The sequence below is a fragment of the Salvelinus namaycush genome, chromosome 28 (assembly GCF_016432855.1).
Source record: "Salvelinus namaycush isolate Seneca chromosome 28, SaNama_1.0, whole genome shotgun sequence".
NCBI lineage: Eukaryota > Metazoa > Chordata > Actinopteri > Salmoniformes > Salmonidae > Salvelinus > Salvelinus namaycush.
This window is the reverse complement of record NC_052334.1, coordinates 42960628-43032716: the sequence shown is the minus strand read 5'-3', so window position 1 is coordinate 43032716 and position 72089 is coordinate 42960628. Positions and strand designations below refer to the sequence as shown.

Genomic DNA, 72089 nt, shown 5'->3' with positions numbered 1-72089 from the left:
CAACCTCATAGTGTGGAAATATATATGAAACACAGGAAGTCATGTTTTTGACTGCACTTGGTCTTTAACTTCTGGTATGTAGGTCAGGACAGAATAATATTCTAGCCTGCCAATCACCAGTCTTTCCTTTCTGACTTCTATCTTGTTGCTGACAGACGTAGTGCTAAGGGTCGGAGGTGTTGCTGCTAGGCTGTTCGACACCTGTCAGTCTATACTGCGTGACCTTCAACTCATATCCTGGCCGGGGGAGGTTGCCAATGCAGCTTGGACTTGGGCAACACTTTCCCTCCTGTTATTGTCATAGAGCATAGTAAGGAGTTTCCCTTGTGGCACGATGTGCATGGCACATTATCTTATAAGTACAGTCTGGAAGCTTAGTTGCTAATATGCATGGAAAGTGGATTTCAATTCGTTTTTCAAAGTGGAAGTATTTCAGCTGCAGAGCCTTCCTCAGCGTCATTGTCATTAGCAGATTTTTTTAGACGTTATAACTCAGTCTTTTTAAGTCTGCTTCATCCAACCCCTAAATCCTAAAGCCCCCAGACCTGAATTCAACAAACCGCTGCTTTTATTTCCCGGCACTGACTAGGCAGGATACCGAAGCAATAATAAAACGCTTTTTCATATCTCAGCTTGTCTTAATTGCTCATTACCTTGAGATTGCTCTGCGTTTTGGTGATCATTATTTCACATGATAATTAATCCATTTTCAAGTCAACAATTGAAATTCCTCCTGTATAGGCCCCATCAGCTGAACAAGCTTAGCAAAAACATCGAAAACTAGGCCACCTCTGATGTTTTGCCGTGTTTCACATAATGCTAAATTCCCTAGGAAGGCACCGCATTGATCTGCGGTAAAGCGGCATAAGTTTTATATCCCACCCAATTCAGTGTGACAAAACCATTGGAGCAGAACTAATGCTGTGAAAACACTGCACCAGCTCCCAACATTATTTGGATCGGATCTTTTGTTCACTCCCTGACACCTTACACCATGCCAGATACCCATAAGTACATGTGGAGCGGAGTCAAAACCCGAAGTTCTCCACCTCATCAAATAGGAGTCAGCTTATGAACTAGTGCTGCATTTTCTCACATTTTTCACAGGTGTAAAGCGGTCTTCTCCTAAGCCCTACCACAGCTTTATACCGTTAACTCGTGGATGATCATTTATTAATTTCTCCCTCTTGAATTAGACTTGCTGTTTTAGACTTGCTGTTTTCATTTTCCTATTTGTGTCAAGGAAAAAAAGCTTTTTAGGTTAATTATCCTTAGTTTAAGTATCGTTAGGGTCTAGCACTCATCCGTGAAGACATTACATTTTATGTGATTTTGTATCTTCACCTCATGGAAACATTTTTGGGGGTTTGAGAGTCCTCAATTGTTTGTGCTTAGAATTTTTTGTGTTTATGCTTTGATTTTAGTAAAATACAGTGGCATTTTTCATTTTTTTTTGCCTTAACTTGGAAATTAAAGTGATTTTTGAGGGGTTTGTATCATTTGATTTACACAACATGCCTACCACTTTGAAGATGCAAAATATATTTTTTTGTGAAACAAATTAGAAATAAGACAAAAAAACAGAAAACTTGAGCGTGCATAACTATTCCACCCCCAAAGTCAATACTTTTTAGAGCCACCTTTTGCAGCAATTACAGCGGCAAGTCTCTTGGGGAATGTCTCTATAAGCTTGGCACATCTAGCCACTTGGATTTTTGCCCATTCTTCAAGGCAAAACTGCTCCAGCTCTTTCAAGTTGTTTGGATTCCGCTGGTGTACAACAATATTTAAGTCATACCACATATTCTCAATTGGATTGAGGTCTGGGCTTTGACTAGGCCATTCCAAGAGATTTAAATGTTTCCCTATAAACCACTTGAGTGTTGCTTTAGCAGTATGCTTAGGGTCATTGTCCTGCTGGAAGGTGAACCTCCGTCCCAGTCTCAAATCTCCTTAAGACTTTAACAGGTTTCCCTCAAGAATCTCCCTGTATTTAGCACCATCCATCATTTCTTCAATTCTGACCAGTTTCCCAGTCCCTGCCGATGAAAACATCCCCACAGCATGATGCTGCCACCACCATGCTTCACTGGATGGTATTCTCGGGGTGATGAGAGGTGTTGAGTTTTCGCCAGACATAGTGTTTTCCTTGATGGACATCTCATCTGACCAGAGTACCTTTTTCCATATGTTTGGGGAGTCTCCCACATTTCTTTTGGCGAACACCAAACGTGTTTGCTTATTTTTTTCTTTAAGCAATGACTTTTTTCTGGCCACTCTTCCATAAAGCCCAGCTATGTGGAGTGTATGACTTAAAGAGGTCCAATGGACAGATACTCTAATCTCCACTGTGGAGCTTTGCAGCTCCTTCAGGGTTATCTTTGGTCTCTTTGTTGCCTCTCTGATTTTTTTTTTTTTTTTAAACATATTTTTTTTCATTTCACTTCACCAATTTGGACTATTTTGTGTATGTCCATTACATGAAATCCAAATAAAAATCCTTTTAAATTACAGGTTGTAATGCAACAAAATAGGAAAACGATGCATTTAGGTAGGGAAGTTCACATTAGTCTTACATATTTTAGAATATAATAATACTTTTTATATCAATGCATTTGCAAGGCCTAAAAAAGTTATTAGTCTTCAAGTTAAAGCTTTTTTTTTGTGTGTGTGTGTGGGGGGGGGCACTTTGAAGAGACACTTTCTCTTCGTCTCTGCGCTTCATAGCTGCCAGCCACAATGTGTGTTAGAGAGAGAGAGGGAAAGACAGACAAAGAGAGAGCGAGAGAGCATGTGTGTGTGTGTGTGTGTGTGTGTGTGTGTGTGTACTTCTGGCCTCGTCAGATCGGAGAGGGAGACGGAATCACATTTTGTGGGTGTCAACATCCACAGTTTCAGTGACTCGTCAAAATATAAATGTCAGACAGCTACATTAAACAATGCATCCTCCTCAGGTGAAAGGATATTTATATATTTATGCTTTTATTCAAAATAAATAAAGTGCATGCCTACTTTGAGAGATTTCTCCTAGCTCTTCCCATTTCACATGGTGTGGCTGTGCCTAGCCTATACAGTATGTTTAAAATTTGATCGATTGGACCTGTAGTCTGTTACTGATCTGCATCTTTACCACTATCACACTGACGGTCTGACACAGAACTGAAAGAGCGACAGTCATATACATCAAGTGTTTTATGTGTTTTTTTATGTTTGTTTGTCTCTGTGTGTTTTATGAGTGTAGATGTTTGTTTGTGTATTTGTGTGTGTGTGTTTTGTGTATATTTGTGTTGGTTTGCATCAGCTCTCAGAGCTCATGGGAAGAGGAGTGAGTTGTTGGACTACAAATCTGCTTTCCTGGCCTTCTGCTGCTTAACATCAACCCTTCTCCATTTTCCCCTCAAATGTTCCTGGGCTAGGTGTCTCTCTTTCTCTCTCCCTTTCTCTCTCCTCGATCTCTTTCTCTCTCCCTCTGATGTGAGATGCCTTCATGTGGAGGTGCACCTCCAGGCTTTGCGTGGGATGCTGTTGTGGGCTGGAGTCTGGCAGCCTCTGATAAGACGAGGGATGAGAGGAGCCGCTCGCTGCTTCTCGTTTTTACATCATGGGCGTCGGGGACACTGCTGGGCAGTGTTTTTTTGCCTTAAGACCCCGTTGTTGTAACTTTAATGTGTTACAGAGTTAATGTTTAAGTTAATTCATTGAGCTGTATCTAAAGATATTTCTTTACAGTTATTTACATATGTAATTGTATTGGTTAGTATTGAATTACGCTTTTGACTGCAAGTTCCAGAATGCCTTGCGACAGGAAGTAGAGAGTGAACGCGCTAGTTAAGTGCAATTAACAGGTGATCTAAAGGCTCCTTTGCGCTAGCAGCTTGCTGGCATTGCTCTGTAGAATCTAAAGTTGTTAAATGTAACGTGATCAAGTATTATTACTAAAAGAAGCTTTCATATCAAACCCGACGTCCCGAGTCATTACTTTGAAGATAGTTATTCTATATAAGAATCCGGCGAAGTCAGAGTCTCAAAGACCAATTCCATAGGTCTGGAGCTAGTTTGAGGATAACCCCAAAAGCCCATTGGGAACAACTTGTCATTTGAAATGTCTACTTAGTCGGGCCATACTTTTAAGATTACCAGGAAGAGGAGATGAAAGACTTCATTCGGGTCATCATTTTGAACAGCTGCCCCCTAGTGATCCCAAATAAGCCAGTGGTGATACAAAGCTTGAGGCAACTGATGGTTATAAAGTTCCAGCGAGAGCTTCAGTGACAAGCTCTGACTGAGCCGTACTAATCAAAGAAGCATCTCCCCTTAGATTTGGAGTGATGTGTTCGCCTCCTCTTTACAGACATCTCCATTTTAAAGGAGTTGCTTATCTCGAGTTCCAGGGGCAGCTAGCTAACTACAGCTCCTCTGTCTTAAATTATAACCCGTTTGAGGCATCACCTTAGCCAACGTGTTTTTTTGTAAAAAAAAAAAAAAGCTTTACATTACCATTTTTTAAGGCCCAATTTTGTTTTTGGACTCCGGGGGCCCTTACTGTACTTATTCATCAATAATTTCCCCCCAGGGTGACCCAAGGGAAGGTGCCGACACAGAACCCAGCCAGACGAACCTAATTATGGGTAATCGTCCCCACGATGGGCACCACATGGGACGAGGCATCCAGGGTCATCAACTGGCCCTCTTTGACACATCCTCCAGAGGGGTGACGGAAGAGGGTGATGTTGAGTGGCGCTGTTATCTGGTGTGACCCGTGGTTTACCACCTGTTGTGAGGCTAATCGGCAGAGCTTTTTAGTACTCTCCATCGCCTCCCAGTGCAATATGCAAATGAAATGTAAAGGCAACAAGAGTCTGTAGTGAGTGACAGACATCTCTGTTTGTGGGTTGGTGAACCGCTCTCAGATTGACAGTATGTTGTATTGTTGGGATGTGTCGTACAAGGACTCGTAAGCTTGTTTTGTCAATTTTCAATGGGTTGTCAACCTAAAAACCCCGCTCAGCATGCACACACACACACACTCTCACACATACAGACACAACAGCCTGATCTCATAGACTAGATATAACATAGTAAATGTTAATCCGGGACACTTAAATTAGTATGAAATGTTACGTTTGGTATGGTTGCTTAAGACAGATGGTTATTTAAGGCAAAAATTAAGGCAAAAAGCAAAAGTAGGGTGGTTGGTCGGTGTGGATGAGTGGGCTAGTTGCGATCTCAAATCTCATCATGGACAACTTTAGCATTTTAGCTAATTAGCAACTTTTCAACTACTTAGTACTTTTTAGCTACTTTGCAACTACTTAGCCTGTTAGCTAACCCTTCCCCTAACCCTAACTCGCTTTGGATGTTTTTATCAGCTCTACCATGCACCTGTCTGGTAAGGTTGAAAACCTCCTCTCCTACTCATATTATCTTGTTACCATCTGATGCACGTTCAAATGTCATTTAAAAAAAATCCACGTTGCAGAGCTCTCCCTGTCCAACGCCGTGCCCTGACTGTATTACAGCTGATGACATCTAGAAATGTGCATGTATACCCTGGCCCATCTACTGTTGCTAACCCCAATTCTGACTTGTGCTCTGATTTCTGCTCTCTTAAAAGCCTGGGTTTTCTGCACATTCTCACTAGAAGCTTATTACTTAAAATGTGTCAATTGAAAGTGTGGGTTCACAACTCCAATCCAGATGTGTTGGTCATTACTGAGACGTGGTTAAGACACAGTGTTTTGAACACTGATGTTAACCTTTCTGGTTATAACCTTTTTTGGCAAGACAGATCTTCCAAAGGTGGTGGAGTACCAATCTTTACCAAGGAACATCTTCAGTGCTCGGTTGTCTCCACCAAGTCTGTCCCCAAAGAATTCGATTTGCAGGTTTTACGCATTAAACTATCAAATAGCTCTTTGTTGACTGTTGCTGGATGTTATCGTCCTCCACCAGCACCGGCCTGTATCCTACCTGCCCTAAGTGCTCTCCTGGCCCCTTATACTAAGTCTGAATTTGTCCTGCTAGCTGACCTAAACTGGTAAATGCTTAGACCACCTGACCAAGTCCTAAAGCAATGGGACTCCCTAAATCTTTCTCAGATGATTACCAATCCCACAAGATATGACTCCGAACACCCAGAAAAGGCTACTCTCCTCGATGTTATCCTCACAAATACTTCTGATAGGTATCAGTCTTAGTGATCACTGTTTTACAGCCTGTGTTCGTAATGGCTGCTCAGTTAAACGACCTGTTCTGATTTGTCATAGACGCTTGCTAAAAAACTTTAATGAGAAAGCCTTCCTTCATGACCTGGCCTCTGTGAATTGGTATAGAATCAGCTTGTTCCCCTCTGTCGAAGACGCTTGGACCTTCTTTTTTGATATTTTCGGTGATATTCTTAACAAACACGCCCCCAAAATAATTGAGAATTAATAACAGGTTCAGCTCCTTGTTTGACCATGATCTGGCAGAGTTACTCCACCTCAAGAATTCCATTTGGCAAAAGGCTCGGCACATGCATACTCAGGCTGACTGACTCTCGTTCAGGCACATGAGAAATATGTGCACTCAGGCTATCCGGAAGGCTAAAGTTAGTTATTCTGGAGGTCTAAGTTCTGGAAAAGGGTGAAAGACCTGGAGAATAAACCTTCCTCCTCACAGCTGTCCATGTCCCTTAATGCTGATGATGTGGTTGTTACTGACAAGGCGTGTGTGGCTGAGCTCTTTAATCACCAGTTCATTAAGTCAGGATTCCTTTTTGATTCAGCGATGTCTCCTTTCTCATCCAACATTTCCTCATCTCCCAGCCCTTCTAATACGACTAGCCTTAATCCTCATCCTTCTTTCGCCCCTGCCCCGCTACACAGTTTCTCTGAGTCTGAGGTGCTAAAGGAGATCCTTAAACTTGACCCCAAAAAAACATCTGGGTCAGATGGTTTAGATCCTTTCTTCTTTAAGGTTGCAGCCCCTATCATCGCCAAGCCTATCTCTGACCTTTTTAACCCGTCTCTCCTCTCTGGGGTGGTTCCCATTGTTTGGAAAGCAGCCACGGTGCATCCTTTATTTAAAAGGGGAGATCAAGCTAATCCTAACTGTTATAGGCCAATTATATCATAATTGTTGGAAAAACGTGTCAATAAACAACTGACTGGCTTTCTTGATGTCTATAGTATTCTCTCGGGTATGCAATCTGGTTTCTGCTCAGGTGATGGATGTGTCACTGCAACCTTAAAGGTCCTACATGATGTCACCATTGCCCTTGATTCTAAGCAATGTTGTTCTGCTATTTTTATTGACTTGGCCAAAGCTTTTGATACGGTTGACCATTCCATTCTTGTGGGCCGGCTAAGGAGTATTGGCGTCTCTGAGGGTCATTGGCATGTTTGGCTAACTACCTTTCTAAAATAGTGGAGTGTATAAAGTCAGAACATCTGCTGTCTCAGCCACTGCCTGTCACCAAGGGAGTACCCCAAGGCTTGATCCTAGGCACCACATTCTTCTCAATTTACATCAACAACATAGCTCGGGCATTAGAAAGCTCTCTCATCAATTTATATGCAGATGATACAGTCTTATACTCAGCTGGCCCCTCCCTGAATATGTGTTATACGCTTTACAACAAAGCTTTCTTAGTCTCCAAAAAGCATTTTCCGCCCTTAAGCTTGTTCTGAACACCTCCAAAACAAATGTCATGTGGTTTGGTAAGAAGAATGTGTGATTACTACCTCTGAGGGTTTGGACCTTACCACATATAAGTACTTGGGAGTGTGGCTAGACGGTACACTGTCATTCTCTCAGCACATATCGAAGATGCAGGCTAAGGTTAAATCTGGACTTGCTTTCCTCTATGGTAATTTTTCCTCTTTCACCCAGTTGCCAAAAGAACCCTGATTCAGATTATCATCCTGCCCATGCTAGATTACAGACTTAATTCATAGATCGGCAGTTAAGGGTGCTCTCCAGCGGCTAGATGTTCTTTACCATTCAGCCATCAGATTTACCACCAATGCTCCTAATAGTACACTTCACTGCACTCTATACTCCTCTGTAAACTGGTCATCTCTGTATACCCGTTGCAAGACCCAGTGGTTGATGCTTATTTATAAAACCCTCTTAGGTCTCACTCCCCCCTATCTGAGATAAATTCTCCAGTCCTCATCCTCCACATACAACACCAGTTCTGCCAGTTACATTCTGTTAAAGGTCCCCAAAGCACACACATCCCAGGGTCGGTTCCTCTTTTCAGTTCGCTGCAGCTAGCGACTGGAACGAGCTGCAACAAACACTCAAACTGGACAGTTTTATCTCAATCTCTTCATTCAAAGGCTCAATCATGGACACTCTTACTGACACTTGTGGCTGCTTCGCGTGATGTATTGTTGTCTCTACCTTCTTGCCCTTTGTTCTGTTGTCTGTGCCCAATCATTTTTGAACCATGTTATATGCTGCTACCACCGTGTTGTTGTTATGTGATTCTGCCATGCTGCTGACTTTTTCCACATTTTGTTAGTACAAAGTGGGATTAATTGTCATTTTTGGTCAATGATCTACACAAAATACTCTAATGTCAAAGTGGAAGAAAAATTTGAACACCTTTGGCAGCGATTTCAATCTATTTGGGTAAGTCTTTGCACACCTGGATTGTACATTTGCCCATTATTCTTAAAAAAAAATGTAAATCTCTGTCAAGTTGGTTGTTGATCATTGCTAGAAAGCCATTTAAAAGTCTTGCCATAGATTTTGAAGCCGATTTAAGTCAAAACTATAACTAGGTCACATTCAATGTCATATTGGTAAGCAACTACATTTTAGGTCTGGCCTTGTGTTTTAGGGTATTGTCCTGCTGAAAGGTGAATTCGTCTCCCAGTGTTGGAAGAAGACTGAAGGTTTTTCTCTAGGATTTTGCCTGTGGTTAGCTGTATTCCATTTATTTTTATCCCCCAAAAACTCCCTAGTCCTTGCCGATGACAAGCATACCAAAACATGATGCAGCCACCACCATGCTTGAAAATATGAATAATGGTACCTAGTCATGTATTATGTTGGATTTGCCCAAACATAACGCTTTGTATTCAGGACAAATACTTAATTTATTTTCTACATTTTTTGCAGTATTACTTAAGTGTCTTGTTTCAAACAGGATTGATGTTTTGGAATATTTTTATTCTCTACAGGCTTCCTTTTCACTCTCTGTCATTTAGTTTAGTTATGTTGTTGATCTAACCTCAGTTTCTCATATCACAACCATTAAACTCTGTAGCTGTTTTAAAAATCATCATTGGCCTCATGGTGAAATCCCTATTTTTGTAGTGACTGTGTATTAAAACCTGTTGAGGACAGAGGGCGCTGTTTTCACTTTGGGGGAAAAACGTGCCCAATTCAAACGGCCTCGTACTCAATTCTTGCTCGTACAATATGCATATTATTATTACTATTGGATAGAAAACACTCTCTAGTTTCTAAAACCGTTTGAATTATATCTGTGAGTAAAACAGAACTCATTTGGCACAAACTTCCTGACCAGGAAGTGGAAAATCTAAAATTGATGCTCTCTTCTAGGTCCTGCCTATAAATGGGCATGATACGTATTAGTATACATGCACGTCATACACCTTCCCCTGGATGTCAAGAGGCAGTGAGAGAAGAAATGGGGTGTTTATCTTGGTCTGAGATGGAATAAATCCTCTTGGCATGACGTGTCACCAGTTTCCTGTTTTCAGGAAGGCGCGAGGTTGGACCTGGAATTGCCTTCTGAAAAGCTTTCGTTATAGGCGACTACTATCTCCGGCTTTGATTTTATTTGATACATGTGACCATATCATTGTAAAGTATGGGGCGGCAGGGTAGCCTAGTGGTTAGAGCGTTGGGCTAGTAACCGAAAGGTTACAAGTTCAAATCCCCGAGCTGACAAGGTACAAATCTGTCGTTCTGCCCCTGAACAAGGCAGTTAACCCACTGTTCCTAGGCCGTCATTGAAAATAAGAGTTTGTTCTTAACTGACTTGCCTAGTTAAATAAAGGTTAAAAATGTAAGTCGCTCTGGATAAGAACGTCTGCTAAATGACTTAAATGTAAAAAATGTAAATGTATGTTTTTTCAATATAGTTTAATCAGATTATTGAATTTTTTTCGGGAGTTTTGCCGTGTTCCGTTCTCTTCCGTTTGTTGACATGGAGAGCTTCGTGCCACTTGGCTAGTGTGCTTGCTAAATCGAGAGGGGAAAAAGGACGTTCTAAATCCAAACAACGATTGTTCCCGACAAAGGACCCCTTGTCCAACATTCTGATGAAAGATCAGCAAAAGTAGGAAACATTTTATGATGCTATTTCATATATCTGTCGTACATGTGAACTAGTCGTTGGCGCCCAGCTTTTGGGTACTCTCTAGCTATACCGAAGCTGTATGTCGTAATGAAGTTATTTTTAGAATTCTAACACGGCGATTGCATTAAGAACTAGTGGATCTATCATTTCCTATACAACATGTATTTTTTTGTTATGTTTATGAATAGCTATTTGGTCAGAATATGTGTGTCAGAAAAAGTGTCAGAAAAAAATCTGGACGTTGTGGGAAAAGTAGCTACGTTAGCACACTGTATAACCACTGATTTCAGCTCTAAATATGCACATTTTCGAACAAAACATAAGTGTATGTATAACCTGATGTTATAGGACTGTCATCTGATGAAGAATATCAAGGTTAGTCAAATTATATAATAAGTAATAAGTAATATATTTTACTGGTTTGTTACGATCGCTAACTTTTGCTGCTGGGAAATGGCTTGTGTTTCTGGCTATTGTGGTCAGCTAATATAACGCTATATTGTGTTTTCGCTGTAAAACACTTAATAAATCGGAAATATTGGCTGGAATCACAAGATGCCTGTCTTTCATTTGCTGTACACTATGTATTTTTCAGAAATGTTTTATGATGAGTATTTAGGTATTTGGCGTTGGTGTCTGTAATTATTCTGTCTGCTTTCGGTGCAATTTCTGATTGTAGCTGCAATGTAAACTATGATTTATACCTGAAATATGCACATTTTTCGAACAAAACATAGATTTATTGAATAACATGTTATAAGACTGTCATCTGATGAAGTTGTTTGTTGGTTAGTTTGGTTGGTTCTTGGTTAGTTAGGTTGGCTTTGTGCATGCTACCTGTGCTGTGAAAAATGTCTGTCCTTTTTTGTATTTGGTGGTGAGCTAACATAAATATACGTGCTGTTTTCGCTGTAAAACATTTTAAAAATCGGACATGTTGGCTGGATTCACAAGATGTGTACCTTTCATTTGCTGTATTGGACTTGTTAATGTGTGAAAGTTAAATATTTCTAAAAAATATATTTTGAATTTCGCGCTCTGCCTTTTCAGTGGAATGTGGGAAGATTTCCGCTGGCGGAACGCCAGAGCAGTACAGGTTAATACACCATACAAAACCGAATAACTCAAATCAAATCAAATGTATTGGTCACATACACATGTTTAGCAGGTGTACCTGTGTATGTATTTCAAGGCCTACCTTCAAACTCAGTGCCTCTTTGCTTGACATCATGGGAAAATCAAAAGAAATCAGCCAAGAAAAGAACAATTGTAGACCTCCACAAGTCTGGTACATCCTTGAGAGCAATTTCCAAACGCCTCAGGAAGGAGACTCATTCTGTCCCCTAGAGATGAATGTACTGTGGTGCGAAAAGTTCACATCAATCCCAGAACAACAGCAAAGGACCTTGTGAAGATGCTGGAGAAAACGGGTACAAAAGTATTTTTATCCACAGTAAAACGAGTTCTATATGGACATAACCTGAAAGGCCGCTCAGCAAGGAAGAAGCCACTGCTCCAAAACATCCATAAAAAAGACAGCCTACGGTTTGCAATTGCACATGGGGACAAAGATTGTACTTTTTGGAAAAATGTCCTCTGGTCTGATGAAACAAAAATAGAACTGTTTGTCCATAATGACCATCGTTATGTTTGGAGGAAAAAGGGGGAGGCTTGCAAGCCGAAGAACAACATCCCAACCCTGAAGCACGGGTGGCAGCATCATGTTGTGGGGGTGCTTTGCTGCAGGAGGGACTGGTGCACTTCACAAAATAGATGGCATCATGAGGTAGGAACATTTGGTGGATATATTGAAGCAACATCTCAAGACATCAGTCAGAAAGTTAAGCTTGGTCGCAAATGGGTCTTCCAAATGGACAATGACCCCAAGCATACTTCCAAAGTTGTGGCAAAATGGCTTAAGGACAACAAAGTCAAGGTATTGGAGTGGCCATCCCAAACCCTGATCTCAATCCTATAGAAAATGCGTGGGCAGAACTGAAAAAAATTGTGCGAGCAAGGAGGCATACAAACCTGACTCAGTTACACCAGCTCTGTCAGGAGGAATGGCCCACAATTCCCAATTTCTGGCAACCCGTCAGGAAGTCCAGGACCCAGTTGCACAGGGCGGGGTTCAGACCCAGGGCTTCGAGTTTGAGCTTGGAGGGTACTATGGTGTTGAATGCTGAGCTATAGTCAATGAACAGCATTCTTACATAGGTATGCCTCTTGTCCAGACGGGACAGGGCAGTGTACAGTGTGGTGGCGATTGCATCGTCTGTGGATCTATTGGGGCGGTAAGCAAATTGAACTGGGGCTAGGGTGCCAGGTAAGGTGGAGGTGATATGATCCTTGACTAGTCTCTCAAAGCACATTCATGATGACAGAGGTGAGTGCTACCTTTGCTTTCTTAGGTACAGGGACAATGGTGGCCATCATGAAGCATGTGGGGACAACAGACTGGGATAGAGAGAGAGATTGAATATATCTGTCAACACACCAGCCAGATCTGCGCCTGCTTTGAGGACGCAGCTAGGGATACCATCTGGGCCGGCAGCCTTGCGAGGGTTAACACGCTTAAATGTCTCACTCACGTCGGCCATGGAGAAGGAGAGCCCACAGTCCTTGATAGTGGGCCGCGTCGGTGGCATTGTATTATACTCAAATCGAGCAACGAAGGTGTTCAGCCTGTCCAGAAGCAAGATGACGGTTTCCACAACATAGCTGGTTTTCCTTTTATAATCCGTGATTATCTATAGACCCTGCCACATACGTCTCATGTCTGAGCCGTTGAACTGGGACTCCAATTTGTCCCTATACCAACGTTTAGCCTGCTTGATTGCTTTGCGGAGGAAATAACCAGACTTGCATTCTTCCATATTCCCAGTCTTCTTTCCCTGGTCAAATGCGGTGGTTTGCGCTTTCAGTTTGGCGCGAATGCTCCCATCTATCCACGGTTTCTGGTTGGGTAGGTTTTAATAGTCACAGTGGGTACAACATCTCCTATGCACTTCCTGATAAACTCATTCACCGTATCGGTATATGTGTCAATATTATTTTCTGAAGCTACTCTGAACATATTCCAGTCTGTGTGATCAAAATAATCTTAAAGCGTGGATTCCGATTGTTCAGACCAGCGTTGAATAGTCCTTACCACGGGTGCTTCCTGTTTGAGTTTCTGCCTATAGGAGGGGAGGAGCAAGATGGAATTGTGGTCCGATTTGCCGAATGGAGGGCGATGGAGGGCCTTATATGCATTCTGGAAGGTAGTATAACAATGGTCGCGGAGTTTTAGCAGCGCAAGTACAACAATCAATATCTTGATAGAATTTCGGGAGCCTTTTCCTCAAATTTGCTTTATTAAAATCCCCAGCTACAATAAATGCAGCCTCAGGATATGTGGTTTCCAGTTTGCATAAAGTCCAGTGAAGTTCTTTGAGGGCCGTCGTGGTGTCGGCTTGAGGGGGGGATCTAGACAGCTGTGGCTTTTATTGACAAAAAAATTATCTCAGGAGATAGCATGGTCGGCATTTGATTGTGAGATATTCTAGGTCGGGTGAACAGAAGGACTTGAGTTCCTGTATGTTATCACAGTTACACCATAAGTCGTTAATCATAAAACATATACCTCCACCCTTCTGCTTCCCGGAGAGATGTTTGCTCCTGTCGGCACGATGTACTGAGAACCCAACTGGCTTTACCGAGTCAGACGGTATATCTCGTTATATCTCTATAACTTCAGCATTCTCAAAGAGATATTCAGCGTCTGCTTTTTTGCAACACATCAACAAATCATTGCCCTTCTTTGCAAGGCATTGAAAAAAATCCCTGCTATTTGTTGTTGAATCTTTGCTTGGACCGTACAGATAATTGTATGTGTGGTGTACAGGGATGGGGTTGTCATTCCAAAATCATGTTAACCACTATAATTTAACACATGCAATTTATTATGTGATTTGTTAAGTACATTTTTACTCCTGAACGTATTTAGGCTTGCCATAACAAAGTGGTTGAAACAGAGTTAACAAAAATAAAAAACTAAGTAACATAAGGAAATTATATAACAATAACGAGGCTATATACAAAGGATACCGGTACCGAGTCAATGTGCGGGGGTACAGGTTAGTCTCCAGCCTTATTTGAAGTCATTTACATTTACATTTAAGTCATGTAAATGTCATCTCATTGAGTGTGTGTTAGAGGTCGACCGATTAATCGGAATGGGTGATTAATTTGGGCCGATTTCAAGTTTTCATAACAATCGGAAATCGGTATTTTTACACACCTTTATTTAACTAGGCAAGTCAGTTAATTAAGAACACATTCTTACTTTCAATGACGGCCTAGGAACGGTGGGTTAACTGGCTTGTTCAGGGGCAGAACGACAGATTTTTACCTTGTCAGCTCGGGGATTCAATATTGCAACCTTACGGTTAACTAGTCCAACGCTATAACTGCCTTCCTCTAATTGCACTCCACGAGGAGCCTGCCTGTTACGCGAATGCAGTAAGAAGCCAAGGTAAGTTGCTAGCTAGCATTAAACGTATCTTATAAAAAACAATCAATCAATCATAATCACTAGTTAACTACACATGGTTGATGATATTACTAGTTTATCTAGCGTGTCCTGCGTTGCATATAGTCGAGGCGGTGCGCATTCGCGATAAAGGTACCTAACCATAAACATCAATGCCTCTCTTAAAATCAATACACAAGTATATATTTTTAAACCAGCATATTTAGTTAATATTGCCTGCTAACATGAATTTCTTTGTCACTTCTCTTGCAACAGAGTCTGGTTATATGCAGAAATTTGGGCCACCTGGCTCGTTGCGAACTGTGTGAAGACTATTTCTTCCTAACAAAGCCAGCCAACTTCGCCAAACGGGGGATGATTTAACAAAAGCGCATTAGCGAAAAAAACACAATCGTTGCATGACTGTACCTAACCATAAACATCAATGCCTTTCTTAAAATCAATACACATAAGTATATATTTTTAAACCTGCATATTTAGCTAAAATAAATCCAGGTTAGCAGGCAATATTAACCAGGTGAAATTGTGTCACTTCTCTTGCGTTCATTGCACGCAGAGTCAGGGTATATGCAACAGTTTGGGCCGCCTGGCTCGTTGCGAACTAATTTGCCAGAATTTTACGTAATTATTACATAACATTGAAGGTTGTGCAATGTAACAGGAATATTTAGACTTATGGATGCCACCCATTAGATAAAATACGGAACGGTTCCGTATTTCACTGAAAAAAAGAACTTTTTTTTTTTTTCGAGATGATAGTTTCCGGATTCGACCATATTAATAACCTAAGGCTCGTATTTCTGTGTGTTATTATGTTATAATTAAGTCAATGATTTGATAGAGCAGTCTGACTGAGCGATGGTAGGCACCAGCAGGCTCGTAAGCATTCATTCAAACAGCACTTTCGTGCATTTTGCCAGCAGCTCTGCTGTTTATGACTTCAAGCCTATCAACTCCCGAGATTAGGCTGGTGTAACCGATGTGAAATGGCTAGCTAGTTAGCGGGGTGCACGCTAATAGCGTTTCAAACGTCACTTGCTCTGAGACTTGGAGAAGTTGTTCCCCTTGCTCTGCATGGGTAACGCTGCTTCGAGGGTGGCTGTTGTCGATGTGTTCCTGGTTCGAGCCCAGGTAGCGGCGAGGAGAGGGATGGAAGCTATACTGTTACACTGGCAATACTAAAGTGCCTATAAGAACATCCAATAGTCAAAGGTATATGAAATACAAATCGTATAGAGAGAAATAGTCCTATAATTCCTATAATAACTACAACCTAAAACTTCTTACCTGGGAATATTGAAGACTCATGTTAAAAGGAACCACCAGCTTTTATATGTTCTCATGTTCTGAGCAAGGAACTTAAACGTTAGCTTTCTTACATGGCACATGTTTCATTATTTATTTGAGGCTAAATTGATTTTATTGATGTATTATATTAAGTTAAAATAAGAGTTCATTCAGTATTGTTGTAATTGTCATTATTACAAATAAATAAATACAAATCGGCCGATTAATCGGTATTGGTCTTTTTTGGCCCCCCAAAAAATCGGTATCGGCGTTGAAAAATCATAATCGGTCGACCTCTAGTGTGTGTTGGCCTTAGACCTATTCAGCAATATTAGATTGAGAATGAAAAGCTAGTGTATACATTAGTATGGAATCCTTTAGAACATCTACATTTAAAAAAGTATAATACATCAATGCAGTGGCGATTTTAGCATGTAAATCTTTGTGGGGCAAACAAAACAAACATGTGGGATGCATGCCAGCATAGCCACTACACAACACAACACTAAACAATACATGAATTGACTACAACGTTGACAAATGGTGCCCACAAACTTAGGGCCTACATAAAGCTGTCCCAACAGCAGTTCCAACAGCAGTCCCAACACCTTACCACTGCTACACCTGGCTATCAGCGGAGCCTTGTCTGGCAGCGAAACAGTTCCTTCAGCCTCTTTTACTGCCTTTAAAAAAACAACATAGCTGATATGACTGACTTGCTTAAACAAATGTGGTTTCTGCTGACAAGAGGCAATAAGAGGCAATACATTAATGAGCGAGCTAGGACGGAAGTAGTCAATATAACTATTTGTTCAGCACTTTTGAAATGTACAGCGACAGAATTCAGAACATGGGCCGTTCTTACAGTACTTTCCCTGTGAATGCTCTTACTATATTCAATGACTACATTTCTCAAAAACAGGTTATAGGCTTCATGTGCACCACCAAGTCAGAACAGAAGGCGCAATTAAAAGGTGAAAATAGACTAAATTATTAGGGTGAGGCTACTAACAGCTTACTACACAACGTACACTTAGTATTACTTTCTTAGCTACATTTACATTTAAGTCATTTAGCAGACGCTCTTATCCAGAGCGACTTACAAGTTGGTGCATTCACCTTATGATATCCAGTGGAACAACCACTTTACAATAGTGCATCTAACTCTTTTAAGGGGGAGGGGGGGGGTTAGAAGGATTACTTTATCCTATCCTAGGTATTCCTTAAAGAGGTGGTGTTTCAGTTGTTTCCGGAAGGTGGTGATTGACTCCGCTGACCTGGCGTCGTGGGGGAGTTTGTTCCACCATTGGGGTGCCAGAGCAGCGAACAGTTTTGACTGGGCTGAGCGGGAGCTGTACTTCCTCAGAGGTAGGGAGGCGAGCAGGCCAGAGGTGGATGAACGCAGTGCCCTTGTTTGGGTGTAGGGCCTGATCAGAGCCTGAAGGTACGGAGGTGCCGTTCCCCTCACAGCTCCGTAGGCAAGCACCATGGTCTTGTAGCGGATGCGAGCTTCAACTGGAAGCCAGTGGAGAGAGCGGAGGAGCGGGGTGACGTGAGAGAACTTGGGAAGGTTGAACACCAGACGGGCTGCGGCGTTCTGGATGAGTTGTAGGGGTTTAATGGCACAGGCAGGGAGCCCAGCCAACAGCGAGTTGCAGTAGTCCAGACGGGAGATGACAAGTGCCTGGATTAGGACCTGCGCCGCTTCCTGTGTGAGGCAGGGTCGTACTCTGCGAATGTTGTAGAGCATGAACCTACAGGAACGGGTCACCGCCTTGATGTTAGTTGAGAACGACAGCGTGTTGTCCAGGATCACGCCAAGGTTCTTAGCACTCTGGGAGGAGGACACAATGGAGTTGTCAACCGTGATGGCGAGATCATGGAACGGGCAGTCCTTCCCCGGGAGGAAGAGCAGCTCCGTCTTGCCGAGGTTCAGCTTGAGGTGGTGATCCGTCATCCACACTGATATGTCTGCCAGACATGCAGAGATGCGATTCGCCACCTGGTTATCAGAAGGGGGAAAGGAGAAGATTAATTGTGTGTCGTCTGCATAGCAATGATAGGAGAGACCATGTGAGGATATGACAGAGCCAAGTGACTTGGTGTATAGCGAGAATAGGAGAGGGCCTAGAACAGAGCCCTGGGGGACACCAGTGGTGAGAGCACGTGGTGCGGAGACAGATTCTCGCCACGTCACCTGGTAGGAGCGACCTGTCAGGTAGGACGCAATCCAAGCGTGGGCCGCGCCGGAGATGCCCAACTCGGAGAGGGTGGAGAGGAGGATCTGATGGTTCACTGTATCAAAGGCAGCCGATAGGTCTAGAAGGATGAGAGCAGAGGAGAGAGAGTTAGCTTTAGCAGTGCGGAGCGCCTCCGTGACACAGAGAAGAGCAGTCTCAGTTGAATAACTAGTCTTGAAACCTGACTGATTTGGATCAAGAAGGTCATTCTGAGAGAGATAGCAGGAGAGCTGGCCAAGGACGGCACGTTCAAGAGTTTTGGAGAGAAAAGAAAGAAGGGATACTGGTCTGTAGTTGTTGACATCGGAGGGATCGAGTGTAGGTTTTTTCAGCAGGGGTGCAACTCTCGCTCTCTTGAAGGCGGAAGGGACGTAGCCAGCGGTCAAGGATGAGTTGATGAGCGAGGTGAGGTAAGGGAGAAGGTCTCCGGAAATGGCCTGGAGAAGAGAGGAGGGGATAGGGTCAAGCGGGCAGGTTGTTGGGCGGCCGGCCGTCACAAGACGCGAGATTTCATCTGGAGAGAGAGGGGAGAAAGAGGTCAAAGCACAGGGTAGGGCAGGGTGAGCAGAACCAGCGGTGTCGTTTGACTTAGCAAACGAGGATCGGATGTCGTCGACCTTCTTTTCAAAATGGTTGACGAAGTCATCCGCAGAGAGGGAGGAGGAGGGGGGAGGGGGAGGAGGATTCAGGAGGGAGGAGAAGGTGGCAAAGAGCTTCCTAGGGTTAGAGGCAGATGCTTGGAATTTAGAGTGGTAGAAAGTGGCTTTAGCAGCAGAGACAGAAGAGGAGAATGTAGAGAGGAGGGAGTGAAAGGATGCCAGGTCCGCAGGGAGGCGAGTTTTCCTCCATTTCCGCTCGGCTGCCCGGAGCCCTGTTCTGTGAGCTCGCAATGAGTCGTCGAGCCACGGAGCAGGAGGGGAGGACCGAGCCGGCCTGGAGGATAGGGGACATAGAGAGTTAAAGGATGCAGAAAGGGAGGAGAGGAGGGTTGAGGAGGCAGAATCAGGAGATAGGTTGGAGAAGGTTTGAGCAGAGGGAAGAGATGATAGGATGGAAGAGGAGAGAGTAGCGGGGGAGAGAGAGCGAAGGTTGGGATGGCGCGATACCATCCGAGTAGGGGCAGTGTGGGAAGTGTTGGATGAGAGCGAGAGGGAAAAGGATACAAGGTAGTGGTCGGAGACTTGGAGGGGAGTTGCAATGAGATTAGTGGAAGAACAGCATCTAGTAAAGATGAGGTCAAGCGTATTGCCTGCCTTGTGAGTAGGGGGGGAAGGTGAGAGGGTGAGGTCAAAAGAGGAGAGGAGTGGAAAGAAGGAGGCAGAGAGGAATGAGTCAAAGGTAGACGTGGGGAGGTTAAAGTCACCCAGTACTGTGAGAGGTGAGCCATCCTCAGGAAAGGAACTTATCAAGGCGTCAAGCTCATTGATGAACTCTCCAAGGGAACCTGGGGGGCGATAAATGATAAGGATGTTAAGCTTGAAAGGGCTGGTAACTGTGACAGCATGGAATTCAAAGGAGGCGATAGACAGATGGGTCAGGGGAGAAAGAGAGAATGTCCACTTGGGAGAGATGAGGATCCCAGTGCCACCACCCCGCTGACCAGAGGCTCTCGGGGTGTGCGAGAACACGTGGGCAGACGAGGAGAGAGCAGTAGGAGTAGCAGTGTTATCTGTGGTAATCCATGTTTCCGTCAGTGCCAAGAAGTCGATGGACTGGAGGGAAGCATAGGCTGAGATGAACTCTGCCTTGTTGGCCGCAGATCGGCAGTTCCAGAGGCTGCCGGAGACCTGGAACTCCACGTGGGTCGTGCGCGCTGGGACCACCAGGTTAGAGTGGCGGCGGCCACGCGGTGTGAAGCGTTTGTATGGTCTGTGCAGAGAGGAGAGAAGAGGGATAGACAGACACATAGTTGACAGGCTACAGAAGAGGCTACGCTAATGCAAAGGAGATTGGAATGACAAGTGGACTACACGTCTCAAATGTTCAGAAAGTTAAGCTTACGTTGCAAAAAATCTTATTGACTAAAATGATAGTGCTGCTGGCTGGTGGAGTAGGCTAGCTAGCAGTGGCTGCGTTGTTGACTTAGTTTGAAAGTGTAGCTGGCTAGGTAGCCTCGGTAACTGGCTAGGTAACCTTGACAATTACTCTAACTACACAATTATCTTGGATACAAAGATAGCAAAGACAACTATGTAGCCAGCTAACACTACACTAATCAAGTCGTTCCGTTGTAATGTAATAGTTTCTACAGTGCTGCAATTCGGTAGACGGTAGACGTTGGCTAGCTGCTAGCTGCTGGCTAGCTAGCAGTGTTGACTAGGACGAAAATAGCTGACTAGCTAACCTCGGTAATTACGATAATACTCTAAACTACACAATTATCTTTGATACAAAGACGGCTATGTAGCTAGCTAAGATCAGACAAGTCAAACCGTTGTACTGTAATGAAATGTAATACTACCTGCGGAGCGAAATGCGACGACTCGCTCCACCAGTGCTGCTATTCGGTAGACGGTGCTGCTATTCGGTAGCTACAGTATACATATCTCCCTAGCATTTAATTTATGCAGCAGCATGAAATACATTGTTGTTGTGCTGTGCTCACTTATATAGGGATCAAATCCCTTTAGCAGGATCGATTTGACAACTTTACTTTATACTTTAAATATTTAACTTTCATGAAATCAAAAGTGTAATACATAAAAATAAAGCTTTATTTCTTGTTCATCCAGCCACCATGCCAGCCACCATGTCAAAAAGGCTTTACGGTGAAAGCAAACCATGCGATTATCTGGACAGCGCCCCATCATACAAATGCATGACAAACATTTTTCAACCAGGGAGGTGCGACACGAAAGTCAGAAATAACGATTTAATTCATGCCTTACCTTTGAAGATCTTCTTAGGTTGGCACTCCAATATATCCCAGAAACATCACAAATGGTCCTTTTGTTTGATAAATTCCGTCGTTATATCCCCAAAATGTCAATTTATTTGGCGCGTTTGATTCAGAAAAACACGAGTTCCAACTCGCCCAACATGACTACAAAGTATCTAATAAGTTACCTGTAAACTTGGTCCAAACATTTCAAACAACTTTCCTAATCCAACTTTAGGTATTTTAAAATGTAAATAATTGATCAAATTTAAGACGGAATATATTGTGTTCAATAGCGGATAAAATTACAGTGGAGCGAGTTCCAGATTGTGCGCACCAAACAAAAAAGTACACTTGGCTTGAAACTCAGAAAGGAAAGGGCTACTTCTTAATTTCTCAAAGGAAAAACATCAACCAATTTCTAAAGACTGTTGACATCTAGTGGAAGCCATAGGAACTGCAACCAGGTGCCTCAAAAATCTAGTTCTCCATAGAAAATTAATTGAAAACACAGTGATCTCAAATTGTTTTTTTCCTGGATGGTTTGTCCTCGGGGTTTCGCCTGCCAAATAAGTTCTGTTATACTCAAAGACATGATTTCAACAGTTTTAAATACTTTAGTGTGTTTTCTATCTAAATATACCAATTATATGCAAAAATGCATAGCTTCTGGGGCTGAGAAACATGCAGTTTACTTTGGGCATGCTTTTCATCCAGACGTGAAAATACTGCCCCCTAGCCCAAAGAGGCAGGAAGGTGGCGCGGCGGTCCTTCGTGGGAATATTTTGTCATCAAACTTTGTCATCAAAGTCTGGCATTCTCTGGATTTATGGTGCTTTCAAGACAACTGGGAGTCGGAAAAAAACAGGGTCGAATCATCGGTGACATCGGTGATCTTCAGGTCGTAGCTCTAGAAAGGGGCCCAAGTTCCAGATTTAGTTGGATGACCCGATCAAAACATATTTTCCGAAGTCGTAGCCTGTTTTTTCCCGAGTTCCCAGTTGTCTTGAATTCACTGAAGTCAGATTTTGCAGTTCCGAGTTGTTTTGAGTGCGGCACAAATCATGCTTCATTGACAGCATTGACAGCCAATGTGGAATGTTTATAATTTTAAGATTGAAAAGACACCTTTAATCCTAGACTTGGGACCACACAGCCACTCCACTGAATAGCAGGCTAGTGATTTATTTGCAATGCTTGCAGTTAGCCATTGATTCCTTCCAAACCACTCATTGTTGAATTTGCGATTTCCAACTTGTGTAATGTTTATGTCCAATAGTCAATGAGCACCTATATGTTTCTCTTCATTGTTTATCTTCATATGACAAGGATTAAAATGGATTTGCCAATAGAATGGCGACTTGATTCATGACGATGACTGCTAGCAAAGATTTTGAAAGTATGATGTTGACATGTTCAGTCCAATGACATGTTACCCCACTCTTCCACCAAGGCACCTGCAAGTTCCCGGACATTTCTGGGGGGAATGGCCCTAGCCCTCACCCTCCGATCCAAAGGTCCTAGACGTTTTCAATGGGATTGAGATCCGGGCTCTTCGCTGGCCATGGCAGAACACTGACATTCCTGTCTTGCAGGAAATCACGCACAGAACGAGCAGTATGGCTGGTGTCTGTCTTCCCTGTAATGCACAGCGTTGAGATTACCTGCAATGACAACAAGCTCAGTCCGATGATGCTGTGACACACCGCCCCAGACCATGACGGACCTTCCAGCTCCAAATCGATCCCGCTCCAGAGTACAGGGCTCGGTGTAACGCTCATTCCTTCGATGATAAACGCAAATCCAACCATCACCCCTGGTGAGAAAAAAACGTGACTCGTCAGTGAAGAGCACTTTTTGCCAGTCCTGTCTGGTCCAGCGACGGTGGGTTTGTGCCCATAGGCGACGTTGTTGCCTGTGATGTCTGGTGAGGACCTACCTTACAACAGGCCTACAAGCCTTCAGTCCTGCCTCTCTCAGCCTATTGCGGACAGTCTGAGCACTGATGGAGGGATTTTGCGTTCCTGGTGTAACTCGGGCAGTTGTTGTTGCCATCCTGTACCTGCCCCGCAGGTGTGATGTTCGGATTTACCGATCCTGTGCAGGTGTTGTTACTCGTGGTCTGCCACTGCGAGGACAATCAGCTTTCCGTCCTGTCTCCCTGTAGCACTGTCTTAGGCGTCTCACAGTACAGACATTGCAATGTATTGCCGTGGCCACATCTGCAGTCCTCATGCCTCCTTGCAGCATGCCTAAGGCACGTTCACGCAGATGAGCAGGGACCCTGGGCATCTTTCTTTGTGTTTTTCAGAGTCAGTAGAAAGGCCTCTTTAGTGTCCTAAGTTTTCATAACTGTGACCTTAATTGCCTACCGTCTGTAAGCTGTTACTGTCTTAACGACCGTTCCACAGGTGCATGTTCATAAATTGTTTATGGTTCATTTATGGGAAACAGTGTTTAAACCCTTTACAATGAAGATCTGTGATGTTATTTGGATTTTTTACAAATTATCTTTGAAAGACAGGGTGCTGAAAAAGGGACGTTTCTTTTTTTTGCTGAGTTTATATATATACACACACACATCAAAACATACATTTTCACTTTGTCAATATAGGCTATTGTGTGTAGATTGCTGAAGCAAAACAAATATTTAATCAATTTTAGAGTAAGGCTGTAACGTAACAAAATGTGGAAAAAGTCAAGGGGTCTGAATACTTTCCGAATGCAGTGTGCAAATGCAAATGATTGGAAATTATGCAGATCATTGATAGAAGCCACAATCTGCAATATTAAAGATGATCTTACCTTCAACCCCAAAAAACAACGCAACTAAAAAATAATACAAATAGTGTGTGTTAAGAGTGTGTCTGTGTGTGCGTGTGTTTGTTCCCCTCCCCTCACAGTCCCCGCCGTTCCATGAGTTGTTTTTTTAATCCGTTTTTTGCTGTTTGCTTGAGTAATTGGAGATGGGAGTTCCACTCGATCATGGCTCTGTGTTACGTTCGTCGTTCGAATGAGACCAAGGTTCAGCGTGGTAGGCGTACATTTTCCTTTAATTTTAAATGTTCCACCAAAAAAACAATAAACAACTCAACGAACGTAAAGCTAGGAGTGCAAACACATGCAACACAAAAAGACAAGATCCCACAACAGAAAGAGGAAAAAAGGGCTGCCTAAGTATGATACCCAATCAGAGACAACGATAGACAGCTGCCTCTGATTGGGAACCATACTCGGCCAAAAACAAATAAATAGACAACATAGAATGCCCACCCCAAATCACACCCTGACCTAACTAAATAGAGAAATAAAACGTCTCTCTAAGGTCAGGGCGTGACACTCTGTATAAAACGGTGTATTGTTGTGTATTCGTTTTGGACTTAGGGACTGTGAAGAGACTCCTGGTGGCATGTCTTGTGGGGTGTGCATGGGTGTCTGAGCTGAATGTTATTTCATTATGAAGAAAATCTGAAATTTGTCACACTAATATTCTCATTAAAACTAGAAGAGGAGCCGTTAATCTCTTGTCAACCCTCAATCCAGTGGGCTCTAACAGTTCTCACATTTTCTTATCAGGCACATGCAATTGGCATGAATCATTTTACAAATACCTCCAGTGCTGCATCTGGATTCACTTCCTCATACACATCAGATTAACATACATTTTGTAAATCTTAAACAAAAGAATCCTGAGCAAACATGTTGTACTTGATTGATGAATTAAGGTCATTCATTAGTAAGGAACTCCCTTTACCTGGTTGTTTAGGTCTTAAAATAATGTATAAACCAAAAACCAGCCGGCACTAGGCCCTCCATGAAATTAATGAATGGGTATGAATGTTACCATCTCAAAGAAAGGGTAAAAAGGAAAATTATAGAAGTTTTGAGCACTGAATGGCTGAAAAGTCTTGGCTGTCAACGGTAAGCGACATACTGTGCTTTGCTAAACCTCCAAAAGTAGAGATACATTATCTCTGTTACCCCCCTAGGAATAAGATAGTCTTAGCTGCGATTGAACCTGATCCTCCTGTATTTCTCCAACAAATGCTTGTCAGAAACATCACATTTAAATCGCTTATCTGAGAATGTGTCTGGGAGTTGATCGCCTGCCTCATATCACGCTAGATGGCAATCCAGTATCTACATGGCTCAGACTGAGCTTGACCCTGCCGATGCAAAATGCAGACATTTTCTTCTGAGATTAATCAGATACAGAGGATTCAGCGCAGACCTTGTGTGTGTTTGCGTGCGCAAGTTAATGAAAGAGATGATAGCTCTGTTATTTTCTTGAACAATGTAGAAATTGTTGTTTCCACATTTGCATGGTCAATGGCTCCACCCAAAAGTTTTCCATGTGATCGTTGATGCAATCAAGGTTTCATATATCGAAATTAAGTTTTCCTTCTCTAATACACCCAACAAAACGATTCATGGGAGAGACAACAGAAGAACCTGAGGGCTGTTGGAAAGAGGGATTGACGAATTATAGCACCTCAAATGGTTCACTAGTGTTTGGCATTGATCTAGGTTTACTAATATGTTTGAAAATCAATGGCTCTGGCCTTGATTGATGGGTGCTGCTAATTGGGTGGTGCCAGGGGAGGACGGAACTGTCAAAATGACCCTTCTCCCTCAAGGGCTGCCTGAGCTTCATCTAACAGATGGCAATACAGCTGTGCTCAAATGCTCTTCTGAAGGTTACGCTTGTCGAACAAACTCCCTCTCTGGCAGTATTGTTCTCTCTCTCTTCCTTGTTAAGTCTCTCTCTCTGTTCGTCTCCCTTTCCTATACTGTCTGTTAGTGACTGAGTATTTGTCTACTATTTTGCTTCCAAAAGCGGCAACCTTCCATCCAAAATAGCAATAATGCACTTTTCGCACATACATTTATTACAATTTGGTGGCTTGTGTGTTGAGATTGCAATGTATGTTTTCAGAGATTTGTACCAGTGTTTCAACATGGGGTAAGCAATGTATACTGTAAATATGTGGCTTTGAAATAACATATTTAATGGATAGAGTATTGGCATCTATATAACCATACTCATAATTTCATCAAACGGATAGAAAGGAAATGCATGTGACCTGTAAACCTCCTCGTGTATAACATTTCATCATTCCCACTGATTAGATCTTCTAAAGTTCTGACCCAGGGTCCTTCATAATAACACAAGATCCAAGAAGCACAGCCCTCTCACATTTCAGACCCTGTTATCATCTGAGGATGAGACAGTTAGCTAAATGTGCCTGCTAAAAATAGTTGACTGTATTTAAGGGCTACTTTCATTTCACCTTGAATCTAGGCATTAACAATGGTTTCAATTAAGGCCCCGTGTCTGGCTCTCTCCCACTCCATTCCGTTAGACCCTTTGTTCTGAATGTCCATTAAGGGGTCGCTATTGGGAGCCTGGTGACTCTCTAGGTCTCCAGTAAATTTTCTTTGATACTAGGGGCTCTAACCTACCTTCATCCTGTCTCAATGCCTCTATGATTGTACCCCCTGGCTTTTGCCTCTCTCCTGAAAAGTCACTCTCCATTTCTCTCGCCTGACTTTTTCTCTGTCTTTCTCTTCCTCTCTCCCTCTTCTCTTTATTTTACCTCCTACTGTCTTCTTCACCTCCACAGATGAAGGACACTTTTACGGCAATCTACTATTCCATTCCTTAGTTCATCAGGGCCACAGCATTACATTTTTCTGCACTTACATCACTTTACACCAAGCCAGCCCTCTCCATCCTCCATCTTCCTCACCTCCTTCCACCTTCTGTACTTGCAAGCAAACCTGGGTCAAAATAGTATTTTTTTCTTTCACATACTGAAGGTGCACTTGATTTAGCTCACCCAGCACATTGAAATAGTCCCAAAAGTGCAAACCCCACCAAGAAGGGGCCTCTCGAGTAGTGCAGTGGTCTAAGGCACTGCATCGCAGTGCTAGCTGTGTCACTACAGATCCTGGTTCGATCCCAGGCTGTGTTGCAGCCGGCCGTGACTGGGAGAGCCCTGAGGCCAGCGTCGTCCGGGTTAGAGGATGGCCGGCCGGGTTGTCCTTGTCCCATCGCGCTCTAGCGACTCCTGTGTACGGTGTTTCCTCCGACACATGGGTGCGGCTGGCTTCCAGGTTAAGTGAGCATTGTGTCAAGAAACAGTGCTGCTTGGCGGTATCGTATTTCGGGGGACGCACGGCTCTCAACCTTTGCCTCTGGAGTGGGTCTAGGGTTTCTGGGATAATGGTGTTAATGTGAGCCATGACCAGCCTTTCAAAGCACTTCATGGCTACAGACGTGAGTGCTATGGGTCAGTAGTCATTTAGGCAGGCTACCTTAGTGTTCTTGGGCACAGGCATAATGGTGGTCTACTTAAAACATGTTGGTATTACAGACTCGGACAGGGAGAGTATGAAAATGTCAGTGAAAACACTTGCAAGTTGGTCAGCGCGTGCTCGCAGTCTTCCGGAAAAACTGGTGCTCTCATGCATATTTCAGTGTTATTTTCATCGAAGCGAGCATAGAAGTAGTTTAGCTCGTCTAGTAGGCTCGTGTCACTAGGCAGCTCTCGGCTGTGCTTCCCTTTGTAATCTGTAATGAAATGCAAGCTCTGCCACATCCGACGAGCGTCAGAGACGATTTAGTATGATTCGATCTTCGTCCTGTATTCACGCTTTACCTGTTTGATGGTTCGTCGGAGGGCATAGCGGGATTTCTTATAACCTTCGGGGTTAGAGTCCCGCTCTAAAGCTCTAAAAATCAAAGTCAAAAGATTCTCAGTTTTATATAATCTGTCTTTCTCATATGATCAAATTGCAGGAAGATATTGCACGCATTAAACTGACTACTCCAGGTGAGAAGCAGTGTCTGTCATCACAACTGACAGCTCTCACAGCGGGAACCAGTCGGGGGTGAACTATGGTGTTCTGAGAGGGTCACGTAGCACGGAGTTCTGCTAATATTTCTCCAGATTAATGTAGTACCACTAGAATTTGAAATGAGTGCGAAGCGAAAACCCTGATAGAGAACGTGATTGATGGCTGGAGAGGAAAAGGGGTAAATGGAGGGATTGAGTTCACTTTGATTGCATACATTTTTCCTTGCAACTGACAGTCTTGTTACAGAAGGTTCACATACTGTAGACCAGAATGTCCATAGACTTAAACATCTGTATCTGAAAGCCATTTTAAACCTAATGCTGGATAACACAAGACATTTTAAATATGGAGAGAGTACTGCACCTTACATCTGTCTGCAGAGATGTGTGGGACAAAATATTCTACAATGTCAATTTGGAAAAGTGTTCTGAAATGTAAGCTGCAGTAGGAAATATGAGGTCTGAAATGCATTGGTTTATGCAAGTTTAACATTTTGTTTTATGAAGTTACATCTCAAATGTGCTGCCAATTGGTTTAATTGAATCTCAAATGCACTTTCTCCCCTTTAAGGTCATCATCAGCTGTATAGTTTAATCATGCAGGAGCCATATGGAGATTGTGTTGACCTGTGAAAGCCGCATTCATATAATCTAGCTGTCTACTTGTATATGTCATGTTGGAAACCTTGGTATGCTGGTAGTTGTCATGCTCATTTAAAGGGGGGGTGAACTTCCTGATTTGGCCTCATTTTTCATATTGCTCATTAAGAATGCCAGCGGCCATGACTGAAGCCAAACAAAAGTTGTGTTGGGGGTGTGGTTTGATGTGGGTACTGTACACACAGTACTTTCCCGGGAACAGGCCCAAATCCCCGTCATTTGCGTGAAGAGAAGACGGAGAAAAAGGGGGGCGGAGGTCGGGCTGCCTTCTGAGAATTCGTAGGCCGAGCGAGTAAACCCCCACTGGCATCCGGTCTATTGGCAAACATGCAATCATTGGAAAATAAAATCAATGATCTACGAGCAAGACCAAACTACCAACGGGACATTAAAAACTGTAATAACTTATGTTTCACCGAGTCGTGGCTGAGCAACGACATGAACAACATACAACATGGGTTAACTTCTTCTGGCTGCAAGCCCGAGGCCGCCCACAATATGACAACAGCCACTTCAAGTGCAGGGCGCGAAATTCAAAATATATATTTTTAAAATATTTAACTTTCACACATTAACAAGTCCAATACAGCATATGAAAGGTACACATCTTAGCCAAAAACACAAGCCATTTCCCAGCAGTAAAAGTTAGCGATCGTAACAAACCAGTAAAAGATATATAATTTTTGACTAACCTTGATATTCTTCATCAGATGACAGTCCTATAACTTCTTCTGGCTGCAAGCCCGACGTCGGTACACTTATGACAACAGCCAGCTCAAGTGCAGGGAGCGAAATTCAAAATATATATTTTTAAAATATTTAACTTTCACACATTAACAAGTCCAATACAGCATATGAAAGGTACACATCTTGTGAATCCAGCCAACATGTCCGATTTTTTACATGTTTTACAGCGAAAACAGCACGTATATTTATGTTAGCTCACCACCAAATACAAAAAAGGACAGACATTTTTCACAGCACAGGTAGCATGCACAAAGCCAACCTAACTAACCAAGAACCAACCAAACTAACCAACAAACAACTTCATCAGATGACAGTCTTATAACATGTTATTCAATAAATCTATGTTTTGTTCGAAAAATGTGCATATTTCAGGTATAAATCATAGTTTACATTGCAGCTACAATCAGAAATTGCACCGAAAGCAGCCATAATAACTACAGACACCAACGTCAAATACCTAATTACTCATCATAAAACATTTCTGAAAAATACATAGTGTACAGCAAATGAAAGACAGGCATCTTGTGATTCCAGCCAATATTTCCGATTTATTAAGTGTTTTACAGCGAAAACAGAATATAGCGTTATATTAGCTTACCACAATAGCCAGAAACACTTGGGCGCCGACGACTAGTTCACATCTACGACAGATATATGAAATAGCATCATAAAATGTTTCTTACTTTTGCTGATCTTCCATCAGAATGTTGGACAAGGTGTCCTTTGTCCAGAACAATCGTTGTTTGGATTTAGAACGGCAACTTTCCCTCTTCATTTAGCATGCGCACTAGCCAAGTGGCACGGATCTCTCCAACGTCAACAAAGTCAGAGAACGGAACACGGCAAAACTCCCGAAAAAATTTCAATAATCTGATTAAACTATATTGAAAAAACATACTTTACGATGATATGGTCACATGTATCAAATAAAATCAAAGCCGGAGATAGTAGTCGTCCAAAACGGCAGCTAAACAGAAGGCAATCCCACTGTCCACCTCGCGCTCCCAAGAGTACCGGAAATGAGGGACACGTCATACAAAGAGCTTGTATTCCAATTCAGACCAAGATAAACACTAAATTTCTTCTCTCACAGCCTCTTGACATCCAGGGGAAGGTCTATGAAGTGCACGTAGACTCTTACGTATCATGCCCATGTATAGGCAGGAAGAAGAACAGAGCCTCGATTTCAGACTTTCCACTTCCTGGTCAGGAAGTTTGTGCCAAATGAGTTCTGTTTGACTCACAGATATAATTCAAACGGTTTTAGAAACTAGAGAGTGTTTTCTATCCAATAGTAATAATAATATGCATATTGTACGAGCAAGAATTGAGTACGAGGCCGTTTGAAATGGGCACCTTTTATCTGGCTACTCAATACTGCCCCTGCAGCCAAAACAGGTTAAACACTCTATCGGTAGAATAGAACATCAGCCTCTGGTAAGACAAGGGGTGGCGGTCTATGTAAACAACAGCTGGTACACGATATCTAAGGAAGACTCTAGGTTTTGCTCACCTGAGGTAGAGTATCTCATGATAAGCTGTAGACTACACTATCTACCTAGCTGTAGCTGTCTACATACCACCACAGACTAAGGCTGGCAATCAGACCGCACTCAATCTGCTGTATACCGCCATAAGCAAACAGGAAAATGCTCATCCAGAGGCGGCGCTCCTAGTGGCCAGGGACTTTAATGCAGGGAAACTTAAATCCGTTTTACCAAATTTCCACCAGCATGTGAAATGTGCAACCAGAGGGAAAAAAAACTTGAGACCACCTTTACTCCACACACAGAGACGTGTGCACAGCTCTCCCTCGCCCTGCATTTAGCAAATATGAACATAATTCTATCCTTCCAATTCCTGCTTACAAGCAAAAATTGAAGCAGGAAGCACCTGCAGATGCTAAGCTACAGGACTGTTTTCCTAGCACAGACTGGAATATGTTCCGGGATTCTTCTGATAGCATTGAGGAGTACACCACATCAGTCATTGGCTTCATCAATTAGTGCATGGATGACATCGTCCCCACAGTGACTGTACGTACATACCCCAACCAGAAGCCATGGATTACAGGCTACATCCGCACTGAGATAAAGGGTAGAGCTGCCGCTTTCAAGGAGCGGGACTCTAACCCGGAAGCTTATAAGGAATCCCGCTATGTCCTCCGACGAAACATCAAACAGGCAAAGCGTCAATACAAGACTAAGATCAATTTGTGCTACACCCGCTCCGACGCTCGTCGGATGTGGCAGGGCTTGCAAACTATTACAGATTACAACGGAAAGCACAGCCGAGCGCTGCCCAGTGACACGAGCCTACCAGACGAGCTAAATTACTTCTATGCTCACTTCGAGGCAAGTAACACTGAAACATGAGAGCATCAGCTGTTCCAGACGACTGTGTGATTACGCTCTCCGCAGTCGATGTAAGAGCTTTAACCAGGTCGACATTCACAAGGCCGCAGGGCCAGACGATGAGATGATTGTGCAATACAGGAAAAGGTGGACCGAGCACGTCCCCATTCTCATCGACGGGGCTGTAGTGGAGCAGGTTGAGAGCTTCAAGTTCCTTGGAGTCCACATCACCAACAAACTAACATGGTCCAAGCACACCAAGACAGTTGTGAAGAGGGCACAACAAAACCTATTCCCCCTCAGGAGACTGAAAAGATTTGGCATGGGTGCTCAGATCTTCAAAAGGTTCTACAGCTGCACCATTGAGAGCATCCTGACTGGTTGCATCACTGCCTGGTATGGCAACTGCTTGGCCTCCGACCGCAAGGCACTACAGAGGGTAATGCGTACGGCCCAGTACATCACTGGGGCCAAGAGTCCTGCCATCCAGGACCTCTATACCAGGCGGTGTCAGAGGAAGGCCCAAAAATTGTAAAAGACTACATCCACCTTATTCATAGACTGTTCTATCTGCTACCGCATGGCAAGCAGTACCGGAGCACCAAGTCTAGGTCCAAGAGGCTTCTCAACAGCTTCTTGATTATGTTTGTATGAATAAATGCAGTTCAAATGTCCCGACAGAGAGGGCTGCCTCGCTTTTATGTATCATTTTTTACAATGTGTTATTACATACAGCCGGGAAGAACTATTGGATATCAGAGCGATGTCAACTTACCAGCACTACTACCAGGAATACGACTTTCCCAAATCAGATCCTTTGTCCGTACCACCCAGGGCATTTGAAATGATTCCAGAGGCTGACCCAAAACAACACTGCCGGAGAAGAGGAAGACGGAGCGATCTTCTAATCAGACTTTGGAGGCGCACACACCAACCACTGCTTCCGAGTACATTACTTGCTAATGTCCAGTCTCTAGATAACAAGGTCGACGAAATTAGGGCAAGGGTTGCTTTCCAGATTGTAACATACTCTGTTTCACAAAAACATGACTCTCTCAGGATATGTTGTCGGAGTCGGTACAGCCACCTGGATTCTTTGTGCATCGCGCCGACAGGAATAAACATCTCTCCAGGAAGAAGAATTCCGACTATTTTATCTCTCAAGACAATTCTCTTTGGTTATTATCCCCCCCTCAAGCCGATACCACGATGGCCCTCAAGGAAATTCACTGGACTTTATGCAAACTGGAAACTGGGGATTTCAACAAAGCAAATTTGAGAACAAGACTACCTAAATATCGACTGTAGCACTCGCACTGGAAAAACACTGGACCATTGTTACTCTAACTTCCGCGATGCATACAAGGCCCTCCCCCACCTTTCTTTCGACAAATCTTACCACGACTCCATCTTGCTCCATCCCTTCCTTTAGGCAGAAACTCAAGCAGGAAGTCCACGTGCTAAGGACTATTCAACGAATCCACGCTTCAAGATTGTTTTGATCACGCAGACTGGGATATGTTCCGGGTAGCCTCAGAGAATAATATGGACGTATACGCTGATTCGGTGATTGAGTTTATAAGGAAGTGTATAGGAGATGTTGTACCCACTGTGACAGTTAAAACCTACCCTAACCAGAAATCGTGGATAGATGGCGGCATTCGCCCAAAACTGAAAGCGCGAACCATCGCATTTAACCATGGAAAGGTGACTGGGAATATGGCCGGATACAAACAGTGTAGTTATTCCCTCCGCAAGGCAATCACACTAGCAAAATGTCAGTATAAAGACAAAGTGGAGTTGCAATTCAACGGCTCAGACACGAGATGTATATGGCAAGGTCTACAGACAATCACGGACTACAAAAGGAAAACTAGCCACGTCACTGACACCGACGTCTTGCATTCAGACAAACTAAACAACTTCTTTCCCGCTTTTGAGGATAATACAGTGCTACCGATGCGGCCCGCTAACAAGGACTGTGGGCTCTCCTTCTCAGTGGCTGACGTGAGGAAGACATTTAAATGTGTAAACCCTTGCAAGGCTGCCGACCCAGATGGCATCCCTAGCCGCGTCCTCAGAGCGTGCGCAGACCAGATGGCTGGTGTGTTGACGGACATATTCAATCTCTCCCTATCCCAGTCTGCTGTCCCCACATGCTTCAAGATGGCCACCATTTTTCCTGTACCCAAGAATGCAAAGGTAACTGAACTAAACGAGCACTTCTGTCATCATGAAGTGCTTTGAGAGACTAGTCAAGGATCATAACACCTCCACCTTACCTGACAACCTAGACCCACTTCAATTTGCTTACCATCCCAATAGGTAAACAGGCAATGCAATCACCATCACACTGCACAATCCCATCTGGACAAGATAAATACCTGTGTAAGAATGCTGTTCATTGAGTATAGCTCAGCATTCAACACCATAGTACCCTCCAAGCTCATCATTAAGCTTGAGGCCCTGGGTCTAAACCTCGCCTTGTGCAATTGGGTCCCGGACTTCCTGACGCCTTGTACGGCAACTGCACCACCCTCAACTACAGGGCTCTCCAGAGGGTTGTGCGGTCTGCACAATGCATCAACGGGGTCAAACTACCTGCCCTCCAGGAAACCTACAGAACCCGATGTCACAGGAAGGCCAATAAGATCATGGACAACAACCACCCGAGCCACTGCCTGTTCACCCCGCTACCATTCAGAAGGCGAGGTCAGTACAGGTGCATCACCGCTGGGACCGAGAGACTGAAAAACAGCTTCTATCTCAAGGCCATCAGACTGTTAAACAGCCTTTACTAACACAGAGAGGCTGCTGCCTACATACAGTCTTAAAATCATTGGCCACTTTATTAAGTGGATCACTAGTTACTTTAATAATGCCGCTTTATTGTTTACATATCTTGCATTACTCATCTCTTATGTATATACTGTATTTTATACCATTTATTGCATTGTGCCAATGCTGCTCTGTCATTGCTCATCCATATATTTATATTTATAAACTCAGCAAAAAAAGAAACGTCCTCACACTGTCAACTGCGTTTATTTTCAGCAAACTTAACATCTGTAAATATTTGTATGAACATAACAAGATTCATCAACTGAGACATAAACTGAACAAGTTCCACAGACATGTGACTAACAGAAATGGAATAATGTGTCCCTGAACAAAGTGGGGGTCAAAATCAAAAGTAACAGTCAGTATCTGGAGTGGCCACCAGCTGCATTAAGTACTGCAGTACATCTCCTCCTCATGGACTGCACCAGATTTGCCAGTTCTTGCTGTGAGATGTTACCCCACTCTTCCACCAAGGCACCTGCAAGTTCCCGGACATTTCTGGGGGGAATGGCCCTAGCCCTCACCCTCCGATCCAACAGGTCCCAGACGTGATCATTGTTATTGAGATCCGGGCTCTTTGCTGGCCATGGCAGAACACTGACATTCCTGTCTTGCAGGAAATCACCCACAGAATGAGCAGTATGGCTGTTGGCATTGTCTGGCTGGAGGGTCATGTCAGGATGAGCTTGCAGGAAAGGTACCACATGAGGGAAGAGGTTGTCTTCCCCTGTAATGCACAGCGTTGAGATTGCCTGCAATGACAACAAGCTCAGTCCGATGATGCTGTGACACACCGTCCCAGACCATGACGGACCCTCCACCTCCAAATTTATCCCGCTCCAGAGTACAGGCCTCTGTGTAACGCTCATTCCGACGATAAACATGAATCTGACCATCACCCCTGGTGAGACAAAACCGCAACTCGTCAGTGAAGAGCACTTTTTGCCAGTCATGTCTGGTCCAGCGACGGTGGGTTTGTGCCCATAGCCGACGTTGTTGCTGGTGATGTCTGGTTACACCAGGCCTTCCAGCTTCTCTCAGCCTATTGCGGACAGTCTGAGCAATGATGGAGGGATTGTGGAAAACAATGTTGAAACCCTTTACAATGAAGATCTGTGAAGTTATTTGGATTTTTTCGAATTATCTTGGAAAGACAGGGTCCTGAAAAAGGGATGTTTCTTTTTTTGCTGAGGTTATATTCTTATTCCATTCCTTTACTTAGATTTGTGTGTATTAAGTAGTTGTTGTGGAATTGTTAGATTACTTGTTAGATATTGCTGCACTGTCAGAACTTGAAGCACAAGCATTTCGCTACACTCGCAATAACATCTGCTAACCTTGTGTATGTGACCAGTCAAATTTGATTTGAATGAAATTAGAATTCCATATAATGTTTCTATATCACCTACAATATTTACCATTACATCTGGAGAGAAAAATAATGGGGATACATCCTATTTTGCTTTAAGGATATACACATTTGCATAATGAGAATGTTGTGGTAATATTAGCTAAAACGTTAATATAACATTCTGAAAGTTCTTGAAATGTTCTGAGGACGTCAAAGACAAGGTTCATACAATATACGTTTTACATCAATGGAATAGTATGTTAAATCTAAAACAATTATGCTGACTCAATTCAAAAACTGACTGATATCATTGTTACAACATGTAATGTGCAACCTAACTTTAACATTATATGAATGTCATCACAACTGATCATTTTTTGTGTTTTGGGAACCTATCTCTTGTAATGTACCCACACTGTTCCCACAACCTAAAGAAATGTTTTAGGAACTTTTAAAGAATATAAAACATTTGTTCTGGGAATGTTCTTGCAAAAACAGGTAAATGTTTTTTGCAACCTAATAAAAACATTATATTCTGAACAAAAATATAAAACGCAACATGCAACAATTTCAAAGATTTTGCTGAGTTACAGTTCATATAAGGAAATCAGTCAATTTAAATAAATAAATTAGGCCCTAATGGATTCCACATGACTGGTCAGGGGAGCAGCCATGGGTGGGCCTGCAAGGGCATAGGCCCACCCACTTGGTAGCGAGGCCAACCCACTGGGGAGCCAGGCTCAGCCAATCAGAATACATTTTTCCCCAGAAAAGGGTTTTATTACAGACAGAAACACTCCTCCACAAGCCCCCCGACCTCCTCTGATGATCCCGCAGGTGACGAAGCCAAATGTAGAGGTCCTGGGCTGGCATGGTTACACATGGACTGTGGTTGTTAGGCCTGTTGGACGTACTGACAATTTCTCTGAAATGACATTGGAGGCGGCTTATGGTCGAGAAATGAACATTCAATTCTCTGGCAACAGCTCTGGTGGACATCCCTGCAGTCAGCATGCTAATTGCACGTTCCCTCAAAACATGAGACATCTGTGGCATCGGAAGTTTACATACACTTAGGTTGGAGTCATTAAAACTTGTTTTTCAACTACTTCACAAATGTCTTGTTAACAAACTATAGTTTTTGCAAGTCGGTTAGGACATCTACTTTGTGCATGACACAAGTAATTTTTCCAACAGTTGTTTACAGACAGATTATTTCACTTATAATTCACTGTAGCACAATTCCAGTGGGTCAGAAGTTTACATACACTAAGTTGACTGTGCCTTTAAACAGCTTGGAAAATTCCAGAAAATTTGGTCATGGCTTTGGAAGCTTCTGATAGGCTAATTGACATCATTTGAGTCAATTGGAGGTGTACCTGTGGATGTATATCAAGGCCTACCTTCAAACTCAGTGCCTCTTTGCTTGACCTCATGGGAAAATCAAAGAAATCAGCCTAGATCTCAGAAAAAGAATTGTAGACCTCCACAAGTCTGGTTCATCCTTGGGAGCAATTTCCAAATGCCTGAAGGTACCACGTTCATCTGTACAAACAATAGTATGCAAGTATAAACACCATGGGACCACGCAGCCGTCATACCGGTCAGGAAGGAGACGCGTTCTGTCTCCAAGAGATGAACGTATTTTTGGGCAAAAAGTGCAAATCAATCCCAGAACAACAGCAAAGGACCTTGTGAAGATGCTGGAGGAAACAGGTACAAAATTATCAATATCCACAGTAAAACAAGTCCTATATCGACATAATCTGAAAGCCAGACTACGGTTTGCAACTGCACATGGGGACAAAATATCATACTTTTTGGATAAATGTCCTCTGTTCTGATGAAACAAAAATAGAACTGTTTGGCCACAATGACCATCGTTGTTTGGAGGAAAAACGGGGAGGCTTGCAAACCGAAGAACACCATCCCAACCGTAAAGCACGGGGGTGGCAGCATCATGTTGTGTGGGTGCTTTACTGCAGGGGGGACTGGTGCGCTTCACAAAATAGATGGAATCATGAGGTAGGAAAATGATGTGGATATGTTGAAGCAACATCTCAAGACCTCAGTCAGGAAGATAAAGCTTGGTCGCAAATGGGTCTTCCAAATGGACAATGACCCAAAGTATATTTCTAAAGTTGTGGCAAAATGGACAACAAAGTCAAGGTATTGGAGTGGCCATCACAAACCCCTGACCTCAAACCTAAAGAAAATTTGTGGGCAGAACTGAAAAAGCATGTGCGAGCAAGGAGGCCTACTAACCAGACCCCAGTACACCAGCTTTGTGATGAAAGAAATAAAAGCTGAAATAAATCATTCTCTCTACTATTATTCTGACATTTCACATTCTTAAAATAAAGTGGTGATCCTGACTGACCTAAAACAGGGAATTGTTACTGGGATTAGATGTCAGGAATTGTGAAAAACTGAGTTTTAAATGTATTTGGCTAAGGTGTATGTAAACTTCTGACTTCAACTGTATCTCTGTCGAACTGTGATCCACTGTAACCTGATCCTCACAGGCCAGTAATGACAATGCTGTGTAATCAGCTAATTTGATATGCCACACCTGTCAGGTGGATGGATAGTCTTGCCAAATTATTAAATGCTCACTAACAGGGATGTAAACAAATCTATGCCCAGAATGAGAGAAGCAAGCTTTTTGTGCGTGTGGACATTTTCTGGGATATTTTTTGTCAGCTCATGAAACATGGGACCTGCACTTTACGTGTTGTGTTTATATATTTTTTAGTGTAATAATCAGCTGTTGGCCTCCTGAATCGCGCAGTGGTCTAAGGCACTGCATTGAAGTTGCTAGCTGTGTCACTAGAGATCCTGGTTCAAGTCCAGGCTTTGTCGCAGCCGGCCGCGACTGGGAGACCCATGGGACGGCGCACAATTGGCCCAGCGTCGTCCCGGTTAGGAGAGGGTTTGGCCCGGGCAGGGATGTCCTTGTCCCATTGCTCTCTAGCGAGTCCTGTGGCGGGCCGGGTGCAGTGCACGCCGACACGGTCGCCAGGCGTACGGTGTTTCCTCCAACACATTGGTGTGGCTGGCTTCCGGGTTAAGCGGGCATTGTGTCAAGAAGCAGTGCGGCTTTATTGGGTCGTGTTTCGGAGGACGCATGGCTCTCGACCTTCGTACGGGATTTGTGGCGACAAGACAAGACTGTAACTACCAATTGGATACCATGAAATTGGGGAGAAAAAAGGGGTAAAAGTAAAAAATAAAATAATCAGCTGCTCTGGGAAAGTTCTTGAAACATCAGGTGAATGTTTTTTACAAACATTCTATATTCATCACCACGACTGGACAGTTTTTTTGTGTTATGAGAACATTTGCACTGAGAACCTTCATAGAACCAATTTTGGTTTGCTGGGAGGGCTGCTTTGATATTCACACGAGCATGAAGGGTGTCTACACGGCCCGACACCTGACCATATTTCATACTGTAGCATCTTCTCAGGGTGAGGGAGAGAGAAAGAGATCAAAGTGAGGAACAGTGTTAGTGCAGAGAGAGAGGTTGAGAGAGAGATTTGCTATTTGACTCCTGCTGGGTGGAATAATATTCAAATATTATGCTCCTCAATTTTTTACTTATCATGTCTAGCATGTTGGGCTAGTGTGACCAGTGCAGTTAAAGCTAGAACTACTGTAGTTGCTCCTGCTCAACAACTGTAAGTTAAAATGTTTAGATTCATTTTAAGTGCCTAAACAACATCTTATTAGCAATTGGGTCATTGTAAATGTATAAGCAGAACTAAAAACTACTTTGAAAAAGCAATTCGCAACGCAACCGGTGGAGAGCATTTTGTGACTAGAGACCCGGTTGGTTACCAGGTCATTAACAAAGTGAATTAAAAATGCAGTTGCCTTTGCACTGCAAGAATGGACTAAATTATGAAATGCTATAATTGTGAAACAAAACGAGACTTACAGTGACAGTGTATTTATTTAAACATGCTTTCAAACATGTAGAAAGAATATGCATTTGTATGTCCTGGTTACTGATTTGGTTTGAGTATTCCCTAGGTATGATGTGACTGGGACTCATGCACAGTACATACTGTAAATTAATGCTATGATGGACACAGATAGAGCAAATTGCCTGTAAACCTGCTTACTAACATAATGCTATTGCAAATACTAACCAACTGCACATGGTTCCTCTCCTAATGTGTCTTTATTTTACTGAAAAAAGGGCTGAGTGTGATGAACTTTAGACCACTGATGAAAGTATGTAATTTAATTATCTGTGCCATCTTTATCTGTAAGGTCTTTCGTCATTACTTGGACGAAATTATCTTACCATGCTCTTCCCTTCCCTCCTCTGTCTTTCGTAGGTCCCTGCATATGATCTACCATGGACAAAGTGCTCAGCAGCCTCCTGCTTCTGGGAACCGCAGTGATGATGGCCCACGCATGCCCCAAGTACTGTGTCTGCCAGAACCTGTCTGAGTCCCTGGGTACCCTCTGCCCATCCAAAGGCCTGCTCTTCGTGCCTCTGGACATAGACCGGCGGACCGTAGAGCTCCGCTTGGGCGGCAACTTCATCCTCAAGGTCACACCGCAGGACTTTGCCAACATGACGGGCCTGGTGGACCTCACCTTGTCCCGCAACACCATCAGTGCCATCCTGCCTTTCTCCTTCCTCGACCTGGAGACCCTGCGCTCCCTGCACCTGGACAGCAACCGCCTGACCGAGCTGGGACCGGACGACCTGCGTGGCCTTGTCAACCTGCAGCACCTCATCCTCAACAACAACCAGCTCAACCGCATCTCCAAGGTGGCTTTTGACGATCTGATGCTGACACTGGAAGACCTGGACCTGTCCTACAACAACTTGCGGGGCGTACCTTGGGAGTCCATCCGCAAGATGGTCAACCTCCACCAGTTGAGTCTTGATCATAACCTCATCTCGCACATCACAGAGGGGACATTTACGGACCTGGACAAGCTGGCGCGCCTGGACCTCACGTCCAACCGGCTCCAGAAGCTCCCGCCAGACCCCATCTTCGCCCGTTCCCAGACTAACTTAATACTGACCACTCCCTACGCCCCTCAGCTTTCCCTGAGCTTTGGGGGAAACCCCCTGCATTGCAACTGTGAAGTGCTTTGGCTCCGGAGGCTGGACCGAGAGGACGATATGGAGACGTGCGCTTCCCCTACCAGTCTAAAGGGACGCTACTTTTGGTACGTGCGGGAAGAAGAGTTTGTCTGTGAACCGCCCCTGATCACCCAACACACGCACAAGTTGTTAGTCCTGGAGGGCCAAACAGCTAGCCTGCGCTGCAAAGCTATCGGCGACCCAATGCCGATCATACACTGGGTCGCCCCAGACGACCGTTTGATTAGCAATTCGTCCCGAGCGACCGTGTACGATAACGGCACCCTGGATATTACCATCACCACGTCCAAGGATTACGGCACCTTCACTTGCATCGCAGCCAACGCAGCAGGGGAATCGACCGCCTCTATAGAACTGTCCATCATTCAACTGCCACACCTCAGCAATGGTACCAACCACACCGCACAGCCCAAGTCCCGGCTGTCGGACATCACCAGCTCTACCAAGACCAGTAAGGGGGAGTCCAAACCTGTTCCGGAAAAGGTGGTATCTGTATCGGAGGTGTCTGCGTCCTCTGCTCTGGTCAAGTGGACTGTTAGCAAAACAGCACCCAAGGTCAAGATGTACCAGCTCCAGTACAACTGCTCCGAAGATGAAGTCCTGATTTACAGGTAATTAACATTGTGCGATTTTTTTTTTTATAGACTTGAGGGTTTGATGAGAGGTGGGTTGCAAGATCACAATACAGTTTAACAAGTCCCTAGGGTCCCCATTTGTCTGTAGAACTTTACAACACTTCAGTTGTACGTAGCCAGTCTGTCGCCAATTAATTGCTAACTACATCCGACATGTAGCCTACTGCTCTTATGTGTTATCCAAAGAGTATTGATAGCATGTCCTCTTGACACTTTCCTCAATGCAGACAAGAGATTTTTCAGATAATAGCAATACCTACACCTGCAATTAACAAGCACTGAGCCAGGCACTTTTTATCATAGTGAAACCAGCCACAAAAATAATCCAACTTTCTAATCGTTTATTCCTGCAGTCCTAACAAAGAGGATTTTTCTAAATGTTCTTTCAACTATTTATCTCAATCCCAATGCTCTAGACAATTAGGAATACATATAATACTTTTGGGAAATAAATCTGTAGGCTCCCTGCCATCCAAACATTTTCTATCTTAAAAAAATAAGCACTTGCTTTAGTGATGGAAGATGTCCAAGCAACCACAAATGTTCCCACTACAACAAATTAACAGAAAACACACAAAGAAGAATTAGTATAATGATAATTAGCCTGGCAATACAACACTTTACATGTGGGTTGCCAGTGTAGTAACAGTGTAATTACACTAGTAACAGCATGTGCAAACCTAATAGCATTAGAATGGCATTAGGAACAGTTAACCCACCCTGTATTTGACTCCATTGCTATAAGAAGGAAAGGGAAAGACATGGGCAGATCTAGACTAGCAGGCCTGGGAATAAACCATATATCTCCCCTGCCTCCCAAGAGCGTAATGTGGTTAAGAATGCTGAGGGACTGTCCCTGGATATTTACTACCCTTACTTTGTTTAATAAAATAATTGTGCATGAATTGGAAAAGCGGGCCTGTAATTGCTGAATGCAGTTACAGTAAGTTATGTGTTCAATCGTAAACCTTCGTAAACACATGAAATTGAATACCAATGAACCCCCTCAGCAATACTTTACCTTTTAATGGCCGACGTGTCATAGCCCTTTGAGATTTACCTCTTATGCAAGTACCGGATTCTGAATTGTTTAATAACCGAGAGCGGACACTATGGAGATCTGCTGTTGCTTATTGGTTTACTGGGGTAATGCGATATTGAAATCATGCTCAGAGTTGGGTTGAGATATTATTTTGCTCAAAGGACTGAATAGAACTCATCACCTCTTAAGAATACAATAATAGGATATGTTTATCTGATTTGCTCACCAGGCACATTCAGTGCTAGTCTTTTCAACCTGCTCCTGTACAGACCAAGAAGTAATATCATTTCCTCAGTATAGCTACAGCTTTTCTCTGTCCAATGAATGTGGCGGACGGGTGGCTCAACCGTTTTCCACCCACCCACAGTTTATATGAATTAATTCTTATCCCGGCATTTCTACAAATGTGTTTAAATAGACTGGCGCTGAACATGTTGGAGTTCCAAGTTACGAATGCTGTATACAGTGCCTTCAGAAAGTGTTCATATCCCTTGACTTATTCCACATTTTCTTTTGTTACAGCCTAAATTCAAAATGGATTAAATAATTTTTTTTTCTCACCCATCTACACTACCGTTCAAAAGTTTGGGGCCACTTAGAAATGTCCTTGTTTTTGAAAGAAAAGCAAATTTTTTGTCCATTTAAAATAACATCAAATTGATCAGCAATAGAGTGTAGACATTGTCAGTGTTGTAAATGACTATTGTAGCTAGAAATGGCAGATTCTTTATGGAATATCTACATAGGCGTACAGAGGCCCATTTATCAGCAACCATCACTCCTGTGTTCCAATGGCACATTGTGTTAGCTAATCCAAGTTTATCATTTTAAAAGGCTAATTGATCATTAGTAAATCATTTTGCAATTATGTCAGCACAGCTGAAAACTGTTGTTCTGCAATAAAACTGGCCTTAGACTAGTTGAGTTTCTGGAGCATCAGCATTTGTGGGTTCGATGACATGCTCAAAATGGCCAAAAAACAAAGAACTTTCTTCTGAAACACAAGAGAAATGTTCTGAGAAATGAAGGCTATTCCATGCAAGAAATTGCCAAGAAACTGAAGATACAACGCTGTGTATTACTCCCTTCACTGAACAGCGCAAACTGGCTCTAATCAAAACCAGATCTGTGCATCGACACAATCCTGTCTCGGAGCTCTACGGATAATTCCTTCAACCTCATTGCTTGGTTTTTGCTCTGACATGCTCTGTCAACTATGGGACCTTAAGCCGTCATTGTAAATAAGAATTTGTTCTTAACCGACTTGCCTAGTTAAATATATATATACATACATACATACATGCATACACATATATATATATATATATATATATATAGACAGGTGTGTGCCTTTCCAAGTCATGTTCAATCAATTGAATATACCACAGGTGGACTCCAATCAAGTTGTAGAAACATCTCAAGGATGATCAATGGAAACAGGATGCACCTGAGCTCAATTTCGAGTCTCATAGCAAAGGGTTTGAATACTTATGTAAATTAGGTATTTTTGTTTAGACATTTTTATACATTTGCAAACATTTCTAAAAACCTGTTTTCGCTTTGTCATTATGGGGTATTGTGTGTAGATGGATGAGGAAAACATTTAATGTTATCCATTTTAGAATAAAGCTGTAACGTAACAAAATGTGGAAAAGGTCAAGGGGTTTGAATACTATCTGAATGCACTGTATATACAAGGGGTATCGGTACAGAGTCAATGTGCAGGGGTACGGGTTAGTCAAGGTAATTGAGGTAATATGCTCATGTAGGTAGGGGTAAAGTGACTATGCAGAGATAATAAACAGAGAGGAGCAGCAGCGTACAGTTGAAGTTGGAAGTTTAATTGTATTTGGCTAAGGTGTATGTAAACTCAGTTTTTCACAATTCGTGACATTTAATCCCAGTAAAAATTCCCTGTCTTAGATCAGTTAGGATCACCACTTTATTTTAAATATGTAAAATGTCTGAATAATAGTAGAGAGAATAATTTATTGCCCCCGGTAATGCATTGGGCAAACCGCAAGATCCTTGCGGTTGCGGGCAGTGTAGTTGCCGTACTAGGCGGTGATACAGCCCGATGCTTTCAATTGTGCAACTGTAAAAGTTTGAAGGTTTTATGTGACAAGCAACATTTCTTTAGCCTCCTGAGGTTGAAGAGGCGCTGTTGCGCCTTCTTCACCACACTGGCTGTGTGGGTGGCCCATTTCAGTTAGTCAATGATGTGTACGCCAAGGAACTTTCAACCTTCTCCATGCAGTGTCGTTGATGTAGATAGGGGGGTGATCCCTCTGCTGTTTCCTGAAGTCAACAATCATCTCTTTTGTTTTTAGTTGACGTTGAGTGAGTGGTTGTTTTCCAGGCACCACATTCCCAGAGCCCTCACCTCCTCCCTGTAGGCTGTCTCGTCATTGTTGGTAATCAAGCCTACTACTGTTGTGTCGTCTGCAAACGTGATGATTGAGTTGGAGGCGTGCTTGGCCACGTAGTCATGGGTGAACAGGGAGTACAGGAGGGGGCTGAGCACACACCCTTGTGGGGCCCCAGTGTTGAGGATCAGCGGAGTGGAGGTGATGTTTCCTACCTTCTGTACTCCCTGTACTCTCCTGAAGGGGCGGCCCTTCAGGAAGTCCAGGACCCAGTCGCACAGGGTGGGGTTCAGACCCAGGGCCTTGAGCTTAATGATGAGCTCGGAGGGTACTATGGTGTTGAATGCTGAGCCACAGAATGCTGAGTTCACAGAAATCATGTGATCCACTATTACTGAATATAGAATGAGTCCATGCAACAACTATGTGATTTGTTACGCACATTTTTACTCCTGAACTTGACTCAAGACATTTCAGCTTTTCATGTTTTATTAATTTCTAAAATGTTCTACAAACAAAATTCCACTTTGACAATATGGGGTATTGTATGTAGATCAATGACACAACATCTAAATGTAATTCATTTTAAATTCAGGCTGTAACACAACACAATTTGGAAAAAAGTTAAGGGGTGTGAATACTTTCTGAAGGCACTGTATAAAGCTCTGGGTTTTTTCATCTGGAGCAGTGTTGTTGTAAAATGACTGGTTTCTTCCAGATCTCAGTCGGACAGCTTACATTTCCATTGCTCATTAATTTGCAACAGCAAAGCAATTACCCAGGGAGGGTAAATGAATAACATTGAGTATTATTAAGGAATCGTCTGAATTACTTTTCTGTGTTAAAATATGTTTATCGACATGCATTAAATAATCATGAAATACAAAATCAATGATTTAATGTCCATTGGACTTGATTGTAAGATATGTTCTGCTTTGTTGTTTCTGACTTCATGTCACTTTCCGATGGCCAGTGTTTTCAAAAGTTCATTTTAGGTGATTCCAGTATGACATTGTGCCCACCAGTGTAGTGTTATCACCAGTAACATGCTTCTAGGAACCGCATCATCTGAGCCACAACTGTCATAGTGAAAATGACTTTATTTTCCAACGCACATGAGCCCTCAGCATGTGGTGTAGAGCGCTCAACCCTACGGTTTTCATCGGGCGCTATTAATCCCATAGAGGAAGAAATACACAGCCAAATAGACAAGACCCCATGCTTAATTACGCGGTGTGTCGGTCTGTCTCAGGAGGTACCCCAGCTCAAACAAGCAGCCCACACAATGTTATTATATTAATGGGTGCCTTTTGTAGCATGAGCCATTTAGAGTATCTCCATGAAATTCTGAACTATAATATCTTTATTTTTCTATCAGACTACACAAATGTGTTGATGTGGATGTATGTGACTAATGTCTCAGCTAAAGAGCCTTAATCAGCGCATGAAATAAGAGAAACATATGAAAATCTATAGTAGCTTTTCATGTGGATATCCAATAATTACTTGGATAAGGAAACAATAGCTTTAGTACTGTTCAGTGATTCACTTTGTTACACATAAGTAGGTAATACGTGTATTGTGTTATATGAGCATGCTGCGTCTATTGTAAAATAAATCTGACCATAATTCTATCCTCCTGATTCCTGCTTACAAGTAAAAAAGTAACTTCTCTGCGCTACGGATCCCTTTTACGGGATCATTTTCCTAAACAACCGCTGAATTGCAGGGCGCAAAATATTACTAAAAATATTTATAATCATGCAATCACAAGTGAAATATACCAAAACACATCTTAGCTTGTTGTTAATCCACCTATCGTGTCATATTTTGAAAATATGCTTTACAGCGAAAGAATTCCAAGCTTTTGAGAGTGTATCAATCAATCCTAGAACAGCTAGCCCCAAATTAGCTTGGTCACGAAAGTCAGAAAAGCAATAAAATTAATCGCTTACCTTTGATAATCTTCGGATGTTTGCACTCACGAGACTCCCAGTTACACAAAAATGTTCTTTTTGTTCGATAAATATGACTTTAATAACAAAAAAACGCCATTTGGGTTGCGCGTTATGTTCAGAAAACCAAAGCCTCGTTCCGTTCGACGAAAATTCCAAAAAGTATCCGTAATGGTCGTAGAAACATGTCAAATGTTTTATAAATTTTATAAATTTTATAATCAATCCTCAGGTTGTTTTTAACAAACATAATCGATAATATTTCAACTGGACCGTAACCTATTCAATAAGAGAGAAAAAGAAAATGGAGAGCTACCTCTCGCACGCAGGAACTAATCAGAGGACAACTGACTAGTTTTGAAAAATCTCGCTCATTTTTCAAAATAAAAGCCTGAAACTATGTCTAAAGCCTGGTCACAGCCTGAGGAAGCCATTGGAAAATGAATCTGGTTGATACCCCTTTAAATGGAAGAAAGACGTGCCAGGACTCACAGATAAAAATAATAACTTTCGGGTTAGATTTTCTCAGGTTTTCGCCTGCATAATCAGTTTTGTTATACTCACAGACAATATGTTGACAGTTTTGGAAACTTTGGAGTGTTTTCTATCCTAATCTGTAAATTATATGCATATTCTACGATCTGGACCTGAGAAATAGTCCGTTTACCTTGGGAACGTTATTTAAAAAAATAAAAAATAATAATCTCACCCCTAAGGTCAAGAGGTTAGAAGCACCAGTGACTCGGACAATAAAAAAGTGGTCAGATGAAGCAGATGCTAAGCTGCAGGACTGTTTTACTAGCACAGACTGGAATATGTTCCGGGATTCTTCCAATGGCCTTGAGGAGTACACCACATCAGTCACTGGCTTAATCAATAAGTGCATCAATGACGTCGTCCCCACAGTGACTGTATGTACATACCCCAACCAGCACCATGGATTAAAGGCAACATCCGCACTGAGCTAAAGGGTAGAGCTGCCGCTTTCAAGGAGTGGGACTTTAACCTGGAAGCTTATAAGAAATCCTGCTATGCCCTCCGACGAAGCATCAAACAGGCAAAGTGTCAATACAGGACTAATCGTACTACACCGGCTCCAACGCTCGTCGGATGTGGGAGGACTTGCAAACTATTACAGACTACAAAGGGAAGCACAGCTGTGAGCTGCCCAGTGACACAAGCCTGCCAGATGAGCTAAATTACTTACATTTGAAGTCGGAAGTTTACATTCACTTAGGTTGGAGTCATTAAAACTCGTTTTTCAACCACTCCACAAATTTCTTGTTAACAAACTATAGTTTTGGCAAGTCGGTTAGGACATCTACTGTGTGCATGACACAAGTCATTTTTCCAACAATTGTTTACAGACAGATTATTTAACTTATAATTCACTGTATCACAATTCCAGTGGGTCAGAAGTTTACATACACTAAGTTGACTGTGCCTTTAAACAGCTTGGAAAATTCCAGAAAATTATGTAATGGCTTTAGAAACTTCTGATAGGCTAATTGACATAATTTGAGTCAATTGGAGGTGTACCTGTGGATGTATTTCAAGGCCTACCTTCAAACTCAGTGCCTCTTTGCTTGACATGGGAAAATCAGCTAATAAAAATAATTGTAGACCTCCACAAGTCTAGTTCATCCTTGGGAGCAATTTCCAAATGCCTGAAGGTACCACGTTCATCTGTACAAACAATAGTACGCAAGTATAAACACCATGGGACCATGCAGCTGTCATACCGCCCAGGAAGTAGAAGCATTCTGTCTACTAGAGATGAACGTACTTTGGTGCGAAAAGTGCAAATCAGTCCCAGAACAACAGCAAAGGACCTTGTGAAGATGCTGGAGGAAACAGGTAAAAAAGCATCTATGTCCACAGTAAAACTAATCCTATATCGACATAACCTGAAAGGCCGCTCAGCAAGGAAGAAGCCACTGCTCCAAAACTGCCATAAAAAAGCCAGACTACGGTTTTCAACTGCACATGGGGACAAAGATTGTACTTTTTGTAGAAATGTCCTTTGTTCTGATGAAACAAAAATATAACTGTTTGGCCAAAATGACCATTGTTATGTTTGGAGGAAAAAGGGGGAGGCTTGCAAGCCGAAGAACACCATCCTAACCGTGAAGCACGGGGTTGACAGCATCATGTTGTGGGGGTGCTTTGCTGCAGGAGGGACTGGTACACTTCACAAAATAGATGGCATCATGAGGAACAAAAATTATGTGGATATATTGAAGCAACATCAGTCATAAAGTTAAAGCTTGATCGCAAATGGGTCTTCCAAATGGACAATGACCCCAAGGATACTTCCAAAGTTGTGGCAAAATGGCTTAAGGACAGCATAGTCAAGGTATTGGAGTGGCCATCACAAACCCTGACCTCAATCCTATAGACAATTTGTGGGCAGATCTGAAAAAGCATGTGTGGGCAAGGAGGCCTACAAACCTGACTCAGTTACACCAGCTCTGTCAGGCGGAATGGGCCAAAATTTACCCAACTTATTGTGGAAGCTTGTGGAAGGCTACCCGAAACATTTGACCCAAGTACAATTTAAAGGAAATGCCACCAAATACTAATTGAGTGTGGGTAAACTTCTGACCTACTGGGAATGTGATGAAATAAATAAAAGCTGAAATAAATCATTCTCTCTTCTATTATTCTGACATTTCACATTCTTAAAATAAAGTGGTGATCCTAACTGACTTAAGACAGCGAATTCTTACTAGAATTAAATGTCAGGAATTGTGAAAAACCTGAGTTTAAATGTAATTGGCTGAGGTGTATGTAAACTTCCAACTTCAACTGTATATGCTTGCTTTAAAGGCAAGTAACACTGAAACACTGCATGAGAGCAACAGCTGTTCCCGGACGACTGTGTGATCACACTCTCCATAGCCGATGTGAGTAAGACCTTTAAACAGTTCAACATTCACAAGGCCGCTAGGCCAGACGGATTACGAGGACGTGTACTCCGAGCATGCGCTGACCAACTGGCAAGTGTCTTCACTGACATTTTCAACCTCTCCCTATCTGAGTCTGTAATACCAACATGTTTCAAGCAGACCACCATAGTCCCTGTGCCCAAGAACACTAAGGGAACCTGCCTAAATGACTACCGACCCGTAGCACTCATGTCTATAGCCATGAAGTGCTTTGAAAGGCTGGTCATGGCCCACATCAACCCACCCACATCAAACCCTAGACCCACTCAAATTTGCATACTGCCCCAACAGATCCTCAGATGATGCAATCTCTATTGCACTACACACTGCCCTTTCCCACCTGGACAAAAGGAACACCTGTGTGAGAATGCTATTCATTGACTACAGCTCAGTGTTCAACAACAAGTGCCCTCAAAGCTCATCACTAAGCTAAGGACCCTGGCAAGGACCCTGGTAAGGGTAGGTAACAACACATCCGCCACGCTGATCCTCAGCACGGGGGCACCTCAGGGGTGCGTGCTCAGTCCCCTCCTGTACTCCCTGTTCACTCATGACTGCATGGCCAGGCACAACTTCAACACCATCATTAAGTTTGCCGTTAACACAACAGTGGTAGGCCTGATCACTGACAAATATGAGACAGCCTATAGGGAGGAGGTCAGAGACCTGGCCGTGTGGTGCCAGGACAACAACCTCTCCCTCAATGTGATCAAGACAAAGGAGATGATGGTGGACTACAGGAAAAGGAGGACCGAGCACGCCCCTTTTCTCATTGATGGGGCTATAGTGGAGCAGGTTGAGAGCTTCAAGTTCCTTGGTGTCCACATCACCAACTAATTCTCATGGTCCTAGCACACCAAGACAGTTGTGAAGAGAGCACGACAAAACCTATTCCCCCTGAAAGTTCTACAGCTGCACCATTGAGAGCATGCTAACTGGTTGCATGACTTCCTGGTATGGCAACTGCTCGGCCGCCGACCGCAAGGCACTACAGAGAGTAGTGCGTACGGCCCAGCCATCCAGGACCTCTATACCAGGTGTTGTCAGAGGATGGTCCTAAAAATTGTCAAAGACTCCAGCCAACCAAGTCATAGACTGCTCTCTCTGCTACCGCACGGCAATCAGTACCGGAGCGCCAATTCTAGGCCCAAAAGGCTTCTCAACAGGTTCTACCCCTAAGCCATATGACTGCTGAACAGCTAATCAAATGGCTACCAAGACTATTTGCATTGCCCCCACCCCCTGTTACGCTGCTGCTATTCTGTTTACTCTTTATGCATAGTCACTTTAACTCTACCTACATGTACATATTACCTCAATTACCTCGAGTAACCGGTGCGCTCGCACATTGACTCTGTACCAGTACCCCTGTATATAGCCTCGCTATTGTTATTTTACTGATGCTCTTTAATTATTATTTTATTTCTTATTTTTTACATATTTATTTTTTAATTAACATGTATTTCTCTTAAAACTGCATTGTTGGTTAAGGGCTTGTAAGTTAGCATATCACGTAGGTCTACACGGCGCATTTGACAAATAAAAGTTGATCTTTCATTACTACAGGAGATACAAGCCCTGATATATTGGCATGTATCCCAATAATATCTATTTTTTGAATTGTACACTTGTTCACTACTTCCCACAAATCTAAAGGTATAAGATTGGTGGAGGCATGGGCTAGTGGGAGCTTCCACCATATTTCTTATACAATTTATTTCAGATCAGTGAAGGAAAGTGAACAAGTGCACACTTTGGGAAGAAGGAGATATAATTGGGAAATAGCCAATGACTATTTATTAGAAAAGTTAGCAATCAACCTCTGTTTCTGATCCCAATACCTTTTAGGGCTTTCGAGTGGCTCAGAGGTCTAAGGCACTGCATCTCAGTGTAAGAGGCGTCACTACAGTCACTGGTGCAAATCCAGGCTGAATTACATCCAGCCGTCATTGGGAGTCCCATAGGGAAGCTCACAATTGGCCCAGTGTCGACCGGGTTTGGCTGGGGTAGGCCGTCATTGTAAATAAGAATTTGTTCTTAACTGACTTGCTCATTTATTGTAGCTGGGGATTTTAACAAAGCAAATTTGAGGGAAACTCTACCGGATCTGATCACGACTCTATTCATTTTGCTCCTCCCTCCCTATAGGCAGAAAGTCAAGCAGAAAGTCAAACAGGAAGTACCCATGCTAAGGACTTTTCAACGCTGGTCTAACCCATCGGAAACCACGCTTCAAGATTGTTTTGATCACGCGGACTGGGATATGTTCCGGGTAGCCTCTGAAAATAACCCTGAAGAATAAACGGAAATGGTGACTGAGTTTATCAGGAAGTATATAGGAGATGTTGTACCCACCGTGACTATTAAAACCTACCCTAACCAAAAACGTGGAAAGATGGCAGCATTCGCGCAAAACTGAAAGCGCGAACAACTGCATTTAACCATGGAAAGGTGACTGGGAATATGGCCAAATAGAAACAGTGTAGTTATTCCCTCCGTAAGGCAATCAACCAAGCAAAACATCAGTATAGAGACAAAGTGGAGTCGCAATTCAACGGCTCAGAAACGAGACGTATGTGGCAGGATCTACAGACAATCAGACTACAAAGGGAAAACCAGCCATGTCGCGGACACCGACGTCTTACTTCCGGACAAGCTAAACACCTTCTTCACCCACTTTGAGGATAACACATTGCCACTGATGTGGCTCGCTCCCAAGGACTGTGGGCTCTCCTTCTCCGTGGCCGATGTGAGTAAGACATAAGACATGCAGGGTTCTCCAGAGGGTGGTGCGGTCTGCCCAACGCATCACCAGTGGAAAACTACCTGCCCTCTAGTACACCTACAGCAACCGATGTCACAGGAAGGCCAAAAAGATAATCAAGGACAACAAACACCCGAGCCACTGCCTGTTCACCCCACTTTCATCCAGAAGGCAAGGTCAGTACAGGTTCATCAAAGCTGGGACCGAGAGACTGAAAAACAGCTTCTATCTCAAGGCCATCAGACTGTTAAATAGCTATCACTAGGCGGCTTCCACCCGGTTACGTAACTCTGCATCTTAGAGGCTGCTGCCCCATATACAGAGACTGAAATCACTGGTCACTTTAATAATGGAACACTAGTCACTGATAATGTTTTAAAAAATTGCTTTACTCATCTCATATGTATATACTGTATTCTATTCTACTGTATTTTAGTCTATGCCACTCCGACATTGCTCATCTTAATATTTATATATTATATCATTTTATATTACATTCTTTTACTTTTAGGTTGTGTGTGTTGTTGTGAATTGTTAGATATTACTTTACTGTTGGAGCTAGAAACACAAGCATTTTGCTACACCCGCAATAACATCTGCTAAACATGTGTATGTGAGAAATACAATTTGATTTGATTACATACATTTGACACTTCATTAGTTTGCGGCATGTAGAATGCTTTGTGAAAACTGACCAACATTCAACTCTTACGAACTTTTGTGGAACTTTACAGGAAAAAACATCCCAGTAGTCTCGGAATGGAGTCTCTTAGTTAAGTGACATTTCTAGAGGGTTTAATTTCTCTGAGAATATCCAAAGTGCTGTGTTATCCCAAGGTAGCGCATGATTAAACATTTGATTTGTGTGTTGAAAGCCCCTCGTATAGATCTCACGAGGCAACGTGCTGTCCTCCCGGTTATGGAAAAGGCAATTAAGAATGAATAATGAAGTACACCACAGTAGTGCCGAGTGAAAACGCAAGCCTTCTGATGCGGAGGTAAACTCTCTGCACTATATGATTCATGTATGTACTGTCACAGCGGGGAAGTATTGAAGTTATTGATGATTGGGGTCTTAGAAAAAGGACAAATAATAACAATGTTTGATTATTAAAGCTGCTTCAACACTTTTAGTATGTGTTTTCTCTCTCTCTCTCGTGTAAAGATGGACCTTTTTCTGCTATGTTATAATAATGTAATAATATTTGATTGGGTTATTTAGTCCAGTAGCTCAAAGCTCGTTGCATAGTAAGAGAGAAGTCACTTCATCCACGACCAATGTGTAGCACCCACCTGGGTGAACCAAAGGATGATTAGGTGGCCATGATGGAATGAGGCCAGGTTGGGAACACAGCAAGGACAACCCTACTGTTACGATAAGTGCCATGGGATCCTAAATGATCACAGAGAGTCAGGAAATCCGTTTAACACTAGCAAGCCGTGATGTTAAATTTCCAGGGACTTCTGTGCCATTGGTGAATATTCAAAACAAATATCAGTTGTGCTTGCTTTGTGTTCCTTGAGTCATGATTGTCGTTCCATGAACACATAGATCCTCCTAGCTAACTAATGCAATGAGGTTGAAACAATCAATAATCAATGTTATCAATGAACACATCAAATTGAGGGATTTCAAAGTACTCCAACCTACTGTACACGGAGCAATACTGATTGACTATTAGACTTCAATATGGATATTGGGTAATGAAGGTCATCATATACTGTAGATACACTACATGACCAAAAGTATGGTATGTGGACACCTGCTCGTCGAACATCTCATTCCAAAATCATGGTTATTATTATGGAGTTGGTCCCCCCTTTGCTGCTATGACAGCCTCCATTCTAGAAAGGCTTTCCACTAGATGTTGAAACATTGCTGCGGGGACTTGCTTCCATTCAGCCACAAGCGCATTAGTGAGGTCGGACACTGATGTTGGGAGATTAGGCTTGGCTCGCAGTCGGCGTTCCAATTCATCCCAAAGGTGTTCAATGGGGTTAAGGTCAGGGCTCTATGGAGGCCAGTCAAGTTCTTCCACACCGATCTCGACAAACCATTTCTGTATGGACGTCGCTTTGTACACAGGGGCATTGTCACGCTGAAACAGAAAAGGGGCTTCCCCAAACTGTTGCCACAAAGTTGAAAGCACAGATTCGGATAGAAAGTCATTGTATGCTGTAGCATTAAGATTTCCCTTCACTGGAACTAAGAGGCCTAGCCCAAACCATGAAAAAATCCCCAGACCATTATTCCTCCTCCACCAAACTTTACAGTTGGCACTATGTATTTGGGCAGGTAGTGTTCTCCTGGCATCCGCCAAACCCAGATTCGTCCGTCAGATTGCCAGATGGTGAAGCTAGATTCATCACTCCAGAGAACGCATTTCCACTGCTCCAGATTCCAATGACGGCGAGCTTTACACCACTCCAGCCGATGTTAGGCTTTGCGCATAGTGATCTTAGGCTTTTGTGAGGCTGCTCGGCCATGAAAAACAATTTCATGAAGCTCCCGATGAACAGTTCTTGTACTGACGTTGTTTCCAGAGGCAGTTTGGAACTCGGTAGTGAGAGTACCGAGGACAGACAATATTTTAACTCTACGCGCTTCAGCACTCAACGGTCCCGTTCTGTGAGCCTGTGTGGCCTACCACTTCGGGCTGAGCCGTTGTTGATCCTAGAGGTTTCCACCTCACAATAAAAGCACTTACAGTTGACCAGGGCAGCTCTAACAGGGCAGATATTTGACGAACTGACTAGTTGGAAAGGTGGCATCCTATGACGGTGCAACATTGGAAGTCACTGAGCTCTTCAGTAAGGTAAGGGAAGACCCCCATGAAATTGACAAAATTGAATGGCAACTTATTGGCATTGGGCGAACCATATACACAATCGCAAATAGCACTCAAATGGATGGCATTCAAAACCATATTGCAACCGGAACATTACAAATGCCAAGTGAAATAAACCAAAAATCTCGCGCTCCACCGTAGATTTTTATATTGGAAATGGTCACAAAGTCAGGTCCCAAGGGTGAATAAAAAAATAAATAATTGGTCAATTATATATATGTAGTAACCGTATGGACAAACATTTGTCTTATTTTATTGAGTTTGTCCATTTTGCCATATATGATCATAGGAAGTCGGCTTCCGAACCCTATGAGATCAGTGAACCATGTCCAAATGGCATAAGAAATGTCAAAATGGCATATATACTGACAAAATTATATATACCACTATGTTAAGCCCTGAATCAACCTAGAAGGTCTATTTGTCATGTTTGATCATAAGAAGTCATAGGAAGTAAGTGTCACGTTCGTCGTATGGTGGAAGAGAGGAGGACCAAGGCGCAGCGTGATATAAATACATTTTTCTTATTTATTTAACGAAACGAAGAACACTAAACACACTATCAAAATAACAAACGAACGTAACGCTATATAATCAACAAGTGCACACACAGGCAACTTACACATAGACAATCACCCACAACATACCCAATGAATATGGCTGCCTAAATATGGTTCCCAATCAGAGACAATGATAAACAGCTGCCTCTAATTGAGAACCAATCTAGGCAGCCATAGACATACAAACACCTAGACCAGACAACGCCCCATAAACATAAAAAAAAACCTAGACATGACAAAACCACCTACATCCCCCATGTCACACCCTGACCTAACTAAAGTAATAAAGAAAACAAAGATAACTAAGGCCATGGCGTGACAGTACCCCCCCCCCCCCCCCACAAAGGTGCGGACTCCGGCCGCAAAACCTGACACTGAAGGGGAGGGTCCGGGTGGGCCTTCTTACGGCGGTGGCTCGGGTAGGGGACGTGGAACCCACTCCACCATGGTCATTACCCGCTTTGGTGGCCTCCTAGGAACGGCGACCCTCCTAAATGACCCCACTGGACTGAGGGGAGCCTCTGGACAGGGGCAGCTCTGGACTGAGGGGCAGCTCTGGACTGAGGGGCAGCTCTGGACTGAGGGGCAGCTCCGGACTGAGGGGCAGCTCATGACTGAGGGGCAGCTCATGACTGAGGGGCAGCTCATGACTGAGGGGTAGCTCATGACTGAGAGGTAGCTCATGACTGAGGCGCACTGTAGGCCTGGTGCGTGGTGCCGGAACTGGTGGTACCGGGCTGGGAACACGCACCTCAAGGCGAGTGCGGGGAGCAGGAACAGGGCATACTGGACCCTGGAGGCGCACAGTAGGCCTGGTGCGTGGTTCCAGAACTGGTGGTACCTAGCTGGGAACACGCACCTCAAGGCTAGTGCGGGGAGCAGGAACAGGGCATACTGGACCCTGGAGGCGCACAGTAGGCCTGGTGTGTGGTGCCGGAACTGGTGGTACCGGGCTGGGAACACGCACCTCAGGGCTAGTGCGGGGAGGAGAAACAGAGTGTACAGGGCTCTGGAGACGCACAGGAAGCCTGGTGCGTGGTGTTGGCACTGGTGGTACTGGGCTGGGGACACGCACCTCAAGGCGAGTGCGGGGTGCTGGAACTGGAGGCCTGGTTCGTGGCACCGGCACCGGAGAACTGGTGAGAGGGGCTGCCACAGGAGAGCTGGTGCATGGGGCTGCCACAAGAGAGCTAGTACGTGGGGCTGCCACAGGAGAGCTAGTACGTGGGGCTGCCACAGGAGAGCTGGTGCGTGGGGCTTCCACAGGAGGTGCAGGGCTAGGGAGGCGCACAGAAGGCCTGGTGCGTGGGACTGGCACAGTCTTCACCAGACGGCTAGCACGCACCTCAGGACAAGTATGGAGAGCTGACTCAGGTGACATCAAATCCCGCACACGCTCCTTCAAGCGGATGCCGTGCTTTATGCACCAACACAGCAAATCCCTCATTTCACTCTCCTCCAATTTCCATATTAATTCATTCACAGTCTCTGCTTCACTCCCCTTGTTCACCTCCAATTCCACCCCGACTGGCTCTGTTTCCATCCTCGGCTCCTCACGGCACGGGGAGTACGCTCAGGTCTCCTACCTGGCTCAGCCACACTCCCCGTGTGCCTCCCCCCCCAATACATTTTTGGGGGTGCCTCTCTGGCTTCCAGCCGCGCTTTCGTGCAGCCTCCTCATAACGCCGCCTCTCGGCTTTCGCTGGCTCCAGCTCTGCCTTGGGGCGGCAATATTCCCCAGCCTGTACCCCGGGTCCCTTTCCGTCTAATTTCTCCTCCCAAGTCCATTGCTCCACAAAGCGCTGTTCCTCTCTTTCACGCTGCTTGGTCCTTTGATGGTGGGTTATTCTGTCACGTTCGTCGTATGGTGGAAGAGAAGAGGACCAAGGCGCAGCGTGATATAAATACATTCTTCTTATTTATTTAACGAAACGAAGAACACTAAACACACTATCAAAATAACAAACTAACATAACGCTATATAATCAACAAGTGCAGACACAGGCAACTTACACATAGACAATCACCCACGACATACCCAATGAATATGGCTGCCTAAATATGGCTCCCAATCAGAGACAATGATAAACAGCTGCCTCTAATTGAGAACCAATCTAGGCAGCCATAGACATACAAACACCTAGACTAGACAACGCCCCATAAACATAAAAAAACCCTAGACATGACAAAACCACCTACATCCCCCATGTCACACCTTGACCTAACTAAAATAATAAAGAAAACAAAGCTAACTAAGGCCAGGGCGTGACAGTAAGAAGTTCCCTTTGATGTTGATTCACCATGTCAATTTCGTAATGGGAAGTCCTTATGGATATAAATTGGCAATGGACACAGTCAAAATGCAGAAGAGCATGTTTACACTGACAATATAGCATATGTGTAATGGACACTGTCCAATCGCTCGTTGGTGTTGATTTCAGCCTGTCCATTTGGTGATGTTAAATCCCTCGTTAAATACATTGGAAATGTACAATTGTATACTGTCCATTTGCAATGTCTTACAATGGGCATTTACAATCACGAATTGGACATGCTCTAGTATACTGCAGAAATGCCCAATTGACTGGCTCGTTGAACTCGGGATGGCCGAGCAGTCATAGTGCTTCTCCTCCATCGCTCGTTGGTGTTGATTTCAGCCTGTCCATTTGGTGATGGTAAATCCCTCATTAACCATCATCAAACAGAATTTGTACGATTTCTCGTAAATTACGATAGATAAATGGCTGGTTCTATTTTTCCTCACACCGTAGGTTTATGTACTTTAACGTGAAGTGGCCAAATTAGCGCTGTATTACCTTTTTGACCTTTAATCACAGAAAATGTGCATTAAGTCAAAGAGCGTTGAGGCCTCGAAGCAATCTTGTTTCAAATCAAATCAACTTTTATTTGTCACATACACATGGTTAGCAGATGTTAATGCGAGTGTAGCGAAATGCTTGTGCTTCTAGTTCCGACAATGCAGTAATAACCAACAAGTAATCTAACCTAACAATTCCACAACTACTACCTTATACACACAAGTGTAAAAGGATAAAGAATATGTACATAAAGATATATGAATGAGTGATGGTACAGAACGGCATAGGCAAGATGCAGTAGATGGTATCGAGTACAGTATATACATATGAGATGAGTAATGTAGGGTATGTAAACATAAAAGTGCATAGTTTAAATTGGCTAGTGATACATGTATTACATAAAGATGGCAAGATGCAGTAGATGATATAGAGTACAGTATATACATATACATTATATTAAGTGGCATTGTTTAAAGTGGCTAGTGATACATTTTTGATCAATTTCCACCAATTCCATTATTAAAGTGAGCTGGAGTTGAGTCAGTATGTTGGCAGCAGCCACTCGATGTTAGTGGTGGCTGTTTAACAGTCTGATGGCCTTGAGATAGAAGCTGTTTTTCAGTCTCTCGGTCCCTGCTTTGATGCACCTGTACTGACCTCGCCTTCTGGATGATAGCGGGGTGAACAGGCAGTGGCTCGGGTGGTTGTTGTCCTTGATGATCTTTATGGCCTTCCTGTGACATTGGGTGGTGTAGGTGTCCTGGAGGGCAGGTAGTTTGCCCCCAGTGATGCGTCGTGCAGACCTCACTACCCTCAGGAGAGCCTTACGGTTGTGGGCGGAGCAGTTGCCGTACCAGGCGGTGATACAGCCCGACAGGATGCTCTCGATTGTGCATCTGTAGAAGTTTGTGAGTGCTTTTGGTGACAAGCCGAATTTCTTCAGCCTTCTTCAGCCGCCTTCTTCACAACGCTGTCTGTGTGGGTGGACCAATTCAGTTTGTCCGGGATGTGTACGCCGAGGAACTTAAAACTTACTACCCTCTCCACTACTGTCCCGTCGATGTGGATATGGGGGTGCTCCCTCTGCTGTTTCCTGAAGTCCACAATCATCTCCTTTGTTTTGTTGACGTTGAGTGTGAGGTTATTTTCCTGACACCACACTCCGAGGGCCCTCACTAGGCCGTCTCGTCGTTGTTGGTAATCAAGCCTACCACTGTAGTGTCATCCGCAAACTTGATGATTGAGTTGGAGGCGTGCATGGCCACGCAGTCGTGGGTGAACAGGGAGTACAGGAGAGGGCTCAGAACGCACCCTTGTGGAGCCCCAGTTTTGAGGATCAGCGGGGTGGAGATGTTGTTACCTACCCTCACCACCTGGGGGCGGCCCGTCAGGAAGTCCAGTACCCAGTTGCACAGGGCGGGGTCGAGACCCAGGGTCTCGAGCTTGATGACGAGTTTGGAGGGTACTATGGTGTTAAATGCTGAGCTGTAGTCGATGAACAGCATTCTCACATAGGTATTCCTCTTGTCCAGATGGGTTAGGGCAGTGTGCAGTGTGGTTGCGATTGCGTCGTCTGTGGATCTATTGGGGCGGTAAGCAAATTGGAGTGGGTCTAGGGTGTCAGGTAGGGTGGAGGTGATATGGTCCTTGACTAGTCTCTCAAAGCACTTCATGATGACGGAAGTGAGTGCCAGTCGTTTAGGTCAGTTACCTTAGCTTTCTTGGGAACAGGAACAATGGTGGCCCTCTTGAAGCATGTGGGAACAGCAGACTGGGATAAGGATTGATTGAATATGTCCGTAAACACACCAGCCAGCTGGTCTGCGCATGCTCTGAGGACGCGGCTGGGGATGCCGTCTGGGCCTGCAGCCTTGCGAGGGTTAACCCATTTAAATGTTTTACTCACGTCGGCTGCAGTGAAGGATAGTCCGCAGGTTTTAGTAGCGGGCCGTGTCAGTGGCATTGTATTGTCCTCAAAGCGAGCAAAGAAGTTATTTAGTCTGTCTGGGAGCAAGACATCCTGGTCCGCAACGGGGCTGGTTTTCTTTTTGTAATCCGTGATTGACTGTAGACCCTGCCACATACCTCTTGTGTCTGAGCCGTTGAATTGCAACTCTACTTTGTCTCTATACTGACGCTTAGCTTGTTTGATTGTCTTGCGGAGGGAATAGCTACACTGTTTGTATTCGGTCATGTTTCCGGTCACCTTGCCCTGGTTAAAAGCAGTGGTTCGCGCTTTCAGTTTCGTGCGAATGCTGGCATCAATCCACTTTTTCTGGTTTGGGAATGTTTTAATAGTTGTTGTGGGTACGAAATCGCCAATGCACTTTCTAATGAACTCGCTCACCGAATCAGCGTATTCGTCAATGTTGTTGTTGGACGCAATGCGGAACATATCCCAATCCACGTGATCAAAGCAGTCTTGAAGTGTGAAATCAGATTGTCCACATACTTTTGTGTATACAGTTCATTCAGAAAGTATTCAGACTCCTTCCCTTTTTCCACATTGTGTTACAATACAGCCGTATTCAAAAATGTATTAAATAAATAAAACATCCTCATCAATCTACACACTAGACCCCATAATGACAATGTGAAAACAGGTTTTTGAAATGTTTGCAAATGTATAAAAAATTAAAAACAGAAATACATTACTTATCTAAGTATTTGGGGCTCACGAGTGGCGCAGTGTTCTAAGGCACTGCATCTCACTGCGAGAGGCTGTGACATCACTACAGATTCAGGCTAATTCAGGCTGTATCACAACCGGCCGTGATCTGGAGTCCCTTAGGGTGGTGCACAATTGGCCCAGCGTCGTCCGGGATTGGCCGGTGAAGGCCGTCATTATAAATAAGAATTTGTTCTTAACTGACTTGCCTAGTTAAATAAAGGACCCGTGGGTCACTCTGACAGGGGTCCAGAGATGGGAAAACCTTCCAGAAGGACAACCATCTCTGCAGCACTCCACTAATCAGGCCTTTATGGTAGAGTGGCCAGACGGAAGCCACTCCTCAGTAAAAGTCACATGACAGCCTGCTTGGAGTTTGCCAAAAGGCACTTAAAGGACTCTCAGACCATGAGAAATAAGATTCTCTGGTCTGATGAAACCAAGATTGACCTCTTTGGCCTGAATGCCAAGCGTCCAACCTGACAGAGCTTGCGAGAACTACCCAAATATAGGTGTGCCAAGCTTGAAGCGTCATACCCAAGAAGACTCAAGGCTGTAATTGCTGCCAAAGGTGCTGCAACAAAGTACTGAGTAAAGGGTCTGAATACTTATGTTAATGAGCTATTTAAGCATTTTATTTCTAATACATTTGCAAAAAATTCTAAAAACCTGTTTTTGCTTTGTCATAAAAAATAAATAAAAATGTAATCCATTTTAGAATAAGGCTGTAATGTAACAAAAATTGGAATAAATCAGGGGGTCTGAATACTTTCAGAATGCACTGTATATTTAAAGGATACAATTAGACAGAATACCATCCAGAAAGAGATTTCATCTGGAACAATTGGAGCCCCTAGCTTTCCTTTGGCTTTGATACACATTTAGCAAGTCTCGCATAATTACGAATCCAACTGGGGAAGGTTTGGGGAAGACAACGGAGCATCAGTGACCATGGATTGGACCATGTGTTGCTAGACACTTGCTGCTTATTTGAGTGTTTTTCCGTCTGCAATACAATGCAGGTGTATTGTAGGTTAGTCGGTTGCTTTAAGTACGACTGCATTTTTCCGTCTGCAATACCATGCAGATATACTGTAGATACAAATGGCTTGTTTGTGAGGTGGTGCGAGTTGATGAATTGCCTGCTGTAATTACAATGGTTTATTCAGCCACCATGTTTCATTACCGATTTCCAAACTAGCGTTACATGGTCTTGTCCTTTGGGCATTAGTACAAGGTCAAACCAAATAAAGATTGCTCCACCACGGCTTTCCAATCTCTCCCTAACCTTTGTGATTTAATTAGGAGAGGGAAGTGTATTGAAGACACATTTGAATATCAACATGGCTTTATATATTTTCAGCAAGTGCTTACAAATAAAATCTGACTGTGTGATCCATATTCTAGGTACAGATGGTTTTTGCGGAATGAAAGCTTATATTACAGGCTGTCAACACAACACAAACAGTGATTATTTTTATGGTTTGATTGATTGGTAGTGAGTCTGGTGGAATGAACACAGGCATTGACTAGTGTTTGGTCTAAAAAGACTCAAATATTTGTGTGAGTTTTTTGGGGGGGCAGTGAATATTTCTGGGGGAAATAATCAGTTACCTCTTTAATCTTGAAATAGGATAAAGTCCGACTCAATTGTGAAGCGAAGCACAAGGACCATTGAATAGTTCACTTTAAAAAGTATGGGCCTTTGCATCTTATCACTCATAGTGTGAGTAATCTTTCTAAATGACTCTGTGCATTTAAATAGCTACTTTGCCTCATTTTGACTGTTAAAATGATCTATCGCGTTTCAGTAGAACGACTAATTGATATTTACTACTCAAAAGTGCTTTAGCCTCTTCTTGAACTCCCCTTGCAGTGGGACAAATTATTAACGCTAAATTATGCTAATCTAACTCCACACTCTTGTTTCTGTTTTTGTCTTTCCTATATAGGATGATTCCCGTGGCCAGCAAAACCTTCTTAGTCACCAACCTGGTCCAAGACATGCAGTACAACCTATGTGTCCTGGCTATCTGGGACGACACCGCCACCACCCTAACTGCCACCAACGTAGTGGGCTGTGTGCAGTTCATCACCCGTAACAACTACCCGCAGTGCCAGTCCCTCCAAAGCCAGTTCCTGGGCGGCACTATGATCCTGGTGATAGGTGGCATCATCGTGGTCACGCTCCTCATCTTCATCATCATCCTCATGGTTCGGTACAAAGTGTGCAGCAGCCCCCAGTCCAGCAAGCTGCCAGTGGTTAGCAACACGTACTCCCAGACCAACAGTGGGAGTACGCAGGTCAAACCTCAGATCACAACCACAGTGGTGGTAATGCGGGATGAGATGGTGGAATTCAAATGTGGCTCGCTCCAGGGCAGCCTCTCCTCGTCTTCATCTGACTCGTTGGACAGTCGCAACACTAGAGGCAGATTAGGAAACAAGGACCAGTACAGTCTTCGAGACATCGAGTTCAGCACACTCCCCAGCACCAGTAATTGGAGGAGGCACAGGGGGCCATCATCAGCCAAGGCTAGGCCCAACTTGGACAACCTTTTAGGGGCCTTTGCCTCACTGGAGCTCCGGAGCTCGGCTACGACTAGGGACCAAGGGGCATCTTGTTCCTCCACTACCACCTCCAGTGCATTGGTGGCTGTGACCATGGCCCCTCCGTCTGACAAGGAACCCTTGCTGGGCCGAGCCGATTCCACCACCATGCTGGGGCGTTTTCTAGGCCTGCCCCAGGAAGGGAAGCCCAAGAGGAGCCACTCATTCGACTATGGCCACGTGGGTAGCAGCGGTGGCGCACAGAGCCTCAGCAACTACCCCCGTCACATCAGCAACATCTGGACTAAGAGGAGCCTGTCGGTAAACGGGATGCTACTGCAGTACGACGACAGCGAAGACGGTGAGGGCGAAAAGGCACCATTCGAGAGCTCAGAGTGGGTGATGGAGAGCACTGTTTGAGCACGGGTTTATGTCGGATCATGAGGTCAAAAGAGAAACAGACTTTACAGAAAAAAACAAGGGACCGAAGAATTATTTGGAATAATACCTATGGGTCATTCACAGCACTGTACTGCATGAAGTTCATCCATGTGAATACTATTTATTGTCCTTCTGTCCGTGTAATTCTACCGAAACAAACACCCAGGTTGGTTGTTCCTAAGACCGTACAAATCAATCAACAGGGTTGGCCACGCTCTCAATTCGCTGGCAGGGAAGACTGTCCTTAACCGCATTTGAAAAAATGTATGCATTACGGAACAAAGCCCCTATGGAATTGTGCAGATACAGTATATGGAATTATGCCCGAACCCTGGGAATTAATGTGGGAGTATCTTTGAGAAACAGGGGAAATAAAGGCGAGGAATTCAAAGTGGATATCCTGTGTCTTTATCTTTCGAGGTCTTTGCCAAGGGGATTTTCCTGAGACTGGCAAAGTAGATGTGCATCACAATGCTTTAGACCAGGGCTCTCCAACCCTGTTCCTGGAGAGATACCCTCTGTTGGTTTTCAATCCCACCCCAGTTGTAACTAACCTGATTCAGTTGATCAACTAGCTAATTATTAATAAGGTGCACTAGATTAGGGTTGGATTGAAAACCTACAGGACTGTAGCTCTCCGGGAACAGCGTTGGCGAGCCCTGCTTTTGAGACTCTCAGCATGAAAATGGGACTTCTTCAGTAGAAGCAATGGGAGAGAAAATGTGTAACAACATGAAGCATTTTTCATGTTTCCTTTTGTTGTTTATATAATTTGTACTATTTATTTTAGAGGTCACCATTGAGAGTTCCACTTTATGAGGAAAGAAACAAAACACTATAAATGATGGTCAATCAAGAATAATATACTATATCGTTACCCAGTCCCCTCAGAAAGACAACATTTCATAACAGCCTAGTTTCTATTTTGGCAGAAACATAGAGGAAATCTTAGATGTACACTATCTGATAACCCTGGTCATTTATTTCAACACATCAATGGTTGATTCATTAGGGGAGTTGTGATCATAAAATATGTAGAGGTTGACTTTCAAACTAGTCACATTTTCTACCTCAGGTTCTAAATGATATGAAATGCATAGTCTGAATGCAGTGGATTATTTCAGAAATAGCATATCATATGAAAATAATCTTCCTGGTGTCAATTTTCTGGCTAATCACTCAATACAATTATCAATCAAAATCCCTTTTGGTGTATAGGCTATTGATATGAGTTGCCCCAGGATGATACTAGAGCCATGTGTTACACAGAGACTTATTGAGAACCCTCAAATTTAAATGAATGTCATCATGCTGCTATAATCCAAATTATGAAAAATGTATTTAATACAAAAGGGAAAGAGAACGATATTCATCTACAAAATGTATAAATCATTATACAGTGTCTGTCTGAATACACAGAACCATGTTGGTTTGTTTAAGTTAAAATATCAAATGTCTGAATTTATTGTATTGATTTGGAGTTTGGTTTATTTTCTCATTTCATTCTCTAATATTAGTCTATTGTAACAGACTGTGACTGAATATGTATGAAGTTGCATAGGAACGTGATGAATTATAAAATGAGTTTCTATCTGAACTACCGCCTATGTGATCAACTCATAACGGTGAGTCCTCTCTAGGATCGTGTGCAGATTCTGATGCCTTTTAATGTTCTCTTTGACTCTCTGCTGCATTACAATATCGTTTTTTTCCCATATTTGTTTATTTGTTACTTCTCTTGGTGTATACTGTTCCGTATATTGACATTTTTTGTACAATAACTATGGGTGAGAATGTAAAAGGGAAACTGTGCAGTAGTACTTTTATTTTGTGGTTCAGTAAAAATGAGAAGGTGCTTTACTGTGGTTTTATAACATGGAATGTGTTTAGTTGGCGCAATGGAAGGTGACGCTGTATAACGGAGCAAATAGAAATCTGGAATAAACCTGTGTCTGTTATAGATATTACAATTCTACATTCAATTTTGTGCGGTCACCTTCCATTTTGCTAATCAACAACAACCCTATAAGTGTGTACATGACGTGAGAAAGTCATGATTCTGACCTGAGGTTAAAGAAAAAAATGAATATGTGTTTAAACATTTTTGCTACAAAAGAAGATAAAATATGAAGAATTCCTAATAACCAAATGGTGTATATTCTTGTGTCTGCATTGCATCCGGTACAGTTTGAGAGTTGTTTTTTCCTCACAAGTTTCATCGAGTCATGCAATGACTTTCCTGGAGCTACATTATGTTGTGCCTAAACAATTAACATGGTAAGACATTTTTCTAACATAGCTCTCGATGCTTTAGGCTGGGCAACAAACTGTCAGTCATGTTAGTTGTGAAGGCTAGCAATTTAGCCACAGGGAAATTGTTTGCAAGTAAACATTGTGGTGTGTTCAGTGCTATAACTGTGACAAGTGAACGTTTTTGTGTGCAAGAGATTGTAGCAATTGCTAAATTGAAATGTAGGAAATAATGAATGCATTGCAGATACAGCAGACAACTCCGGTCTATGATTATTGTTTCCCTTATTACATTGGTAATTTATTACAGTACAGTGTGCAACTAAACATGAATCTTCACTGCTAACTAGCAACACTGGCCACTTCAACAAACGTGTCACATCATGGAATATATTGTCCTGGATTATTATCATTGGATAGATTTAATCAGGATAACTTGAATCATATCTCCAACAACCATCTCATATCCAAATATGTGCAACATACACTGAGTGTACCAAACATTAGGGACACCTTCCTAATATTGAGCTGCACTCCGTTTTGCCCTCAGAACAGCCTCAATTTGTCGGGGCATGGACTACAAGGTGTCGAAAGCTTTCCACAGGGATACTGGCCCGTGTTGCCTCCAATGCTTACCACAGTTGTGTCATGTTTGCTGGATGTCCTTTAGGTGGTGGACCATTCTTGATACACACGGGAAACTGTTGAGCGTGAAAAACCCAGCAGCGATGCAGTTCTTGACATACTCAAACCGGTGCGCCTGGCACCTACTACTATACCCCTTTCAAAGGCACTTCATTCTTTTGTCTTGGCTATTCACCCTCTGAATGACACACATACACAATCCATGTTCAATAGTTGTGGTCAGTAGTTGTGGTCAAAAGTTGTGTGGATATAGTCAGTAGTTAGATGTTTGTCAGATGTTGTGTGGTTGTGGTCAGTAGTTGTGGTCCCTAGATGTGGTCAGATGTTGTGTGGTTGTGGTCAATAGTTATGTGGTTGTGGTCAATAGTTGTCTGGTTGTGGTCAGAAGTTGTGTGGTTGAGGTCACTAGATGTGGTAAGCAGTTGTGTGCTTGTGTTCAGAAGTTGCATGGTTGTTGTCAGTATTTGTGTGGTTGTGGTCAAAATCAGAACATATTATTTTGTTCAAACGCCAGATTTGAGAAGCAGAGAAGTAGACGAAAATGTGAATGCTCTGACTTTTTGTCTAAGTCGTTGCAAAGTGGAATAATTAGCTGAATTGTGTCAAAAGTGACATGACTTCAAGTAGAGAATGGCAGTTGGAAGTGATGATGACACAATGGGGATCTTTAGAATCATGATGAAATGCCATGAAAGCGGATTTAGGCCAAAAAATTGACTAACATTTGTGCAAGCCCCACAATAAAACAATTATTCCAATTTAGTTAATAAATTAGCCTTTTACTCATCAAGAAACAGTACATAAAAACACCAGTACCTGATTTAACTTCCATATTAAAATCAATAAGAAAACATTTATGAAGGAGAAAAAAACAGCTTACTGCTGTGCAATGTCACATGCATCACTATCAATGAAGACAAGGGTGGGCCAATTCTATTGTAGATTTTCTCAAATTGAAATTAAAATAAAGTCGGTTCTGGAAGTATTCTAAGGGTGATTACTAGTTTGCATAATAATTATTAGAAGCACTAAACATACATTAAATGACCAAAAATATGTGGACACCTGCTTGACAAACATCTCATTCCAAAATGGTTATTATTATGGAGTTGGTCCCCCCTTTGCTGCTATAACAGCCTCCACTCTTCTAGGAATGGCTTTCCACTAGATGTTGGAACATTGCTGCGGGGACTTGCTTCCATTCAGCCACAAGCCACAAGCTGCGGGACTGGCACTGATGTTGGGCAATTAGGCCTGGCCCGCAGGTCGTGTTCCAATTCATCCCAAAGGTTTTTTCATGTTTTTTTACCCTCTTTTCTCCCCAATTTCGTGATATCCAATTGGTTGTTACAGCCTTGTCCCATCGCTCCAACTGCCGTATGGACTCGGGAGAGGCAAACCCGGAAGACGCTGGGCCAATTGTGCGCCGCCTCAATGGTCTCTCAGTCGCGGCCGGCTGCGACACAGCCTGGGATCGAACCAGGATCATCCCAAAGGTGTTTGATGGGGTTGAGGTCAGGGCTCTGTGCAGGCCAGTCAAGTTCTTCCACACGACCTCGACAAACCATTTCTGTATGGACCTTGCTTTGTGCACGGGGGTATTGTCATGCTGAAACAGGAAAGGGCCTTCCCCATAGGGCATTCCCCCCCAACAGAGTTGGAAGCACAGAATCGTCTAGAATGTCATTGTATGCTGAGCGTTAAGATTTCCCTTCACTGGAACTAATTTGAACGGCTGATCTCCGCATGTGTGGTTCCCACCATGAAGCATGGAGGAGGAGGTGTGATGGTGTAGGGGTGCTTTGCTGGTGACACTGTCTTTGATTTATTTATAATTCAAGGCACACTTAACCAGCATGACTACCACAGCATTCTGAAGCGATATGCCATCCCATCTGGTTTGCTCTTAGTGGGACTATCCATTTGTTTTTCAACAAAACAATGCCCCAAAACACACCTCCAAGCTGTGTAAGGGCTATTTGACCAAGGAGAGTGATGAAGTTCTTCAGCAGATGACCTGGCCTCCACAATCACCCGACCTCAACCCAATTGAAATGGTTTGGGATGAGTTGGACCACAGAGTGATGGAAAAGCAGCCAACACAGCATATGTGGGAACTCCTTCAAGACTGTTGGAATAGCATTCCAGGTGAAGCTGGTTGAGAGAATGCCAAGAGTGTGCAAAGCTATCATGAAGTCAAAGGGTGGCTACTGGTAAGACAAGGGGCGACGGACTATGTATTTTTGTAAATAACAGCTGGTACAAGATATCCAAGAAAGTCTCGAGCTATTGCTCGCCTGAGGAAGAGTATCTCATGATAAGCTGTAGACCACACTATCTACCTAGAGACTTTTCATATGCATATGTGTTTTTTGTAGCTACTACCACAGTCAGAGGCTGGCACTAAGACAGCATTGATTTTTCCTTAAGCAAACAAGCAAACGTTCACCCAGTGGCGGCGCGCCTAGTAGCCGGGGACTTTAATGCAGGGAAACTTAAATCGCTTTACCAAATTTCTATCAGCATATTAAATGTGCAACCAGAGGAAAAAAAACTCTGGACCACATTTACTCCATACACAGAGATGCGTACAAAGCTCTCCCTCACCCTCCATTTGGCAAATCTGACCATAATTCTATCCTCCTGATTCCTGCTTACATGCAAAAATTAAAGCAGGAAGCACCAGTGACTAGAACAATAAAAAGTGGTCAGATGAAGCAGATGCTAAGCTACAGGACTGTTTTGCAAGCACAGACTGGAATATGTTCCGGGATTCCTCCGATGGCATTGAGGAGTACACCCCAAAAGTCACTGGCTTCATCAATAAGTGCATTGATAACGTCATCACCACAGTGGCTTTATGTACATACCCCAACCAGAAGCCATAGATTACAGGCAACATCCGCACTGAGCTACATGGTAGAGCTGCCGTTTTCAAGGAACGGGACTCTAACCCGGAAGCTTATAAGATTTTCCTGCTGTGTCCTCAGACGAACCATCAAACAGGCAAACTGTCAATACCGGATGAAGATCGAATCGTACTACACCGGCTCTGACGCTCGTCGGATGTGGCAGGGCTTGCAAACCATTACAGACTACAAAAGGGAAGCACAGCCGAGAGCTGCCCAGTGACACAAGCCTACCAGACGAGCTAAACTAGTTCTATGCTCGCTTCGATGAAAATAACACTGAAACATGCACAAGAGCATCAGCTGTTCCGGAAGACTGTGTGATCACGCTCTCCGCAGCCAATGTGAGTAAGACCTTAAAACAGGTCAACATTCACAAGGCAGCAGGGCCAGACGATTACCAGGACGTGTACTGCGAGCATGCGCTGACCAACTGGCAAGTGTCTTCACTGACATTTTCAACCAAACCCTGTCTGAGTTTGTAATACCAACATGTTTTAAGCAGACCGCCTGTGCCCTAGAACACTAAGATAACCTGCCTAAATGACTACCGACCTGTAGCACTCACGTCTGTAGCCATAAAGTGCTTTGAAAGGCTGGTCATGGCATCAACACCATTATTCCAGATACCCTAGACCCACTCCAATTTGTGGATCCGCCCCAACAGATCCACAGATGACGCAATCTCTATTGCACTCCACACTGCCCTTTCCCACCTGGACAAAAGGAACACCTATGTGAGAATGCTATTTATTGACTACACCTCAGCGTTCAACACCATAGTGCCCTCAAAGCTCATCACTAAGCTAAGGACCCTGGGACTAAACACCTCCCTCTGCAACTGGATCCTGGACTTCCTGACGGGCCGCCCCCAGGTGGTAAGGGTAGGTAACAACACATCCGCCATACTGATCCTCGACACAGGGGCCCCTTAGGGATGAGTGCTCAGTCCCCTCCTGTACTCCCTGTTCACTCATGATTGCATGGCCAGGAACGACTCCAACACCATCATTAAGTTTGCAGATGACACAACAGTGGTAGGCCTGATCACCGATAACGACGAGACAGCCTATAGGGAGGAGGTCAGAAACTTGGCCGTGTGGTGCCAGGACAACAACCTCTCCCTCAACGTGATCAAGAAAAAGGAGATGATGGTGGACTACAGGAAAAAGAGGACCGAGCATGCCCCTATTCTAATCGATGGGGCTGCAGTGGAGCAGGTTGAGAGCTTCAAGTTCCTTGGTGTCCACATCACCAACAAATTAACATGGTCCAAGCACACCAAGATAGTCGTGAAGAGGGCACGACAAAACCAATTTTTCCCCCAGGAGACTGAAAAGATATGGCATGGGTCCTCGGATCCTCAAAAGATTCTACAGCTGCACCATTGAGAGCATCCTGACTGGATGCATCGCTGCCTGGTATGGCAACTGCTCGGCCTCCGACCGCAAGGCACTGCAGAGGGTAGTGCGAACAGCCCAGTA

At 43.5% G+C, this 72089-nt stretch overlaps 1 protein-coding gene across 1 annotated transcript; it reads left to right on the top strand.

Moving 5' to 3' along the window:
• Positions 1–40439: 40439 nt before the first annotated feature.
• On the top strand, positions 40440–64780 carry LOC120023368 (leucine-rich repeat and fibronectin type-III domain-containing protein 2). The gene is made up of 2 exons (XM_038967375.1): positions 40440–41815; positions 63763–64780. The coding sequence occupies exons 1-2, from the start codon at positions 40440–40442 to the stop codon at positions 64778–64780; spliced, it is 2394 nt and encodes a 797-aa protein (XP_038823303.1).
• Positions 64781–72089: the final 7309 nt, after the last annotated feature.

Excerpts from the sequence above, each read along its gene's own strand:
- LOC120023368 (XM_038967375.1), top strand. The coding sequence starts at position 40,440 with ATGGACAAAGTGCTCAGCAGCCTCCTGCTTCTGGGAACCGCAGTGATG. Across the intron at positions 41,816-63,762 it reads GATGAAGTCCTGATTTACAG|GATGATTCCCGTGGCCAGCA; the intron begins GTAATTAACATT and ends TTTCCTATATAG.